The following is a 72,089-nucleotide window of genomic DNA, read 5'->3' as shown; positions in this document are numbered from 1 at the left end:
GGAAGTCATGAACAGCTTCATTTCAGGTGTATTGACTTGTACGTATGGTCAGAGTTGAATTTCGGGAAATTCGGAGTCAAATTGGAAAGAAACTTTTCATTGCGGCAACCTTAAGTTGAAGAAAATGGCTAAGATTGGAATTTTGAGTAAACGACCTCGGAATTGGGATCTGAAAGTTCCAGCATGTTCGTATGATGATTTCGGACTTGGGCGTATGTCCGGATTTGGTTTTGGATAACCCGAGAGCATTTCGGCGTATATTGTGGAAGTTAGTATTTTAGAAGAATTTCATAAATTTGGGTTGGAAGGCATTTCAGAGTTATAGATGTCCGTTTGGGATTCCGAGTCTGGGAATAGCTCCGTATGGTAATTCTGGAGTTGGGAGCGCGATCGGTAGTGAATTCGGATGTCCGGAGGTCATTTTGAAGTCATTTGGCTAAATATAGAAATTTGAAGGTTTTTGAGAAAATTCGACCGGAAGTGGAAATTTTGATATCGGAGTCGGAATACGATTCAGAAAGTTGGGGCAAGCCGGTAATGTCGAATGTGACTTGTGTGCAAAATTTGAAGTCATTCCGGAATGATTTTGGCAAGGTTCGAGATACTTAGTCTCTTTTAAGGAAGCTTAAGTTGGAAAAGTCAACCGGATTTTGACTTATATGTTATAGAGCTCGAAATGCGAATTTTATGGTTCAGATAGCGTCGTTAGGTGATTTGGGACTCAGGAGTGTGTCCGGAATATTTTTGTGATGACCGGTATAGAATTAAGCTTGAATTGGAAAAGTTAGTATTTTGGCGAATTCCGGTTGATAGGTGAGATTTTGATTCGAGGATCGGAATGGAATTCCGAGAGTTGTTGTAGCTTCGATATGTCATTTTGGACTTGTCTGCAAAATTTGAGGTCATTCGGACTAGTTTTGACGTGTTTCGGCATCGGATGTGGAAGTTAGAAGTTTCAAAGTTCATAGGTTTGAATCCGATGCGAATTTGGTGTTGTAATATTGTTTTGAGCGTTATGAAGGTTGGAATAAGTTTGAACGATGTTATGGAATATGTTGGCATGATTGGTTGAGGTCCCACTGCCCTCAGGTGAGTTTTGGGTGGTTAAATGGACTATTTCATCTTGGAAAAAAATTGCAGACATTTTTAGGCTTCTGCTGTGCCCAGAAAATTTCAGGCACGAGGTGTCCAGTTTGGAAGCACATATCTTGTAATCTATAAGAAATCAGAAAAATTACAAAACACAAAAGTTGTAGCCTTTACATTCTAGTTTTCAGAAAGTTAAACCATTCATGATTTGGATATTATCTCAGAACGTTATGATGGATCGAAAATGGCTGGTAGAGCGATTTCGACAGAATTTACGGATGCGCTTTAGAAGCTCATATCTCGGGATATATAAAGAGTTATATGGTGTACAACCTATCAAATTAAAGATCTTCGAATTTAGTTTCTAAATTTTCAAACCATTTGTCATTTGAATATTTATACAAGACGTTATGGGTATTTAAGCAGAAGGTGTCCGACAAGGGAAAATTTTAATAGGATGTACAACTTGTATAGCACAAGTGCAAGGTACAACTCGACGAAGCACGAACAGATTCTTTAAACACGGATTTGGCTTATTTCTTTCATTTCTTTCATTTGGCTTGGATTATTTTGGAGAGGATTTCAAGGGGGATTTCATCAAGTATCAAAGGTGAGTTGTTTCTACTTATTTTCAAGTTAAATACATGGATTAGAGCTGAAAACTCAAGTAATTTATGGACAAAAATGGTGATTTAGGGCTTGAAACTTAAAGATAATTAAATGGGGATTTGAGGGGTCGTTTGAACTCCGATTTTGGTAAATTTTCTATGTACGAACTCGTGGAGAGACGAGGAATTCGATGATGTGAATTTCGTAATTTTTCGAGAAGTGGGCCCGGGGCTCGGGTTTTGCAAATTTTGTGATTTTTGATATTTTTCGAGTCTTTTCGATTGGGTTATATTCCTTTAGCCTATTGTAATATATTCGTTGTGGTTTTGACCAGATTCGACGTGCGAAGAGGTAAATTCGAGAGGCAAGGGCATAGCGGAGTAGACGTTGGACCGTCTTGAGGTGAGTAATAATTTTAAATGATGCACTGAGGGTTTGAAACCCCGGAATGCACAACATACTGCTATGTTGAGATGAGACACGCGTTGTATGACGAGCGCGGGGTCATTTACTATTGGGGATTGTGACTTGGTCCATCCCAGATGATATTTTTACCGCGTAATTGATAAAGATTTATTGTTTTTCACTATGATTGGGCTTATTGCCATATTTGGGCTTCGTGCCAATTATCTGAAATATTTTGTGAATTTACATCACTATTTTCCTCACGAATTGAAATATTATTTGAACTCAGTCCAATTGAATTATATTATTTTGTGAACTCAGCTACATTTATACTCAACTCGAGATTTAATGATATTTATAATGTTGTTGAGCTGAGCACTATTATTTTACTGATGCCCAAAAGGCTTATGATTATTTTCTGGAGTAATTGAGGCCGAGGGCCATACGTGAGGATATGTTGAGTGATGTGAGGAGGCTTTCAGGCCTCGAGTGTTATATGAGGAGGCTTTCAGGCCTCAAGTGTGATGTGTGAAGGCTTTAAGGCCTTATGATATTGCGCTTGGGCTGTAGGAGCCCCTCCGGAGTCTGTACACATCCTAGTGAGCGCAGGGTACCCAGGTGAGTTGGGAGTGGGCCCGAGAGGCCGTTGCTTGTGTGTGGTGAGTTGGGAGTGAGCCCGAGGGGCTGATGTTATGTGCTGGTGAGTTGGGAGTGAGCCCGAGGGGCTGATACTATACTGAGATTTACATATTGAGCCCGAGGGGCAAGCTTTTGATTTATCCCTACTGTGGAAATTATTTGTCTTTACTGTTTTAAAATAAGAATTATCTGATACTCACTATTTTACTGTATAACTGATTTTACTGCTTGGGATAGCGCTATATTGTGCCGTTATGAGATTTCATGTTTTCAGTCGTTATTTATTTTTATTACTCACTGGGTCGGAGTACTCACATTACTCCCTGCACCATGTGTGCAGATACAGGCAGAGCTGAGTTCGCTCCTAGGCGCTGATTCTTTCCAGACTAGGCGGTGACTAGGAGTAACGAGGTAGCTGTTGACGTCCACAGCCCCGTTTTCTCCCTTATTTTGTTATTTATGATAATTCCAGACTTTGTAAAATATTAGTAAACTCTGTAGTAGCTCATGACTTGTGACACCCCGATTTTGGGCTGAGTTGGGAGGGTTTTCCTTGTTCTATCATGTTTATTTCGCATTTATGATTATATTGCTCATAATTTAGACTTATTCCTGCTAAGTAATTATAAAGAGATGTACTGTTTTGTTGATTGGCTGGCCTTGTCCTCACGAGAGGCGCCATCACGACCGTGTTGGGATTTTGGGTCGTGACATATCCCCATGGTCTTTCATGAAATGGGGGATGGATATCGTCGGCCCCCTACCATCGTCCCCAGGTAAAGCTAAATTCATTTTGTTTATGATTGATTATTTTTCTAAGTGGGTTGAAGCACAAGCCTTTAAGAAAGTCAGAGAAAAAGAAGTCATAGACTTCATCTGGGACCATATTATATGCCGGTTCAGAATGCCTGTCGAGATCGTATGCGATAGTGGAAAGCAATTCTCGGCAGCAAAGTGACAAAGTTTTTGGAAGACCACAAAATAAAAAGGATCTTATCAACAACGTATTATCCTAGTGGGAACGGACAGGCCGAATTAATAAACAAGACCGTCATCCAAAATCTGAAGAAAAGAATGAACGAAGCCAAAGGAAAATGGAGAGCAGTATTTCCCGAGGTCCTTTTGGCAAATCGAACAATGTCAAAATCCAGTATGAGGGCAACACCATTCTCTTTAGTCTATGGTGCAGAAGCTTTGATCCAGGTTAAAGTCGGAGAACGTAGCTTCAGGTTTCGGTATGCAACGGAAGAGTCAAATCACAAGGCTATGAATACGAGCCTAGAATTGCTAGATGAAAGACGTGAGGCCGTCCTCGTTCGAATGGCCGCACAGAAATAGCAGATCAAAAGGTACTATAATCGAAGAGCCAATCTTCGGCACTTTAAAATCGGGGACTTAGTTCTAAGAAAGGTCACCCTCAGTACTCGAGACCCAAATGATGGAAAAATTGGCCCGAACTAGGAGGGACCATATCAGGTCCTCAAAATCGCATAAAAGGGATCCTACAAACTTGGCATGATGGACGGCGAGCAATTACTAAACAATTGGAATATATCACTCCTCAAACGATATTACTGCTAAGGTACGATTTTCTCCCTTTTCATTTTGAGTTTATACTAATCAATTGTAGGTGTCCAATCGAATACATCGAGGAACTCTTCAACACAAAGTCCTTAAGTTTTAAAGCATGTGTTGCACTCATTTTTCCTTGGACCGGTTTTTGTCCCGTGGTTTTTCCGGCGAGGTTTTTAATGAGGAAACCATTGTTTTGTGCTACCTTGTGGCAATTCTTTATAATCAACCTCGAATATTGGAGGGCATCATCCTCGAATGTCGACTTTGTTGCATGGAAGATACTTCATGTTAATTGGATCTCGATAGGTAAAATTTTATAAGGGCCAAATGGTCAAATAAACCATGCCCATGTAGATTACTCGAGCCCTAAAAGCAAACATGTACGCATGTATAATCTGTTTAAAGAAGTATTTTTCCTTACCAAATATTTTGTTCCTTAAAAAAATTTTCACTTTACAATTTCATTTTTTTGATCTATTACGAAAATAGGCATAAGGGCCGATCATAACTAAAGTTCGAACAACTTACCCCATACTCGGGGATTGCCGTCAGAAAAAAAATGACATGATCGAATTACTAAGATCTCAAGATCGTAAGACCTTAAAAAGGAAACCCTCGATTTTATACCCACTTAGGGACTGAAATTTCGAACAAGTTTGGAATGTAATTAAGAAACAAGCCCAAGAGGCAAATCTCAAATTAAAGGCTACGGCCAAACTAACACGGTTTGGAGACGTCCGAATTTCGTAATGAAAACATGCCTTCTAATATCTTCACAAAACCGGTTAAAAAGGCTACCATTGGCAAAATTATAAAGGGTTTTGATAATATCAACCCTCGAAAACCCTAAAAGGGTACCATATTATTTGAACTCTCGAAACAACCTCATTTCATGCTAAGGCATAACAAAATTTTATATGATTAAACTTTTTTATGCCAAAAAGGGAGAAGAGCCATTCTTTTGAGGACATATCGAAATAATTCAAGAGCCTAAGGGCGATTTTATTTTTTGAGTTTGAGAATTTATCCTCACTCAACTAAAACCTAAGGGTCACCCTACTTCGAGTTCGAGCAAGTACTCACTCGATTACAAAGATTACATTAGTCCGACGCTGATCAAATTGCCTAAGCCTTCTCATGAACAAAATTTTCACTAGGCATAGAAAAAACAAAATTTCCATGAGGCAGAAATTGAAATAAAAACAAGTCAGAAAGAAAAGAGATCTTTTATACATATTAAAATATTTACAAGGACCGATCAGGGTCCTACACAAAAATTCAATAAAGGAAAATCCTAAGTGCCTAATTGTACTCGAGAACTACATCCTTGCCATCAGGATCTCCTTCGCTCTCGGATCCACTCACGCTCCCGGAATCATCATCATCAGAAGATAGCAAGGCTTTGGCTTTAGCCTCAAGCTCTTTCGCATTTTCAATCTCGACAGCAAGGTTAAAGCCACGAACATGAATCTCCTCAAGATTCTCTCTTTGAGATTGGCACTTGACATGCTCGGTGACCCAAAAAGCTCGATTTTGAGTTGCCTTGGCAGATATTCTTACTTGGGCTTGAGCAACTTCAGTGTCTGATCGGTAGACGGCCACGATCGCCTCCACTTCACCCTTTACCTTTTCTGTCTCAGATTTAGGCGTTGCAAGTTCTGCAACTAACTGAGCCTTGAGCACCTATATTTTCTTGGCCTGGGATGAGCTTTCCTCCTTCATGCCTTGAAACTCACTTTTGATTGATGACAGTTGGGCTTGACAAGCATCTTTTTTCGAAGCAAGGTGGTCCATGTTTTGTTTCCACCCCAAGGTCTCTATCCTCATCATGTTAACCTCTTCACGGAGCTGTTCGATTTTTTCGGCCTTCTGCTGAACCTGTAAAATCAAAGAGTTAGTCATCGTCCCCGAACTGATACATTGAGCTTCTAAGATTTTCATTACCTGCTCAATCAGGTTGGTCTGCCCTTTATAAGTCGTGGCCAATTCGGCTAGGAGGTCCTTGATCTCCTCTTTCGTTTGCCCGCTAAGACGTTTAAGGGCATTTCTCTCCTCCGTGAGCCTTCGATGATCGGCCTCGCATTGGCTCAGCTCTGCCCATGATTTAGAAAATGCGTCCCAATGGAGTGTCAAGGCCTATGCAAAAAGAAGAAATAGAATTAGATAAGAAGAAATAAATACAAATTAGATATCGATGAGGGAGGTGAGATTTACCCGACTCAGGAGTCTTTGAGCCTCATTAAAGATACTCGATGTCTCACTCAGGTCGGTAGCATCTTTAACTCTTGTAAAATAACCACAGAAAAGGTCCTCCCCTTTATGGGCTCCTTCCACATTAGGGGTCCCCATGGCCTAGGCTTCATGAATTGTTCCATCCGAAAATGTAGGGAGGGTCAGTGAATCGCCAATTTCTATTGCCCCAAGCAAGTCACTTGGGGCCTTCTCTTTATTTCGAAGGGCCTCCGAGCTAACCCCTTCAGGCAATACCCACCGATTTCTCATTTTGGTGGGAGGTGTCTTCAGCCTCCGATGACTTGGGGACTTTCCTCGGGCCCTCTTTCGAGATCTCTTCGGCTTGAGGCTGAATCTCTTCAACCCTCAACGACTCAGCGGCATTTGGGGCCTCGGTATTTTTCTTCACTCGAGCAAACAACTCGGAGCCATCATCTTCTTTTTCTTCTTCTTCCTCTCTTAATTGCTGGGTTACATCAGCATGCAGAGGGATAGTGCCTTTCTTCGGCTTACGAGCCTTACTTTTCTTAGGCTTCGTGTCCTCGAAGGTCAATACCCTTTTTCTCTTCTTATCCTTCGGCGGTTTTGGAGCAGGGGCGACACCTCTTCCTCCCTAGACGAGGGCATCATGACAGTATTTTCTCCGAGGCCTGCATAAAAGGAAACCAAGTGAGTATGAAAAGAAACATTTCAGCGAAGATCACCAAATATGTGAAAAAGGGCTTACTATAATTTTTAGCCTCCTATCGACCCCTTGCCAAATCACGCCATAAGCGCTCGGCATACGAAGAGGTCGAGGCCAGGTCCCGAACCCAAATCTTGAGGTTAGGAATTGCACCGGTCATCCAATAGACCGCTACATCATAGGAAAGAATATCGATGAGAAAAAGCAAAGGAAACAAAACAATGAATGGAAGCTATAGGCAAGATATACTTATGCTTCATATTCCATTTCTCAGGAAATGACATCTTCTCTGCTGGGATTAGGTCGAAAGTCTTCGCTCGAACAAACCGGCCCATACAGCTTCAATCTTTGTCCTCGTCTATGTATGAGAACAACACCTTGGTAGGCCGACGCTGAAGCCTTATTAACCCACCTCGATAGAGACGGGGGACTGTACAACCTGATGAGATGATTGAGGGTGAAAGACATTCCTTCAACTTTGCTCGCAAAGAATCAGAGCAGAATGACAATCCGCTAAAAAGAGGGATGGATCTGACCAATGGTTATTTGGTATTGACGGCAAAAATCAATGATGATGGGATCATCAAGGCCCAACATGAAAGGGTAATTGTAAACACTTAGAAAACCTTCCACATGGGTAGTGATGTCTTCTTCGGGGGTCGAGATCACCACCTCTTTATTTTCCCAATGGCAGTCTCCTTTACCTGCTTAATGTCGCTCTCGGTTCTAAAGCATATATATCTCGATATTGGCTCGTATCGACTAGGGACAGATAAAGTTTTCTCGATATTGAAGTCAAAAGTAAGCACACATCTCCCGGGAACGCACTCCTCAAGCCGCAGTGCCACCGATGTTCTACCACCGGCCAGCCTCAATGAAGAAGCAATTTGTTTACTTTTGAGGAATAGTTTTTGAAGTTTTTGCCATTTTGTGTAAGTTTAAAAAGAGAAGAAGAGAATAAGACTTGGTGTTTTGGGGGAAGGTTGATAACGAAACCTAGAAATTATGCAGAACGGAAAAGCTTAGAGGATGTAAAAAGCTTGAAGATTAGAGCCCAAACATTACTCTTAGGGTTCAACATATAGAGGTTCAACTGATGCCCATTAATTACTTAGGGAACTGTACCGATGGGATGTGTCAATCACTTCTGTCGCTTACATCACGAGGATGATGTCATGACAGGTCGAAGTACAAAATTGAAGGCTCAATTCATTTCTTTTCATTACATTCTAAGAAAAGAGGGGATTATCTGTATACGGTCAAAATTGGGCCTGCCTGATTTTACTATTTGATCGAAACTAGAGAGTTGCATTGAGGGTCAGCCTCGTAGTGGAGCAGATAAAAGTGACGAAGATAAGTGTAACACCCCGTAAATTCGGCTCAGGTATGAATGAGTTAAAGGAGTAGTAAGGTTTATTTTGGGCATGTAAATTCCCATCGGGATGATTATGGGTGAAAATAGTTATTTCAAAATCAATATGGAAAGTGAGGTGCATAAGATTTGACAAAATTGACTAAGTTTGCAGAAGGTTCGTATTCCAGCAGGTTTTAGTGAAAATGAGTAAAGAATTTGGGAAAACTCAACGTATGAAAGTTGTATGCCTTTGAAATATATTTCCAACGATATATTATGGAGCCGAACGAATCTTTGTGAAAAACGTTATGCGTGTTTTACAGAACAATATGTGATATGCGCGCCGGTAGTGCGACCGCGCTAATTTTGAGGCAGTGTTACTGAGGTAGTGTTACTGCCGTTTAGCACTGGCAGGCCTCCAGATGTGCGGGCGCGCTAGTGGGGGGTCATTTTAAAGCTATATTTCGTCCCCCACAGCCCCAAAACATATAAACTTGCTCTAGAAAGAGGAACTCTCAAAAACATAACTCCTTAAGGGTCTTTCCACCACCCAAGGTAAGTTCTAATGGTGATTCTAAGTTAATTTCAATATCCCAACATCTTATTAACATGGGTAAACCCTCCATATCATTAGATATTCATTTGGGGCATCATTGTTGAGAGAAGAAACCCTAGAACTCGAATTCAAGAAGATTGAACGTCAAAAAGGTAATGTCTTCACCCTCTAATTGATTCTAGCATTGGATAAATGATTATTGACTCAAGTTTATGAGATATGAGTTGATAGGTTTGATAGAAAAGCATGAACAATTATAGGATTGGCTTGTTGATTGTTGATTATTGGTTAAGGGTGTTGTTTACCTTATGGGTAATAAAGAATAATGTTGATTGTAACTATTTGAGACTTTAGAATTTATCTAGGAGCAAGATAATGGGTTATTGGGTATAGAGACACCATTAATAAGGACTATGAAGCTTTATGCCACCAAGTGTTTGAGAAAATACCTAAGTGACCAAAACATAAGTATTATTGCTAACACGGAATCCCTTTGACTTTTATTGATATAGATTGAAGGTGAAGGGGGTTGGCGAATGTTGTATTATGCTCAAGAACAGGAAGTTAAGGTATGTGAGGCTAACTCTCTATGTTTGGGAATATTAATGATTCTCCCTACACTACCTTTCTTTTACGACGTATCAATTGCCTCAAAAAAATATAGTTAAGCCTAGTTTCTTGAGTAGTTGTAGAGCTTCTATTCTCTAGCTTCACAACTTGTTCATGACTTTCATTCTGAACATTGTGAGTTCAGTGCGTATTCAATATAGACTTGGGTTTGATGCCCCCGAGTCTTAGTATAGATTACTCAGTATGCCATAAATAGTTGAAGTTTCAGTGTTCATAATCAATTTAAGAATACATGTCTCAGTCTAGTCCTATTCAGTATCCCAGTATTATGTAACTCAATGTTATTCAGTATTTCACTATCATATATTACAGTATGATTCTTAGTTCCTGATTTTAAATCTCTGAATGTTGAACACTTATATTTGGGCCTGAGGCCGCAGTTTATGCTTTATATATCTTTGGGCCTGAGGCCGTAGTTTATGCTTTATACATCTTTTGGCCTGAGACCGCAGTTTATGCTTTATGCATCTTTGGGCCTGAGGCTGCAGTTTATGCTTTATGCATCTTTGGGCCTGAGGCCGCAGTTTATGCTTTATGCATTTTGGACCCGAGGTCGCAGCTATATATACGTATACTTGGGCCTGAGGCCGCAGTTTGTGCACATACATATTGGGTCTGAGACCGCAGTTTAATATTCAGATAAATAGGTTGTTCATCATTCAAAAGAGTGAGTATTCATATCCTTACTTCCTTTCAGTTCAATTATTAGTTATCGTTCAGTTATCAGCTATCATATCAGTTACTAGTTATCTGTTCAGTTATTAGTTCAATTACTAGTTATCAGTTATTAGTTATCATTTCAGTTTCAGTTTGAATAGTTATCATTTCAGTTATCAATTATAAATTCTCAGTTATCATTTCAGTTTCAGTTTCAGCATTTATAATTCTTTCTTTCAGTTGCCTTACATACCAGTACAATTCAAATGTACTGACGTCCCTTTTTTCCCGGGGCTTGCATCTCACAATGTAGGTAATGATTTACAGGTCGACAACACAGAGTGTTAGGATTCTCGTACCAGCTATTCAGTGATCCCCAGTTCTTACAGGGCATTATCATTACTTTACAGCCTTTCAGTATTTACAGATAGTTAGTGTTTTCAGTACTTCAATAGAGGCTTCATGGACTAGAGTAACAGTTAGACAGAGTTTCAGACTTTTCATGTTAAGCCATGTTGGCTGCAAATATATTTCAGAATTGTATTAGCATTTTCGCACTTTGATTTATATCATCCAGACTTTCAGTATATCAGCATGTGTTAGTTTATCTTCCGCATTTAGTATGTTATGATATCACATGTTAATTCAGCCAGCCAGTTGGTTCGCTCGGTCACATGTAGTCAGGCACCTAGTGTCGTGTTACGTCCAGGCCCAGGTTCGGAGTGTAACAAAGCTTGGTATCAGAGCACTAAGTTCAAGAGTCCTTGGGAGTCTATGAAGCCGTGTCCAGTGGAGTTTCCTTTATATTTATGTGTCGGCCACTTATATAAACGGTTAACTACTAAGACATCTGGGATTGTCTCATTTCTTTCTACTCTAGATCGTGCCATGAAGCTTAGATCAATAGTTAACCTTCTTTTCCTATCTAATTCCAAACGTATTGGATGCCCAAACGATGCACAGGAGAAACCTAAGGTCCTAAAGAGGATAATTGCCCATTGGGGTATAATTATGGAGTACATGATGGTAAATATGAGACTTGAGAGGATGTTAAAAGCGGATGCAATGGATAGTAGTGCAGATTAGAGCATAACCTTATCAGAAAGTACAAAAACAGGTATCATGTCTTATGGTTATTAGTTTACCTTAGTTTCCAGTTATACAGTCTTTCAGTTGCAAGTTTATGGTTTTTCAGTATGCTAGTATTCAGTTATATGGTTACCAAATATCCATTTTCAATGTATCAAAATTTCTGGTGACTTGTGAGTATACAGTGATGCATATGGGTTCTCAAAGAAAATGTAAGTAACAATGATTAAAGCGAAATCTTCGCATGTTTTAGGAATTAAGACCCAAGACTCACCGGATGGTGCATTAAGTGATTTATCAGATGTGTGTGGTAGTGTATCTGTATGTCAGAACCTACAGTGTAGCAGGTTAAGAATTTGATTGCAAATGGCCTAGAATTGGTCATTATAGTTTTGGGGAAAAAGTGAGACTAAGGGGAAAATACCTAGGAGTCAGAAACGTTTGTTATTACCAAAAATGTGATTTCGTACAACTCATGCAAATGACAAGAAGATATGATGTATGAAATGAGAACCAAGAGCAGCCAATATTGAATTTCAGGGAATGATTTTAAGTTGTTCAGAATTATTCGAATCAGAACTAGAAGTACCACGCTAGTAAGCTACTATAAGAAGCAGCTATTGACATAAGATAAAATATATGGCAGTTCTCCCTTAGGTTATGTGACTAAGTGATTACCGCGGATATTTATAATATGATATGATTTTATATTATATAGAAAGTTTGGGGTTAGATATTCTAATTTTGTTTAAGACAGATGAATTTCCCTAAGTGTGATCCATGTACATAGTTCAAAAAAATGATAGTGTGTGGCAAAAGAATATTATCAGATGATGAGGGAAGTTAGGAGTAATCTTATGCTTCATTTTAGTTATTCAAAGCAGGAGAAGAAAATATGATGCTAGCAGGTGGTTAGTAAAAGAATATTAAGTAAGTTTTGAGTAGATACAGTGAATTAGCAATTTAAGCTGAGCTAGTAGAGGTGAGATTTAATCCACTTAGCCAGGTTATCTCTAGTAAGTGGATGGCAGTTTGAAAATACCAAACGCATGTGTCAGAGCCCAAAGAGTTTAAGTTAAACCCTAAGTACAGTGGCAGTGGAAAAAAATCAGCTAGTAGTGAGAGAGCAAACTATAGAATAATTGCCTTTAGGAATTATCAAAATGTGATTTCTCCAGGATTGACAGTGTGGGCAGAGTTAAATCATTACAATTATGTAGAATAGTTACGAAGACATAAGCTTTCCGTTTATGTAAATAATTTAGTTTTTCCTAGTAAGAAAGACTTCTCAGAGGTATGTTGGCAGATGAGTCGTCATTAACGTAAAGTGCAAAGAGTTGCAGAAGATAAAGAAAGTTGTTAGAATCCCGAAAAAAAGAGAAGGATCCGCAAGTATAAGACCTTTGGTCTAAGGGGTGATGTGAACTTTTTTTGTAAGTATAGTTAGTGATTTGAAACCCAAATAGTTAGCATGGGATATGAAAAAGAAAATTAGTTTGGTAATGAGGGGAAATTGTATAATTACCACATGGATTATGTATAACATGTGTAAGAAACACAAAGTGAGTATAATGATCACCGAGCTTAGTTATTGATGATAAAATGATCAAAGAAAAGCTATAAAATCATGTCTATTTATGTGTTATGAGGGTAAAGCCATTGCACGAGACTCTAATTGTGGAGTACAAGTCAAAGACTTAGATTGCAACAATGCTATAAGTGTTTTCAGGAAGTGCTTAGAATGATAATTAAGTATGGGAAGTGTAGCTCATGATTGATACAGACAAGAGAACTATGGTGAAATAAGTTCACCGCTTAGCCAAGCAAAGAGTTTGGCTTTCGGATTCTGAAGATGGTGGAATTATTGTCCAGAACGAAATTTGTTCTTCCTTAGTAGCCGAAGTGAAGAAGAAACGGTTTGATGATCCCTACGTGTTGCAGTTGAAATAGTAGATTCACAAGTATAAAACGATGGCTTCTGAATAAGGGGGAGATGATGGTACTTTGAGGTACCAAGACAGATTGTGTGTTCCAGACATAGATGGACTTAAAAAGGGAAAATCATGTTAGAAGCCCATAATCCCAGATATTCTTTCCATCCAGGTTCCCCAAATATGCAGCATGACCAAGGAGATTTATTGGTTGAACGATATGAAAAACAACATTGTAGACTTTGTGGCCAATTATCCGAATTGCTAGAAAGTAAAAGTCGAGCAGTAGAAAGTCTAGTGTTTTCATCCCAGGATACATATACTTTTGAGTGGAGATGGTAAATATGGAAATTTATAACGGGATTATCTTGCTCATTGTAAAAGCATGATTTGATTGGATGATCGTAAATTGACTTACCAAGTTAGCACGCTTCTTGCCAGTAAAAACTATAGATTCAGTAAAAGATTATACTGAATCGTACATTCAGGAAATCGTCTGATGTATGGGACTCTGTTATCCGTCATTTCGGATTGTGGTGCTCAGTTTAAAATGAACTTTTAGAAGTCTTTTCAGAAAGGATTAGGCACAAGTTTTTCATCCTCAGAAAGATGGCCAGGCAAAGTGCATTATTCAAACAATTGAGGATATGTCCTTGATGTTAAAGTAATTGAGATAATCACATACCTCTCATTGACCTTTCTAATAATAACACCTACCATTCTAGTATCAAGATAGCACTGTGAGAGACTCTGTATGGGCGAAGGTGTAGATCGTCAATTGGTTGGTTCAAAGTTGGTGAAAAGGAATTGTTGGGACCAAATTTAGTCTATCAGGCAATGGAGAAAGTTAAGTTGATTCAAGAGAGTTTGAAGAAAACTCAGAGCCTCCAAAAGTCCTATTTGAGCGTGCAACATAAAGACCTAGAGTTTCAAGTTGATGATTGGGTGTTTCTGAAAGTTTCATTTATGAAAAGCGTTATGAGATTTGGGAAGAAGGGGAAACATAGTCTCTGCTATATTGGGCCATATAGATTCTTGCGAAGGATCGGTCAATTAGCTTATGAGTTGGAGTTGCCACCATAATTAGTGGTGGTACAGCTAGTATTTCATGTGTCATGTTATAACATTCAAGTTTTTAGTACTCAGATACTCATGTCAGTTCAGTACTCAGATACTTATGTCATCTCAATACTCAGCTACTCATGTTAGTCCAATACTTAGACATTCATTCCAGCTTAGTACTTAGATTACTCAAATATTTGTGCCAGTTCAATATTCATATATCTATGTTAGTTCAGTATTCACGTATCTATGACAGACCAATATTCAGTCAATGCAGTAGTCATTTAGTTCAGTATTGCAATAGTTCAGTAATCAGGTATTCATTCAGTTTAGTATACAAGTGTTAATGAAAGTTCATGTTTCCACCAGACCCGTTTAAGGTCCGGAGTTAGCAGAAGTTACAGTCAGGACAATCATTCGAGGATGAATGATCCCAAGGGGGAGGTAATGTAACACCCTATAAATTCAGCTCAGGAATGAATGAGTTAAAGGAGTAGTAAGGTTATATTTTTGGCATGTAAAGTCCCATCGGGATGATTATGGGTGAAAATAGTTATTTCCAAATCAAGATGGAAAGTGAGGTGCATAAGATTTGACAAAATCGACTAAGTTTGCAGAAGGTTTGTATTCCAGCAGGTTTTAGTAAAAATGAGTAAGGAATTTGGGAAAACTCAAAGCATGAAAGTTGTAGGTCTTTGAAATAGCTTTCCAAATATATATTATAGAGCCCGAATTCATCTTTGTGACAAAGTTATGCGCATGTTATAGAACAGTATGTGATATGCGCGCCGGTATTGCGTCCTTAGCGCGGCCGTGCTAATTTTGAGGCAGTGTTACTGCCGTTTAGCGCGGCCAATAGCACGGGAAGGCCTCCAGATGCACGGGCGTGCTAGTGGGGGATCGTTTTAAATCTATATTTCGTCTCCCACAACTCCAAAACATAAAAACTTGCTCTAGAAAGAGGAACTCTCAAAAACCTAACTCCTTAAGGGTCCTTCCACCACCCAAGGTAAGTTCTAATGGTGATTCTAAGTTAATTTCAATATCTCAACATCTTATTAACATGGGTAAACCCTCCATATTATTAAATATTCATTTGGGGCATCATTGTTGAGAGAAGAAACCCTAGAACTCGAATTCAAGAAGATTGAACGTAAAAAAGGTAATGTCTTCACCCTCTAATTTATTCTAGCATTGGATTATTCATTATTGACTCAAGTTCATGAGATATGAGTTGATGGGTTTGATAGAAAAGCATGAATAATTATAGGTTTGTCTTGTTGATTGTTAATTATTGGTTAAGGGTGTTGTTTACCTTATGGGTAATAAAGAATAATGTTGATTGTAACTATTTGACACTTTAGAATTTATCTAGGAGCAAGAGAATGGGTTATTGGGTATAGAGATACCATTAATAAGAACTATGAAGCTTTATGCCACCAAGTGTTTGAGAAAATGCCTAAGTGACCAAAACATGAGTATTATTGCTAACACGAAATCCCTTTGACTTTTATTGATATAGATTGAAGTTGAAGGGGGTTGGCGAATGTTGTATTATGCTCAAGAGCAGGAAGTTATGGTATGTGAGGCTAAACTCTCTATGTTTGAAAATATTAATGATTCTCCCTACACTACCTTTCTTTTACGACGTATCAATTGCCTCAAAAAAATATAGTTAAGCCTAGTTCCTTGAATAGTTGTAGAGCTTCTATTCGCTAGCTTCATAACTCGTTCATGACTTTCATTCTGAATGTTGTGAGCTCAGTGCGTATTCAATATAAACTTGGGTTTGATGCCCCCGAGTCTTAGTATAGATTACTCAGTATGCCATAAATAGTTGAAGTTTCAGTGTTTATAATCAGTTCAAGAATACATGTCTCAGTCTAGTCCTATTCAGTATCCCAGTATTATGTAACTCAATGTGATTCAGTATTTCACTATCATATATTGCAGTATGATTCTCAGTTTCTGATTTTAAATCCCTAAATGTTGAACACTTGTATTTGGGCCTGAGGCCGCAGTTTATGCTTTATGCATCTTTGGGCCTAAGGCCGCAGTTTATGCTTTATGCATTTTGGACCTGAGGTCGCAATTATGTATATGTATACTTGGGCCCGAGGCCGCAGTTTGTGCACATATATATATTGGCCTGAGACTGCAGTTTAATATTCAGATAAATAGGTTGTTCATCATTCAAAAGAGGAAATATTTCATATCTTTACTTCCTTTCAGTTCAATTATTAGTTACCATTCAGTTATCAGCTATCATATCAGTTACTAGTTATCAGTTCAATTACCAGTTATCAGTTATCAGTTATCATTTCAGTTTCAGTTTGAATAGTTATCATTTCAGTTATCAATTATAAATTCTCAGTTATCATTTCAGTTTCAGCATTTATAATTCTTTCTTTCAGTTGCCTTACATACCAGTACAATTCAAATGTACTGACGTCCCTTTTTGCCCGGGGCCTGCATCTCACAATGCAGGTAATGATTTACAGGTCGACGACGCAGAGTACTAGGATTCTCGTACCAGCTATTCGGTGATCCCCAGTTCTTACGGGGCATTATCATTACTTTACAGCCTTTCAGTATTTACAGATAGTCAGTGTTTTCAGTACTTCAATAGAGGCTTCATGGACTAGAGTAACAGTTAGACAGAGTCTCAAACTTTTCATGTTAAGCCATGTTGGCTGCAAATATATTTCAGAATTGTATTAGCATTTTCGCACTTTGATTTATATCATCCAGACTTTCAGTATATCAGCATGTGTTAGTTTATCTTCCGCATTTAGTATGTTATGATATCACATGTTAATTCAGCCAGCCAGTTGGTTCGCTCGGTCACATGTAGTCAGGCACCTAGTGTCGTGTTACGTCCAGGCCCAGGTTCGGGGCATGACAATAAGTTACCAAGTTCGAGAATCGAAGTGCCTGCCGAGATCGAGACTAAATAGGGTATACTTCGAGCAAAGCACAATAACAGGAAAGCTAGATATCGTGACGAATCGAAGATCATGAAGGGAATCTCAGAGCAGATCAAATCAAAGGCAATTGTTTAGGCTAATCATAGGATTTACTTCCGTAATTAGAATTGTACCATAGATAGGATTCCTCTACTATATAAAGAGGGTCCTAATCATTTTGTAAGGATCATATACTCTGAAATATCAAAGCAATATAATGTCTTTTCTATATATAGTTTATAATCTTGTTCATTGTTCATCAGCTTGTTATATTTTAACTGTTCTTGCACAAATTAACTCGAAGGTATTCAAGCTCGAGGGCTGAATTTCTTTCAAACACTGATTTGCTTTATATTACTATTAATTTCTATTATTACTTTTTGTATTTATCAACTGGTATTAGATGAAATCACGTGTCCTTAAAACTACATTATAAATTTAATTGTTATCCAATTTTTAGGGTAAACAATGTATATATGAGGATAATGGATTTGTTGGTGAAGTGCTAGTCCAGCATAGAATAAAGAAGAAGTACATGTGTAATAGATTATTTTATCGACGGAATTTTCTGAAAGTTGATTGGCACCAATAGCTAATTATAATTTATTTTTCCTCGCTTTTCATTTTTCTCCCATCCATCTTTTTGAGTTTTACCAAGGCTTCCAAATATTTTTAGCTTTCTAAACTTCCTTTAGCTTAATCAACGTTAATTTTTGGTGGCATAAGAAACTTTGTCTGACCATTTGCCAAATTAATAATGCGCTTCAGAGTCATAAAAAATTAGTCAATATATTACGGTTGTGTTTGATATGAAGATAAAAATTACAATGGCTGCTTTAGGTAATGATACTGCCTTACAAGGCACAATATTAGCCTATGATGGCATATGTAGCCTATGATGGCATATGTACTGATGACAATATTAACGGGCATGAGCCCTAGTTATGTTTAATATAAGTACCTTTAATGTTAAAAAAAAAAGATAAAAATTAATTATATAAATTTTGTCTAACTTCCTGATACTCTCTTAACATTTAGAGACTATTCCGAATGGATTATCAGAAAAAAATATAAGTGGAAGAAAATCGTTTTTCCCTTTTAATGAATTTTTTTGTGTGTTTAATTGCCGGAAAATGACTTACATTCCGAAAAAGAAACAATGTGTTCCTTCATAGTTCATATCAAAATTCAGCTACCTCGAGTCAATTGGAACTTTCCTTTTAGAGATGAATAAAATGCTTAAAATTTATATAGTTCATATCAAATGCACCCAACATGTTATCATATTCTGAACTTACCATAGAGCTTTCCAATGGACAACTTAAACACAATTACAGCGTTGAATTCTTTTTCCCATAATAACACTTTTTATTAAAGGATCGCAATTAATTACATTGTTGATGCAAAAAAATTTCACACTATCAGTACAATGTAACTTGTTATAGCGGATTACTCCCTCCGTCTCATATTATGTGTCGTGTTTTTCTTTTACACGCCCCTTAAAAAATAGTATTAATTAGGAGAGGGATTAGACGATTATACCCTTATTTATGTCTCAAGATATAATCTCTCTTCGTTAAATATTTTTTTTTTATGTATTATCTCTATCTTCAAAAAAATTATTACTAAGGGTAAAAAAGTAAACAGATAATTTATTTTGTCTTGAACTTCTAAAATGATAAATAATTTGAGATAACTATTTTTAGTAACCATGACTATTAATATGAGACGAAGAGAGTAGTACTTTTTGCTTTTCTTTCCTTTTTAAGCATAGTTAGTGAATAGGGGAAAAACGGGAAAAGAAAGGAAATTAATTGAAAGAAGTGAAGGAAAAGAAGGAAAAGAAGAGGAAACTTGCCGCAGTTTGGCTGACAAAAAAAAAAAAAAAATGATGTCTACATATCCATTGTCAAAGCAATGGGCAGCATGCTTTTTTATTTTTCACGCCAAAGAAGGACAAAGTTCATCATGCTGTTAAAGTTCATCTGACCTCCAAACCACAATTTTAAAAGAAAAACGTGAACTTTTTTTAATATATCAACGTGGATGGAATGAGTGCCAGCTTAAATTGTGTGATGCTTATATAGTTTGAATAATATTTTGTGTTAATGTTGAAAAATAGATAACTTCTAAATTTTGGTTTTGCAGCAGTATTAGTACCAAGATCCAATACTCTGCCAACCCCACCAGATTAGGTGGATTCAAATGGTGTTATTTCCCTCTTTTTTTTTTTTTTTTTGTTTTTAAATTATTGGAATGGTGTTTTGTGTTATTGTGGTGGAATGATTGATGGTTAATGTATTTTTTTTGGTGGTAGTGCAGCAGAGGTTGTTCTTTTTTTTTTTTATTTTTTTTTTTTTTATAAATGGTCTATATCTATGTATATTACCTTGTAATTTGTGTTTATCCCTCAGGAATATCTGTGTATCCATATACTCGTGTGTAATGCTGTATTTTGGCCCGGGCCCGGGCCTTAGTGGGCCTAACGGGCCGGGCCTCGCGGTCCCGGGCTTCGTGGTCCTGGGCTCTGGCGGTCCCGGGCCTAGCGGTCCCGGTCTTCGTGGGCTCAATGGGTGGAACCGGCCCGTGACGGGCCTAAGCCCACATGGTCATGTGCTTAACGGGTCGGGCACGTGGGCTTCGCGGGCCTAGCAGGTTTTTTTTTTTAAGACAATTTCTTGTAGTATCATGGTCATATTAAAAATATATATGTAGTATATATGTATATCTAATTATTAAAGTGCTTGACGAAAAAGAAAATAACAAAACAATAGTAAAACACTAAATTGTCATGCATAATATATTTTCTTGTAGTATATTATATTGTATCTTATGTATATATATTCTCTTATATATTTTCTTGTAGTATATATATTGTATCTGTATCTTATGTATATATATTCTCTTATATATTTTCTTGTAGTATATATATTGTATATTATGTATATATTGTAGCTTATAAATAATTCTAAGTATAGACAAAGAAATATTGCGAAAAGAAGCTCATGGGTAGAAGCAATAAATTTTATTACAAAAAATGACATATCTTTCTTAGTCATCCTTCCCCCAATGGAATGAGCACAACAAGGTACTAATACCACCATTAGAAGGAAAAAAACTAAGGAAGATGTGCCAAAATACAAGTTACATATTATTCTATGTATTATCTCTAACAAATCTCATAAATCCTTCAAGGTTCGGAGGAGGTTGCGTTGGTGGTGGTGGAAAAGAAGCTTGTTCATCACCACTTCCGGGCGAAGCCGAATCCTCCGCAAGTTCCGCTATCATTTCTTCATAAGCTTCATCTATCGCCGGTTGTGCTTCTGCAATTCCAAAGTTTCTTCTTTCCGAGCGGATCCAATCTCTAAACAATACTGATTTTTCCAAGCTATCCCTCATAGACGCTCTATGATCACCTATTTGCAGTCTTGCTTGACTGAAAGCGCTCTCTGATGCAACAGTTGAAGCTTGAATTGATAAAATATCCCGAGCCATCCTTGCAAGAACAGGAAAATGTTTTTCCCTTGCCTTCCACCATTCCAAAAGATCAAAAGAGCCGTCTGGATTCTCCTTTTCAAGTCCCTGAGACAAATAAACTTGAAGCTCATTTAGATGTGAAGTTTCATCATAATTTTCACCTTGAGACCCCCTGAACTCCGTCCAAGATTTAAGAGCTTTTAAGCCCGCAACTCTTTTAGGGGATTGTGAGCTAGACGAAGTAGGGGTTGGAATAGTTGGCCTAGCATGTTCTAAGGCAAGTTGATAAGCATTATAAATTGTTTGAGCGTTAATCTTAATTGAAGCTTTTGCATCTGCAAGTGTCGCAATTTCCTCATTTGAAAGATCTAAAGCCTTATAAATATTTGAATACCAAAAATGAGGACCTCCCAATTTCATTGTAGGATTTAGCATTGCAGCAAGACCATAAATAGGAGGGATAGGAAAAAAATATTTTTTAAACTTTTGTTTCATTTCATTTATAGCAAGTTCATAAATATCCCCACCCTCACTAAATTCAACAAACAAATCAGATAGTGCTGCAATATAAACTAAACAGTTTGAAATAGTAGGATAATATTGCCCAGAAAATGTATTTGTAGCAATTTGAAAATGTTCTAAAAAATCTAAAAGAATTTTAACATTAGTCCAATCTTGAGTGGTAAGCATTTCATCATCATCCTCACCACCTACCCGAGAATTAAACGTTGCATTAATTGGGTTTCTATATTCATATGCTACTACTAAACTTTCGTACATACAATTCCATCTAGTCGGGCAAGGTTTAGGAACCTTTCTTTCTCTAAGGCCATATTCATCACATTTTTTAAAATACTCTCTAAGTCTACTTCTACGGTTTGAATAAAAAAGCCAATTAAGAGCCATTCTAACCTTTTCAATTTCTATGTTTAATATTCGCATACCATCACCGACAATTAAATGATAAATATGAAAAATACATCTAACATGGAAAATATTAGTAAATGCAGGATTTAGTGTTGTTGTAAGCATGCCTATAGCACTGGTGTTACTAGAAGCATTATCCATTGAAATTGCCATTATTATCGCTAAAGCAAAAATATCTACAAATATCTGCAACAGTGTTAGCTATAAACTTACCTGTGTGACGCGAATTAATTATTCTATATGCAATTATGCGTTTTTGCATTATCCATTCCTCATCTATCCAATGACTTGTAACAGTTAGATAATCACAATCATTACCACTTCTACCAATATCAGTAGTAATAGAAATCCGATTAGGTATATGAGTAAATAAATACCGCAAATATTGTTCATATTCATGTTTGAATTTATAAATATCACTCTTAACTGTTGCGCGAGGCCAACCTTTATAAGTAGGATTAAACACTCTTCTAATATAATGAACCCAATTAGGATTAGAAGCAAAAGTATAAGGTAAGCACATAACAGTAATCATCTTTGCTAATTCTTCACGATCTCTATTTGGATCGTAATATAAAATACCTCTGGTGACAGTGTTAATTCCTGGTTGAACTAGATTTGAACCTGTACTAGGGTTAACCGCAGAATCTACACTTGTCCCCTCTAGCTGCGCTTTCATTTGAAAAAATCTAGCCTTATCTCTAGGGTGTGTTTTTATGTGCCTAGTCAAACTACCTGTGCCGCTACGGTCTCCAGTATATTTATGCGACATTAATTTCCCACAAGTTTTACACTTAGCTTTATTTTGTTCTCTTACTTGAGTAAAAAAATTCCAAACTAATGATGTTTCTAGGCGTTTAGCAGGTTCTCTATTAAAAGTAGGAGTTTCTACAGGTGGGTCGACCGGTGCATCAGTTGGGTTATTAAGAGGACTAGTAGGTGTATCATCTAAATCCGGTGCTTGGGTTTCATCATCATCATCATTTTCCTCATTATTTTCTAAGATGGTTTCATTAGGATAAAGAGCATTCATAATTTCATCATCTAATCTATCACCTGGTGCAACATTATGATAAAATTCACTATCGGTAAATTGAAAACAAGGGTGATCACTATCAAGAATTACGGAAGGAGGAGGACGTCTAGGTTGGCGACTACTTTCAACTTGCTTATCTTTTCTAGGTCGGGGAGCCGGGGGAAGGGTAGTTGGTTGGCCACTACTTTCACCGGTTTTATCTTTTCCTTTACCAAACATTTTTTTCAAAGTAAATGTCATATTAATTATAATTATGCAAACTAAACCACACAAAAATATATTCTAAAAACGTAAGAGTTGAAACGAGTTTACCGGATTGCCGAACAACTTCTTGAAAATTGAAAATCGTTGAACACTTGAAAACTTCAATTCAACAACTTCACAATTTTTCACGAAATTTCAACAATAAATTAAGTAATTGTAGTAGAGAGATTGAGAGATATTGATGAATTGGTGAATAAAAATGAAAGAATGAGGGGGTATTTATAGTTGAGAAATGGGGAAAAGTGTAATTATATAAAGTTTGAGGTTAAAATAAAGTTTGGGGGCCAAATGGCCATTTTTTAAACTTAAAAACGGTCATATTTTCAGCCCAAACGGCTAGATTTTAAATATGGCCGTTGGAGAATTTTAATTTTTTTTTAAAAAAAAAAAAAAATAGTCGTTGGGCCCGCCAGGCCCGCCAGGACCGGCCCAGGCCCGCCTGACGGTCCCGGGCTAAACGGTCCCGGGCTCGTGGGCTCAACCTTGAAGACCAGCCCGTGACGGGCTCAGGAGGACCACCAAGACCGGCCCACCCAGGACCGGCCCACCAGGCCCACCAGGCCCGTTAGGACCGCGGGCCCGGTCCGGTCCGGTTCAGGCCCGGCCCACCGAGCAGCCCTACTCGTGTGTGATATATTAGGATACATAATGATATATAGGTGATATATATACATGTGTCACAGTGATTTTTTTTTGTAACTTGATTTCTTGACTCAAAATCCATCCAAATTACTTCAAATTTTTCTCAAATTTCGTATGTTTTTCGTCAAGTTTTTTCACAAATTCCACCTACACCTAGATCTTTTGAATATTACAACAACGACTACCTAGTAAAATTCTACATGTGAGGGTCTAGGGAGGGTAGTGTGTACGCAGACCTTATCCCTACCGCGATGGAGTAAAGAGGTTGTTTTGATAGACTCTCGGCTCAAAAAGATGAAAAAGATGAAAAGGGGCAATATATCAGTACCATTAACAGAAACCATAGAAATAATAACAACATCATAAGAACCAAAAATTGATGAAACTCAATAACAATAACCAATAAATAACGTCCAATGCTATAAAAAATGCAAGAATAGTGTGAACACAACATTAACCACTAGCAGTCTAAGACAAACACTATTAGACTAGCCTCACCCCCGGTACGAAGTAGAAAAGTGCTCAACTACCTCCTAACCTACAACCCTAATGCTCGACCTCCACGCCTTCCTATCAAGGGTCATGTCCTTGGAAATTTGAAGTCACGTCATGTCCTGCCTGATCACCTCTCCCCAATACTTCTTAGGTCGTTTTCTACCTCTTCTTGTATCCACCAAAGCCAACTACTCATACCTCCTTACAGGGGCATCGATGCTTCTCCTCCGCACATGCCCGAACCATCTAAGTCTTGATTCCCGCATCTTGTAATATATAAGAGTCATGCCCACCTTCTCCCAAATATCTTCATTCCTAATCTTATCCATCCTAGTATGTCCGAACATCTACCTCAACTTTCTCATTTCTACTACTTTCATCTTCTGTATAAGTGAGTTTTTAACTAGCCAATACTATGCCCCATATAACATGGTCGGTCTAACCATCTCTCTATAAAACATACCTTTAAGTAACGATGACACTTTTTTTTCCACACAGAATTCTAGAAGCTAACATCCATTTCATCTACCCCACCCTTATACGGCGTGTGACGTCCTAGTCAATATCTCCTTCCTTTTGGATGACCGACCCAAGGTACTTGAAAGTGACTCTCTTGGGGATGACCTACGATCCAACTCTCACGTCCACGACCGCTTCCCTCGACTTGGCGCTGAACTTGCACTCCAGGTATTATGTCTTAGTTTTGCTCAATTTGAAACCCTTAGACTCGAGAGCCTATCTCCAAAAACCCCCAGCCTCTCATTAATACCGCCTTGCGTCTTATCAATTAGAACTATGTCATCAGCGAATAACATACACCATGGCACCTCCCCTGAATATGATTGCATCCATCAACAGGGCAAATAAGAACGATTTGAGTGTAGATCCTTGATGTAACCCAATGATAACCAGAAAATGCTCTGATTCGCCTCTTACTATCGTAACCCGAGTCTTAGCTCTGTCATACATGTCATCGATCACTCTAATGTAAGCTCCCGACACACCTTTTGCCTCCAGGCATCTCCAGAGAACCTACCTAGGGAGCTTGTCATATGCTTTCTCCAGATCAATAAACACCATGTGCAGATCGTTCTTCCAATCCCTGTGCTATTCCACCAACCTCCTATTAAGGTGGATAGCTTCCGCAGTTGAACGACCCGCCATGAACCCGAACTGGTTGTCGGATAGAGACACAACTCCTCACCCTTACTTCCATCACTCTTTCCCAAACTTTCATGGTATGACTTAACAACTTGATATCTTTTGAATGTTATATACCAATAATAATTTTTTTGTCAGCCAAAATTGATAAATGATATTCTATGACTAAATAGCGGTAAATTTTTTATTTTTCATGTACGTCTATAAAGTTTTCAGTAACATATTGCCGTATTATGTTGCGAAATTTTTGTGAGAGAAGTCTAATTCCTATATATCGATCAATTATTATTTTCTTTTTATTTTTGAAACTTAGCAAAACATAATTACTTATCTTACACTTCTAAAGTGAAATATAGATACGGAAAAGGTAAAAGCTAGTGATTTTGTTGTTTGCTATTGTCCTCTTGCATTTTGCCTTTTTCTTTTTCTTGTTCTAGCTTTAATTTTGCTTTTTTCCTTTATAATTAAATATTTTAAAAAGGAAAAAAACGGCTTGGGACAACAATAGATGCTTATGTCATCAACAAAGTCTCAATATATCAATTTTCTGGTCGAATGCATTTGCAAAAGAGAAAGTGAAAGAAGTCGGTTCTACGTCTAAAAATTCTAAGTCAAACAAAAGCAACTAAGCCATTAAGCCCCACCTACTTCTTCTGGTGGAACACTTTACGCTTTTTGTGGGAATTATGATAACTTATGCCTTTATGAATACAAAAGAAACAAAGGAAAAATAGCCACTCCACTAATCACTTGGAATCAAATTTCCTCTATGTAAAATCACACATTTTATTGTATTGTTCTTAAACAATGTATCAGATTAATCTGATAGGGAATCCATACACAAAGAATAGTAAATGGTTGCAAATTTCAAACAAATAGAATTTGACGGATTCGTAATTAAAAATCAGTTGAATTAAAGCTACATTATTTATTTTAAATTTAAAATTGTATGGGTCCAAATTTGGCAACTACAACAGTTACCGAATAGGACGAGGAACGAGGTTATCGTGACGCAACGTCTGATGGTCGTCGTGATGAAGGATGACGACCAAGAACGGTCAGTCGAGATAAGATATCATAGTATAAACTTGGTGGGAGACAGTAAGAATATGCTTTTCGAATATTCCTTACGTTGTACTTTTTACGGTTACTTGGGAGATTGTCCCTTAAAAATAGGAAGGGTTAGTAAAGAAAAAGGAGATCCGAAAAAAGACAAAAGAACACTTTGTAAAAGATTTATCTGAGAGTAAATACAGAAGCAGCCTTATTCAAAGATTTCACAATCATCTCATACTTGTTTCTTTTCTGCGCCGACTGCATTTATTTAGATTGATTGCGCATTCAGGTTGTCGCATTTATGAGCATTTAATTGATTCCAACATATTATCTAACATCATTCATCTTGCTTACTCCCTTTATCACTTGATCTAGATTTTATTATTCTTAACTGAGATTTACTCTTCTTCTAATCATAAGATTGGTTTAATCAAAGGGTCTAATATCTTTTGGTCAAACAATTTGGCGTCGTCTGCGGGGAGCTCTTTAGTTAAGATTTTAGTTTCATATATATCATAAAAAAAAGGATAGCCATCTCTTCCTAGCTTGGCATAAACTAACAATGGCAGGAAAATGAGATGCAGGGTTAAAAGCAATAGCAGGTGTCACAACCAACATCATGAACATCATCAATGAAGACGACAGGGAAGACAACAAAAATGTGACACCAAACGTTACACCTAGGAGAGACGCTTCACCTTCCCCGCACGAAAGCGTAACTGGTTCGCGCGAAAAAAAAAGCCTCCACATCTATAACAGGAGAGGCACCACCGGTAGTAAAAAAGACTACTCGAAGAGTGGCTAACAAGCACTCTAAACAACATACTTGATAAACCCGCTCAAAGGGAGAACAGAGACATTGCACACATAGACGTCACGACGATCGTCGGCGAACAAGATGCCACCCGCACAGGTAAACACTCATACTACTGTTGATCAGGTAATGACGCACTTGCAGCCATTCTAAAGAAAATGGAGGAAATGAAAAATGAGAATAAGACACTCCGCGACTAGATGAAGGAGCATCAAGAAAGGGTCGACAAAATAACAAGCTCCCCAAAGTTGTTACCAAAATGGGACATTGTTCGATTCATCGAGCAACCATACAATGAGGAAGCAACCCCCCACGCCATTCCAAAAACCTTCATAATGCCACCATACATTAAGATATATTGCGGTACTACAGACCTAGATAATCATATCATCCACTACAGCACAACCGTAAAAGGCAATGATCTTTCGAAAGAACAAGTACCATCGGTGCTACTGAAGAAATTCGGTGAAACCCTAACAGGGGGAGCCCTAACCTAATACTCACAACTACCAGCACGGTCAATAGCAATATTCGAAGAAATGGCAAACAAGTTTATCACCGCTCATGTAGGAGCTAAAAAGGCAGAAGCCAGGGTAAACGACTTATTCGACGTTAGGCAGACACAGAGTGAGAGACTCAGGGACTTCTTAGCCCGGTTTAACAGGGTGAGAATGAGCTTGTTGAACGTGTTAGAAGGGATGGCGGTAGCAACCTTCCAGAATGGGTTAAGTAGGAATGGGTTGAGAGCGACTAGAAAACTGTTAAGTAGGCTCATGAAATACCCTCCCACCATTGGGAAGAAATCTATAACGCCTATTGCTCCGAGGTAAGGACCGACAAGGACGACCTCAATGATCTGATACAACGACTGACGTTAGTTCAAGCTGAAGCAAGGAAAGATCATCGCAACGATGGTCGAAGGGATCAGTTGGGACCCCGTCATTGCCAAGAAAGACATCAGACCTACATCAGGACATCTATCCCACCTCATCCGCGGCACGCAGATACCCCTCTTCGATATACCGCGCCACACCAAAATGAAAGAGGTATGCCTCCGCTCTTATCTGTTCACAATTTTTGTGTTTCTCCTTTAGAAATAGTGTACGCACTAGCGAGGCTCGACACAAAAGTACAATGGCCGCAAAAGATGAAGTCCGCCCCGAGCACTTAGAAGTCGAATGTTCTTTGTGAATTCCACCAGGAAAGGGGTCATAAAACCAAAGATTGCATAGGTCTGTGGTAGGAGGTAGTAAGATTGCTAAACCAGGGACACCTCCAGGGACGAGCTAACTTTGCCCGTGGACGCGAACAACTCCAGAGACCTCCAAAATTGCCCTCTCCTGCTTGTACCATACTGATGATCATCATCAGAGGCAATGACACAACAATCAACCATGTAAAGTTCACCACTACACATAAACTCAAATGGTCGATCACACATGAACGGTACGATGACCTCTAAGATAGTATCATCTTTGATAAATCAGATACCGATGGTTTGTCTTTCCCTCACTACGATGCTCTTGTTATCACTTTCCGTATTCCAGATACTGATGTAAAAAGAATAATGGTAGATGACGGAAGCGGCGCGTGTATTACCCATCCCCGAGTCCTTTTACATATGAGACTCGAAGATAAAATAATACCGCATTGCATAACACTAACATGTTTAAATAATGTAGTCGAGCGAACTTCTGGAGAGATAATGCTACCCATTCTAGCCAGAAGAGTCACCCTGAAACAACGTTTCACGTCATGGACCAAGATATAACCTACAACGCTATCACAAGGCACCCATGGATACACGCCATATGAGCAGTCCCGTCAAGTCTCTATCAAGTAATCAAGTTTCCTACTCTATAGGGGGTATTCAGCATCCGGGGCGAACACCGCACCGCACAAGAATGCTATTGCAATTGCCCAGTATTGCGCACACACCCAACAACTAAAAAGAGCGAGCGCGAAATCATAACAATCAATGATGTCAGGAACAAAACTCGACATACAGACAGACCTTATCAAGGATCCCGACATCGTGGAAGCCTCAGAGTCAACCATAGAAGATCTCAATCCCGTCCAAGTACACGACAATGACAATACAAAAAGTCTTATATCGGGTACAATCTCTCGAAACTAGGTAAGTTTTGTAAATTCTTAACTGACAATACCGATTTGTTTGCCTTCTCCCATTTAGATATGTCAGGCGTCCCGAAAGACATCGCCACACACAAACTAAATGTTGACCCCCTCTACCCGCCAGTGTGGCAAATGAGGAGAAAGTTCAATGCTGCAATCAACGAAGCTGTTAGCTAATAAGTCGATAAGCTACTTGCCAATGGCTCCATTCGCGAGTCAAAATATCCCTAGTGGGTCGCCAATGTGGTCATGGTGAAGAAGAAAAATGAAAATTGGCGGATGTGTGTTGATTTCACAGACCTAAATAAGGCATGCCCAAAAGACTCCTTTCCATTGCCATACATCGACCAACTCATCGATGCAACAGCGGGACACGAGATGTTAAGCTTCTTAGATGCTTACTCGAATTACAACCAGATCCTCATGGAGGAGGAGGACCAAGAGAAAACCACTTTTATCACTCACCAAGGAATGTACTGCTACAGAGTCATGTCGTTCGGACTAAAGAATGCAGGGGCGACATACCAGAGGTTAGTCACCAAGTTGTTGAAAGATCAACTCGGCAAAACAATGGAAGTCTACATCGATGACATGCTGGTTAAGTCGAAAAGGAAACAAGACCACATCGATCACCTAAAGGAAGTCTTCGACATACTAAGGCGGTACGTATGAAACTAAACCCCAAAAAATGCGCCTACGGCGTAACCTCGGGCAAATTCCTTGATTTCCTAGTGTCGCAAAGAGGCATCGAGGTCAATCCAGATTAGATTAAAGCCATTGAGAGAATATAGAAAATGTTAACAAGTAAAAAATAGGTACAAAAGTTGACAGGTCGGATAGCCTCCCTGTCAGGTTCATCTTACGGTCATCGGATAGGTGCCATAAATTTTTCAATGTGCTAAAGAAAGACAACGGGCTCCAGTGGAATTTGGAATGTGTCGACGCCCTAAGAAAACTAAAAACATACTTGTCCTTGCCGCCATTACTCACCAAGGCAGATCTAGGCGAATGCCTCATTGTCTACCTAGCCGTCTCCGAACTCGCGGTAAGTACAATTTTGGTCCGCAAAAACAAAGGTACGCAATCTCCAGTTTACTATATCAACAAAACCTTAGTTGATGCTGAAACGAGGTATCCCCACCTCGAAAAATTGGCTCTAGCATTTTTCATAGCTTCACGGAAGCTTAGACCATATTTCCAGTGTCACCCCATAAATGTGGTGGCGACTTTTCCCCTTAAGAACATCCTGCACAAACCCGAACTGTCGGGTAGATTGGCCTAATGGGCCATAGAATTGAGCGAGCACGACATAACATATCAATTGCGAACTGCAATAAAACCGCAAGTACTCACCGATTTTTTCGCCAACTTCAGTGCAGAAATACTGCCCGAGGTCGAGCAAGAAGCACTTCGCACCTCCCCTAGGCGACCCGACCTCTCAATCCTCTACGATGGCACATCTAATGCGTCGGGATCTAGGTTGGGTCTCGTCCTTGAAGTCCCAACAGGTGAAGTGATTCGCCAATCCATAGTGTCCCGAAATGACCAATAATGAGGCCCTAATTGCAGGACTGAAATTGGCCCTCAAGTATGGTGCACGACGAGTCATCCTCCGCTGCGACTCTCAACTCGTTATAAACCAAGTTACTGGAACTTTCCAAATCAAAGAGCAGAGGCTACAGAAATACCAAACCATAAGTTTCTACCAGAGTTCGACGAATCCGACTCGACCATATACCCCAGGCGTAAAACATCGAAGCAGATGGTCTCATCAAACTGGCAGTAGCAACTAAAAATATCACCAAGGAAAACGTGGTCACCCTCCTTCACTCATCAATTGACCAAGTCGGGGTATATTCTATAAATTTAACTTGGGACTAGCGCAACCGCATCATAACATATTTGCAGGAGGGAACACTACCACAAGACAAAAAAAAGCCAAAAATCTTTGAATACAGGCGGTCAGGTACAACCTCATAAACCACATACCTTTACAAAAGGACATTCGGTGGCCCTTTGGCAAAATGCCTTGGACCAAGTCAAACAAGGCGTGTGCTCGAAGAAGTACACGAGGGCCACTGCGGTGCCTATATAGGCAACTGAGCCCTCGTCAGATGCCTTATTCGTGTAGGATACTACTGGCCCACTATGAAAAAGGAAGTCGCAGATTACGTCAAGAAATGTGAGCAATACCAAAAGTACACACCAATAATACACCAAGCGGGCGAACTCCTGAAATCCGTCACTTCACCATGGCCATTCATAAAATAGGGAATGGATATCGTCAGACCCCTCCCAGTAGGGCGAGGTAAGATACGCTTCCTTTTGGTTTTAATTGATTACTTTTCCAAATGGGTGGAAGCAGGTGCGTTCACCCAAATATATGAACAGGAGGTCATCGCAGTCATATGAAAAACATCACATGCCGCTTCGGCATGCCCAAAGAAATCACTTGTGACAATGGACCTCAGTTTATCAAAAAAAAAAGACCGAGTTCTTCAAAAAATAGTGCATCAAGCGGATACTCTCCACGCCATATCATCCTGCTGGCAACGGTCAAGCAGAATCGTCCAACAAAACAATATTGAATATATTAAAGAAAAAGCTCGAGGACGCCAAAGGGTTGTGGCCAGAACTGCTACCAGAGTTGTTATGGGCCTACCGCAGCACGCCAAAAACCAGTACAGATGAAATGCCATATTCATTGGTCTACGGGACCGACACCGTTATACCCATTGAGGTCAGAGAACTTAGCCTGAGATACTCTAACGAAAGTGGACCAAACAATGATGAAAATAGAATACAGGACCTGGACGAAGTGGAAGAATGGAGGGATATAGCTCACGTAAGGATGGTAGCCCAAAAACAACAAGCAGAAAGGTACTACAACAAGAAGGCCAGAATACGACCACTCAGAGTCAGGGACTATGTCATCAAGGCCAAAACACAAGCAACCAAAGACCCAAATGAAGGAAAATATGGAACCAACTGGGACGGGCCATATAAAATCTCAGCAACGGCAAGCAAATGAGCATTCCAACTAGAAACAATAGAAGTAAAACTACTACAAACCAACTGGAACGTCGCCCATCTCAAATACTTCCACTTCTGAAAAATGACGCCACCTAAGTCGTACTCTTTTTCCGTCACCTGGGTTTTGTCCTAATCGGGTTTTCTCGAGGAGTTTTTTAACGAGGCGATGAGGGTGCCGACTCGAAGTTTAGAGCATATATCATCGCTCGTCCTGCAGATAGCATCCTCAGGCCGATCAATAAAGGGACTAGATACAAGGAAACTTCAAGGTATGAATGAAATCGACATGTGTGAGCACGTGATTTTTGCCCTATGAGAACTGCTTCCAAAGATTCAAAATAAAATAATTTTCCTTTGCGTGCAATTTTGAGAATTCGCGTGGCATTTTTTGGATAATTATTTGTATTTTGTCTGTGAATGTTTATTCTATTTTAATTAATAAAAAATACAAAAAATATATGTGTTGCATTTGCATTTACAATTTAGTTTTGCGATTTGGATTAATTAAACAGTAATTTATTTTACGAAAATGAAAAATCGAAAACAATAACATACTTTGCATTTTTAGTGTCTAATGTCAAAATTGTGTGATTATCTTTGTATTTAATTTTGTGTGATAATTATCATTAAGCGTTAATTAGTATTTTTCTAAGTTAATTTTGGCTTTACAATTTATTTTAGAATTTTTGGTAATTAGGAATAAAAAAAATAAAAGGAAAAAGAAGAAACAAGAGAAGAAGAGTAAAAATTGGACTGGGCCAGTTTTAAAAAAGGAAAAGTTCAGGCCCAATGTCACACCCCATATCCGGGCCCAACCGGCCGGTCCAAGAGACCATACCAAACGACGTCGTTTCGTCGCCAATCAATCTCAACCGTTCAATCATCCAATCCAACGGTCCAAGATTCCCCTCCCATAACCCGTCTCCAGCCCGACCCGCCTACCCCAAACCATACCCGCCCCAGCTAAAGCCTAAACGACCCCGTTTGGTTTAAGCGACTTATTCTGGACCGTTGGTTCCCATCATTCAACGGCCCAGATTAATCAGCTGATTTTGATATACCAAACACCCCCACTCACCTCTTCAGAGACCAAAACACATACCACCGCCTTTCGCCCGCCAAAAATCGCCCACGACGGCGGACGGTGGCCAAACAACCCCAAAATCACACCCCTGAACCACGAAACCATCCCCTCTCCGAATCCACGCTCATTTTTCTTCGAATCACCCTCGAGCCCCTCGAATCTTAGATCAAAGAAATCGACCCAAACCCTAGTTCATCCAAATCGACCCCAAGTCAACGCCACATACCCCCCGTGACTCCTTCATAACGAATTCGTCATGGATTCCTTTCGAATCAGACCAAAGTTCGTCGAATATCAAATCTGAGTTCAAGCCTTAGAACCCTAAATTGGGACCAGTGCACAAGGGGGTCGTTCGTTTGGATTTCTTGGTTTATTCAAGTCTGTTTTAGCATAAAATAATAACGCCCGTTGGTTCTCCAACAAGAAAAAACGTTTGGCATTATATTGTGTTGACTCAGAATGTCATTTCCTAGTTCGAGCCTGGCCGGTGAGTTTATTTCCTTGTTGTTTATTCTGTTGTCAATCTTTCCTTGTCTCTTTTTATTTTCTCTGGTCGTTTTCGGGTTGAAACTCGACCAGTACTCTATTTTGGCATTTTGTTTATTCGACCATTTTGTTTATCGTAATATTTGGGGAATCTGTTTTTGGTCTCACAAGTCTGTATAGTCAGTTGGGTGAAACCCTGCCTTGTTTAATAATTTAGTTAGTAAAACAGGTTCATTTCAACTTAATACAACTTGTTCATCCCATGCTCATGCGTATGGTCAAACAATCTTATGGGCGATTCAGTGTGTTCTTGTTTCTTTTGCTGTTGGAATAAAACACTGAATTGGTTAATCAGTTGAGTTTTGTAAATTTGTTTGTTTTAGCTGTTGTTTGAATCTATATCATGCTTGTTAGTCGGTTTAGGAATCATTAGTTAGTGAAGTTGAGGGTAAATCACTGAAGTGAAAGTGTTAAAATCAAGTGGAAGCCTATTCTGTTTGTCAGGGCACACTTGAGTTTTAAATTCAGGCTGCTCATGCACCTTTGAATTAAATAATAAAATTAGACACTTAGTAGTGGCTGTCAGGGAATATGACGAAAGAAAGACATTTCTTAAGGATATAAGTGTTAAAACAGGCTGGAAAAGAGGTCTGTCTTAGGGTATAAAAATACAAGGCAGACCTTAGAATGAGAGGTTTTTTTCCAGACCTTAAGAAGGCTAAAAAGAGAGACAGAGAGGGGGGGCTGAAAAAAAGAAGAAGAAAAAGAGGAAAGTTGGAGAGCTTAGGAGATTGAAAGAGAACATTCTGAGAACTCAAAGGAGTAACACTGTTCCATTGAGTGATTGGTGATTTCTAAAGTTTCCTTAAGGTTGAAACAATTTCTGGTTAGCTGATAGTTGAACTAAGTTGAAGTCAAGACAGGTTAAGGTCTTTTTGTTCATTTGTTTGAATTGAAAGTGTTTTCCTGGGCTGGTATTTCACTTTTCTGGGTTGGAAATTGATTGAAAACAGCTGCTGATCACTGCGCTTGCTACTGACTTGCTGCTGCTGTTTTCTTCTGAAACTGCAAGCTCATTTGTCCTTATTTGACTGCTGTAATCAGGTACACATTCGAAATTCTGATGTAATTATGAGCTTGAATATGGAATAAATTGCACGCTTGCTTGGTTTTGAGAAATGTTGTTGGCTGCTGGATTTAAATGGACGTTAGAATTGTTAAGCATAATTGAGCAGTGATTTGTTTTATATAAACTGTGGATTTATTTTTATTTCATTGACTGTTAGTTGATTCAAGGTCTTCTGATGCGAATTTTGTAGTCATTAGGTGATAATTGGATCCGATTTAAACTTCCAGTTGATATTATTGAATGTTAATTGAAGCTACTGAAAATCGATTTGAGCCCAGTCATGATTTAATGTTGAGGTCAACACAGATGTGATAATAGTTTAACTGGACTAAGTCGGTAATATGGCTATCCATTGTTTTCACATATACATGAGAATAAGTTTCCTAGACTTAGTTAATGTGTGTATTTAAATTGTTATCATTGAATTAACGTTAGGATTTGTGAGTATTCAGATTCATGGAATTGGTTCATTGAGTTTAGTAATTTGCTTTAATTAATACCCTTCCTTAATTTGATCAACACCTTCAAATAAATACCTTCAGTTATTTGCATGCTTGAGTATGAAGCTACAATCAAAACAAACAATACTATCTTGAATTAAGTGAATAAACTTGAGACAACTCAGGAGTAATTGCTCAATTCGAATTGTTGCGTCTCGGTTTCTGACTCAATATAAATTTTCAGTCTTTAAATGAGCAGCCCAGGCCCATCTCTGATGGCCGTGTATATTTGGGTCCAGGCTGAATCAGTGCACAGCCCATCATGGGCGTGGGCCCGAGCGTAACACTCTCTTTGTTGGGCTTGTCTTAGAGCCCGATGGCTTTGGTGCAGATTTATTATGTAGTTTGCCTCAGTCCAACAACAAATTAGTTAGGACCTTTCTTTTATCAGTAGAGACAATAAAGGTAGAAAATCACAATCTCTCTAGGATTGGACTTTAAATAAAAAAGATGAGCTTCGCCGAATAAAAATGCAAAATTGCGGGGCCCTCAATAGATACATATATTAAAATACTTAGATTTCGGGACGGGCCGTTTAACGAATTTCACGGCCTTCCCCAAAATAATAATGCGTTAGTCTCTTTAGGCGCGTATTTTAATAACATTACCTCCCTAGACTCGGGTGCGCATTTATGTGACCCAAATCCAAATCCCAACGATGTTAAAGTATGTCCAAAAACCATGGGTGCATTTATGTGACGTGGTTCAAGGCTTGTTTTAATGACGTTGCAATTTTCTTTAAAAAAAATGAATAAAAGCGGTTAAGGTTAAAATTTGCATACAAGTTCATAATTGTTAAAATCAGATAATTTAAGCCAAATATGACAATTGAGCAACCGTGCTAGAACCACGGAACTCGGGAATGCCTAACACCTTCTCCCGGGTTAACAGAATTCCTTATCCGAATTTCTGGTTCGCGGACTGTAATACAAAGTCAATCTTTTCCTCGATTCGGGATTCAACCAGTGACTTGGGACATCATAAATCTCCTAAGTGGCGACTCTGAATTAAATAAATCTCGTTTTGATTGTCCTTTAATTGGAAAAACTCCCCTTATGCCCTTGTGGGTGTAGGTAAAAAAGAGGTGTGACAGCTCTGGCGACTCTGCTGGGGACGGGACCCATAATCTCTAGTTCAGGGTTCGGAATTCGAGCTTAGATAAATTATTGTATTTGGCTTTATCTGATTTTGTTACATGTTTGTGCCTAATGTGCTAAGTGACGCTTTTACCACTTTGATATTATCTGAATTGTATATAAACTGTTACGAAACCCTTCTCTTCTCATCTTCGGGGATGTGTCACTGGTCGGGACTCCCTATTCTGTTAGTGTCATACCTTGAAATAAGAAAGAGGCTCGGACAAGTTACTAAGCCGGATGGCCTTTCGGTTCCCGGTACGTAGCCCCCTCCTCGACTCGAGTTGTCCGCTCGGGTACACAGTCTAGAATAAATACCAAGGTTATGAACCTAGAATAACTCAGCTTCATGCCGGATCCCGAGTAGGAACGTTTGTTTGCATCACGTGCATTTAACTTTGGAGGCTCAACATAGGGGTTGGGTCTGTCTAGGACAGGTGTACCAAAAATGACAAAAGACCATCCTGATGCATCTTACTTGCTACTTGTGCATTTGTTTGCTTCGGACTGGCATGCTGACCGACTTTTGAATATTTCAAGGAAAGAGAGATAGAGGTACGAGGGTTAAAGAGAGTTAATCACCTATTTGAAACCAATGTCCAAATAGTGTCAAAACTCTGCCGAATTTTTGAAAATGAAAAAAGAATGATGAAAAAGAAAATAAAAAGAAAAAAAACAAAAAAAAACAAAGAGAGTTTTGTTTACGAAAAATAGTTTTATTTGCTAATGAAAAGAGTCATGTTTTCAAAAGAAGTTTGTTTTATCAGCCCGAACTACGCCAGTTTGATTCTCACAGGGTGTGAGATACGTAGGCAACCCCCATTAGGTCCAACTTCACTTTTTGCGAAAATAGCCAAAAGAACAAAATATTTACTTGAAAATAATTAGGTTGATCCCATTCTTGTTAGGAATAGCCGAATGTCCCTAAAAGGGCGCCGGAAGGCTATTTTTGCAAGAACAGGCGCCCGTGGTCATTTTTTCAAGGCTTTCACCGGTTAGCCGACACAACCTTAAAATCTTCGACCCCAAGGTGTTGAAAGGCTGTATTGGCAAAACCGGGTTTTATTTTAAATAGAAAAGTGTCCATGTTGTCTTTGAGTCAATTGAATCGTGATTTTTGCTTAACCACCCTGATAAATGTGCAGAATGAGCACAAGTCAGAATGTACATGTAACAATAGTGAACAAGATCCCTTTGGAGTTGCACATGTGGTGGGATGACTTGGGCGAATCAGGGCGCGACACGGTCAAGCTATACCTGAGAGGCCTCACTGGGTTTCTGAAGATTAATCCTAGGGGGGATATCATAAAGGCTTTGGTTTCATTCTGGGACCCGGCTCACAATGTATTTCATTTCTCAAATTTTGAACTTACCCAACATTGGAAGAGATAGCCGGGTACATCGGGGGTCCCAAGGTTCCTCTAAGACGCTAGTACCTGATTGCTCCAAGGGCCATAGCCGTACACAGGTTCCTAGACTCTTTGAAAATAAGCAGGGGGTCCACGACCCAGACTTGACAGCTGTTTTTTGTACTTTGCGGTTTATATAAAACAGATATGGCCACATAGGGGGGTTCAACAAGCCGGAAAACAAAATCTGTAGCAAAGGAAATCGCATTAAGTGGGAAGAACATAGGTGTTTTGCATTCATGGTAGCCTTTTTGGGACTCCTGGTGTTTCCTAGAAAAGATGGGAACATTGACATACGAGTATCTAGGGTTGTCAGCACTTTACTTACTCAGGCTAACAGCACCCTCGCACCCATGATAGTATCTGAAATCTTCCGCGCTCTCACAACCTGCAAAGTTGGGGGAAGCTTTTTTGAGGGGTGTAATGTGTTGCTGCAGATGTGGATGATTGAACACCTATGTCGTCGTCCTCAATTTATGAGTTATGGGTCGATAGAGAAAACATGCATAGAGGAATTTTCTACGAGGATTGACGGAATTAGCTTACTAGAAGGGGTCACAGAATGGACGGCGCGCCTCCGTTCTATCATTGCAAGCCAAATGGAATGGACATTTGGATGGTTGTTTGTGGATGAAATCATATATATGCCATCCACTGGAACCCATTTCCGTTTGATGGGACTCAGGAGTATCCAGCCCTATGCCCCGTATCGAGTTTTGAGGCAGTTGGGGAGATGCCAGATAGTTCCGAAAGATGAAGACCTTAGTGACCAAATGGTCGAGATCGAGCCTAATGGACAATTTCACGAAGCAGCGGTTCACCAGATTTGGAGCGAGTGTCAATATTTGACGGCGAATACATGTGTACGTGATTGATCCAGAGGTGAAGTTTCGTCGGGGTACCTTGCTTGGTATAGGAGAGAAATCGAGTTTGGAAGGTCGTCCAAAAGGCCCCATCTCCAGGAGTTTGTCGAGGCGTCACAAGAACCGTGGGCTTAGTTGGCCAAAGAAAACGAGTACAAGGCCACAATAGGAAAGCTGGAAAAGCAAGTCAAAGACCTTCAATTTGAGAATGGCTTACAAGTAGCGGCGGATGAGGGTGAAAAGAAAAGGCTAGCCAAAGAAAATGAGGTCGTCCGAGCACAAATTCGGAAACTGAAAGTAGCGGCAGAAAATCCAGTTCGAAGTAACAGAGATGAAAAGCTCATAGCTAACCTGAGGCAGAAAGTGGGCGAATATAATTTTAATTTGAACAAAGCAGAAAGTGAATTAACCAGGGCTCGAAAACAATTGGCCAAAAACTCGACAGAACGAACACATCTGGTTAAGCAGCTGAGAGAAAAGTATGACAATGAGGTTGCAGGGCTAAAGAAAAGGATCATCGTCACAGAAAACAAAATGATCAAGCAAGCAAAGGACTTCAGGGTTGAAAGGGAACAATGTTACACGGCCTTGGCACAATTAGAAATAGATTTGCAACGACTTCAGAAGCAGAACCATGCGACCGAGCAAACTTTGGGAGACAGGGCCCAGCAGATTGGGCGTTTGTTACAAGAAAAAGGCGTAGTGAGCGAGAAAATTAGGAACATCGCCGACTACATCGTCATGAAATGCCAGATCTGTGAGGATATGACCCGCACTACCTTCTTCACAGCAGTGATGACATTTCTTAAGCAGATAATGAGTGACTTGGACCGACTTCAAATGGATCTTGCGTATAGGCCCGCGGCGAGACCGAATAATGTCCTGCGGGAACCAGGAGCATTGATATACTCATGAATTTCCATTTGAGTCTGTATTTCCTTTTAGGTCAAAGTCTGGGAGTCATGTTGGGTTTGTATTTTCTTTCTGTTTTGAGTCTGTATTTCTTTAGAATATGATAGATTAATTTTGGAGTCTGTTTTTCGTATTTGTATCAAAGTCTGTTGGTCTTTTGAAATTTGTTAATATTGAGTCTTTGTAATTGAAGCATATTTTTTTATAAAAACTAAAAATCCCAAAAAAAGGTTTATTTACTTGCACACTTATCTGATAGAACTACGCACTGTCTGATTCATGCGAGGACATGATACGTAGGCAATCTCTATAGGATTCGACCACCACTAAAAGGGAAAAGGAAAAATAAAGAAGGATAGAATAAAAGAAGCTTAAAAGAAGAGGCACAATTATGAGAGACCGGAATGACGCACGCAACCGAAGCAAACGCATGATAGAAATGGTTAATTGCCTAGGTGCATTGCATCCCAACGTGTAATTGCATATGTGTTAAACTCTAAAAACTAACAAGTTTGTTGATTTCCAGAGAGTTCAAGCAGTTTGTTTATTTAGAGGATACTGGCACATTATCATTACCAAACCAGATCAAAGGGACCAATAATAGAAATCATGTCTATACCGGATGTCACACCTCCTTTTTGCGCGCCCGCCCCCGAAGGGTTAATGCGCGAGGGGAGTTTTTCCAATTTAAGTGACAATATTCGAAATGGGATTATTTATTTAATTCAGAGTCGCCACTTGGGAAAGGTTTGGCTTTTGGTGTCCCAAGTCACCGGTTTATCTTGAATCCCAAATCGAGGAGATTTTCGACTTTTCCAAATGAAGTCTGCGAACCAGAGATTCTAAGTAAGAAATTCTGTTGACCCGAGGGAAGGTGTTAGGCACCCTCGAATCCCGTGGTTCTAGCACGGTCGCTTAAATTGTTATAATGGCTAAATATCTGATTTAAATACATGTTGTGACTTATGTGCTTTTATTAATTTAACCGCTTTTATTAAGTTTTAACCGCTTTTATTATTATCATTTATTTTTATAGAATTGCAACGTCGTGAAAATGTATCTCGAACCACGTCACAATCAATGCACCCGTAGTTGTTAACACATTTCGACTCCGTTGAGATTTGAATTTGGGTCACATAAATGCGCACCCGAATTTAAGAATGTAATTTGATTAAGTCGCGCCTAAAGAATCTAACGCGTTATTGTCTTCGGGGAGGGCAGTGGAATTCACTAAACAGCCCGTCCCAAATTCTAAGTATTTATTATGACCAATTATTGAGGGCCCCACAATTTGCCTTTTTATTCGGCGAGGCTCGTCTCATTATTTTAGAAGGGTACCCTACAATGACTACATTTTTACTACATTTATCTTTAAAGAGAAGGATGATGCCGAATTTTGCTGGTTTGGACAAATACGGACTGAATCCTTATTATGTTTGCCGAACCTAAACTTGTTTGATTACCTGATTGATTGTTCATGAGGTGAGGGTTACCGCATGCTTTGTCTTCAACAAGTGAATATGCTTATTAATTCGCTAAGTGAGATTGCAAACAAACTAACAACATATATTGAGTTATGTTTAACGACCTCCAAGTTCTATTCTTAACACTCTAACCTATTTGAAATTGATAAAAGAAATCGGCTGTCTTATTAGGAAAATTACTACTAATTGAACTCAAAAATGATTATTAGTTTTTCTCAACAATCATCACATCATTTCGAAATAAAGAATCTATACCGAAACCCAGTATCGAACCTGCATTGGAACGAATAAACTGACAGGAGAACTGGCATTCATAGCCAGACTCTTAATGTGACTGTATGGGAGTTTGTTTGGGATACATTTATCCCGGACCCAGTACCACAGTTTTGTAAATTCAGTGGTCTAGGCAAAATACATACAAGTGCTTACCATGACTCTATGTTATACAGTCATACTAAATCAAACAAGTGTTATACTGAACTGAATGTATACTAAATCAAAACATGCTATCTATGTCATACTGTCATTACTGTTGAGCCATGCTATCTAACAGTTCATCTTAAACAGAATGTATGCTAGTTTATACAGAATATTTGCAGTTCGCAGTAAAAATGCAGGCCCAACCAACATTCGAACTATCTTTTTACACCAATGCTATAACATAAACTGGTGTTCATTTCTTTATTTCTGCTTCAACTTCAAACTTTCAACAATACAAAGTTCAAAGGTTGTGTACCTGGGAATATTTGCAATTGAAGAAAAGGGCAATCAGTAGAGTAACAATGAACAAATGCAGCAGCAGTAACAGCACCAACAGTAGCAGCAGGGCAGTATGGCAACAGCAACAAGAAACAGTAGAGTAGCAACAACAACTCTCAAAATAATTGGAGTGAGATCAACCCCAACTAAACTAAACTTTCGAGTAGAACAAACAATAAACAAGCAGACTCAGTTTTGTGAGAACTCAGTATTGCACAGAATAGGTCCGGATTTAGTGAAGTCAGAAACAAAAGGAAAGGAAGCAATTTCTGGTTTTGTTTGTCTGAGTTATCAGACAAAGATTCTTTTCCAGTTTCTGGATTCAAAAATTTGAACTTCAAGATATTCCCTCTTAGTATCTCTCCCTATCTCTGTGTGCTCTATCTGTGTGTCTCTAATCAGTGTGTATTCCAACTCTCTTTTTTCAAAGAATTCCTCACAGTCTATCTATTTTTCTCTTTTTCCACCTTCAAAGTCAGTCCTTTTTTTGTATCCCCCTTCTGTCTCCTCACCTCTCCCTCTTATAGGCCTCAAAACTATCCCTTTTAAACAGCCTGTTCAGACTATTACCATACCCCTCCCATGTGCCTTTAAACTTTTTCAGTTCCACTTTAGTTAATTAGGTATAAAAACCCCATCATTCCCTGGCAGATTTAACTTTTCCATTTTATTTAACTAAAAGCAAGTATGGGCAGTAGGATATGTTGACAGCATATGCTGTCAAACCATTTTAAAATTAAACAAGGACCTTTATGCAGGCCACAGGTTGTGCACAAAGCACATGAGGTGCACCAATGCACATGAGGTGCACCAATGCAAATGCTGTGCAAGAGTGCACATGCCCTCCAATTCAGCATTTAAACCAAACATCCCTTTTACATTACTGATTCAAATCAACAGCTATAAGTAAACAAAATTGGTTCTTAATTGATTCAACAAATGTTCAACAGAAGCAAATCGATTTACTATGCTCAGACAGTTGAAACTAATTGACGACTCATGTCGACTCGACTATATTAGCATTAACATACACAATCGTAGCCAAAAATCAGACATTCAGAAGTATGGGACACATGACTCGACTTATACTGATTAAAATAGAATTGTACTTCGAGGAATCAGTTAGTCAGTACAAATTTGGAATACAACCAATACGCATGCCGTATCAGAATAGGAGGAGAGGGATCCAGACAAACACAGAGGTTCAAACAAAGTGGACAAACAAAAGTTGATAAAATTAAAACAAATATGAACAGTCTTTTAAAACAAATCATACGGACTAAAAACAAATAAAGGAAAAGAAAGCAGACTTACCTTAAAACTTGAAAAGTTTAACAGTTTGAACTCGGATTTGGACAAACTTTCTTAAGGCTGAATGGACTTTAATCGAAGTGTTTCTCAGATGAGAAACACTTTGATTGAAGTCCATTAGACCTTAATCTCTTCGGTTGAACCGGTATGAACGAGTGACGAAGGACACAAAACCTTCAAACTTAGATCTGGGATTCAGGCTTCCCTGATCAGATTCGGACCAAACCAAGTATGGTTTGGTCACGAGGGGGGTCTGAGGAGTATCTGGTGTGAAGCTGGGGTTGAACCGTGTAGATCGAGTTTCGACTCGAGTCTTCAAATGAAGATTTGAGAAGGTGGGGAGGGATTCGAACTACAGGGTTAATGGATTCATGTTCAGGATGGCAAGGGGGTTCTAGGGTGTTAAGGGGAAGGTCACCAGCGTCCATGCCGCCGGTTTTCATGGTGGAGGATACAGGGGCAGCTCTATGGTTTGATGGGGATGAGGTTGAAGACGGGAGCTGGGGTATCTGATGGGGGGCAGGGTAAGGTTATAGGCTTATATATGGAACAGGCGGCTGATCTCAGCCATCGGATTAACTGGAATCAATGGCTTGGATCTAAATGCCTCGGGGAAACGATGTCGTTTCAACTAAAGGGGGTTTGGGTTGGTCCGGGTGGAAACGGGTCGGGTTCTGTTCGTGGGTATAGGAAATGTGATCTTGGCCGTTGATCAATCTGAGATCAACGGCCCAGATCAAACTATATCCATACGACGTCGTTGGACTCTCTCTGGGCATCATCTGGACTGGACCGGGCAGGCCTGGGTCTTGGGCTGTTTGTTTGGGCCAATTTTGTTAAAATTGGCCCAAATCCGGAAGAATAAAGGGAACCTTTCTTTTTTTTTTTTTTTATATTTCCTTTTTTATTTTAAAACAAAACTAAGCCAAAAATCAAATTAAAATTAAATACACACCCAATACGATTATTTGCACACTAAAATATTTCAAACAAGTAAAGTTAAACAAAATAAAATCACGGACGAAGATGCCTACTCATGATTTTCTATTTAACGACCGAATTACGGTTTGAATTATGCAGGACACATATATTTTTTTGAATTTTATTTTTAATAAAGTAAATAAATAAAAATGGGCCGAAGTCACAAATAAATCAACAAGGTGCCGCACAGAAATTCAAAATTGTACAGCAGGGCCAATTATTATCTTTTATTTCTTTTGGAGCGATTGCCGTGCGAAAAACAAAAATCACGTGCTCACAGCTGCCCCTCTTTGTTCGGAAACACGAAGAGTTTTCGTGCAACGATAAAGTGAGCGTGTATGAGCGATTTTTGCCTATGGACTACTCCGTATGAAGCATGTTTTTTGAAAGATCTGACCGAATCTTGCTTCAAAGATTTCCTACATATCCTGGGCTAAACAGGAATCAGGTCAATGTAGTTCGGGAAGTTTTGGTAGCTGGGACTACCATGGGATTGCAATGCTTGTTGCTACTGCTGCTGCTGTTGTCACTGCTACGTCACTGACCGCCTTATTACAACCAAACAAAAATTAGAAACTGAACTAACTACTTATATGTATGTCAACTGCTAGTTACAAGATTCCTATCTATGATTCTTTTACGACTTGATCTTGGGTCTTAGCTGATTCTGCTTGTAGACTCTGATCTGAATCTTGATGCTTGCGAGTTGCGGTGACTTGTGTAACCTCTGGGATACTGAGTGAGACGCAATTGGCAAGGTTCAGGCCTTTAATTAAACGTTGGAGTCAATCCGCTCTCCATTCACTCTGATATCTCGGAATGTCTTCTTTTGTCTTTTTCTTCTTTGATTCTGAGTTGAGACTCATCTCGTAGGTCATTTCGATCCGTGTGGCTCGAGGTTAGACCTGCGGGAAAAAACAAACAAACAAACGAAATTTTCTGCCCCAGTTTCACTAGGAAAATTTCGTTAATTATTCACCAGGAAGTTCATAAAATTGATGAAAGAGGATATGCATGCTCAGTTCAGGGTTGGAGCCCTAACACCGGCTAGCTGGGGAGAGGTTTGGTTTGGGGTTTAAAACCCTAATGCCGAACAAAGGAAGAATTCAGTTTAGGGTTCAAAACCCTAATGCTGGCTGGAAGAAAAAGTTCAGTTTAGGGTTTAAAACCCTAATGCTGACTAAAAGGAAAATTCAGTTTAGGGTTTAAAACCCTAACGTTGACTAAAAGGAAAATTCAGTTTAGGGTTTAAAACCCTAATGCTGACTAAAAGGAAAATTCAGTTTAAGGTTTAAAACCCTAATGCTGATTGCATGGAAAAAGCTCAGTTTAGAGTTTAAAACTCTAATGCTGGCTGAAAGGAAAATTCAGTTTAGGGTTTAAAACCCTAATGCTGATTGCATGGAAAAGCTCAGTTTAAAGTTTAAAACTCTAATGCTGGCTGAAAGGAAAATTCAGTTTAGGGTTTAAAACCCTAATGCTGATTGCATGGAAAAGCTCAGTTTAGAGTTTAAAACTCTAATGCTGGCTGAAAGGAAAATTCAGTTTAGGGTTTAAAACCCTAATGCTGATTGCATGGAAAAGCTCAGTTTAAAGTTTAAAACTCTAATGCTGGCTGAAAGGAAAATTCAGTTTAGGGTTTAAAACCCTAATGCTGATTGCATGGAAAATCTTAGTTTAGAGCTTAAAACTCTAATGCTGGCTGAAAGGAAAATTCAGTTTAGGGTTTAAAACCCTAATGCTGATTGCATGGAAAAACTCAGTTTAAAGTTTAAAACTCTAATGCTGGGTGAAAGGAAAATTCAGTTTAGGGTTTAAAACCCTAATGCTGATTGCATGGAAAAGCTCAGTTTAAAGTTTAAAACTCTAATGCTGGCTGAAAGGAAAATTCAGTTTAGGGTTTAAAACCCTAATGCTGATTGCCTGGAGAAGCTCAGTTTAGAGTTTAAAACTCTAATGCTGGCTGAAAGGAAAATTCAGTTTAGGGTTTTAAAACCCTAATGCTGATTGGCTGAAGAAGCTCGAGAATACTATCGATCTATTTTTTTTTTGAGTTTTCCTGTTTTAATAGAAGATAAAAGGGAGTTTCGTGGAAGCTTACCTTTCGAGTGAATTCATCATTGCCGAAGTACTTCCTGTACCCGTGCACCTTCTTCTTTGGGCGACACCTGCTTCTTGCACGGTTGTCTTGGATCGGACCTGTTTCAAACTTTCAGACAAAGAATCATTTGTTAGTTTGGAAATGACGGTTGGTTTGGTGACCTTGATAGTTCCCAATTGTTTTCTTGCGTCTTTATTTCTGTTGCGAAGTTCCGCCATTGATTTGATTTGAATGGCGAAACCTTTAGACTACTCAGGCTTGTATTTCCAGATTCTGTGATTACTTGCCTCGTAAGGCCTCTTTTATTTATTTTTGTCCCGTTTTGATTGGAGGTTCTCAACGGGGATTTTATTGGGGGTATTTTGTGGGAATTTGTACAAAAAGGAAGCTCTGTGGGGAATATTTACAAAGTGGATTCTTTGTGTGGATTTTTGTACAGTGAGGCATGCTGGGGATTTATTTCAAAGCGGGATTTCTAGGATTTGTTGGGGTAAGCTTGTTGGGGAATATTTACAAAAGAACTCGCTGGGGCGTGCTGGGGAGACTCCATTTTTTTTTTATTGGGGAAACTCTGTGGGAGTTTGTATAAAAGGAAAGACTCTGTGGGGATTTGTACAGGGGGAGATTCTGTGGGGATTTGTCCGAAGGCGGACTTGCTGGGGAAGATTTCAAGATTTCTCTCTTTCCTCTTTACTCTGAAACACCATCAAACGTCATGATTCATCATGCTTGGGCAATCATACCAACGAGATGAGGCGCTTTCCTCCATGAGACGGGATTCCGTGCAAACGAACCATGCCACCTGTCCTTTTCGGTGTGTCCTGAACTCGGGGTAAAAATGCAAAAGGGATTCGAAAAGAAACAAAGGAAGGGGAAAACAAATCAGAAAAGGAATACCCCTTTCGGGACGAGAAAGACTTATCTGAGGAAGATAACGCTGGCTTTAAATGACATGACATGCTCTTTGGACTGGACGTCTGATCTTCTAAGAGCTTGCGTTTTCCTGAACCAGAACGGATCTGTGATTCCAAACTGGTGGCACTCTGCCAAAAACTTTCTTGGGGTGGCGTCAATCTTTTTCGGCCAACAGCGCCCTTTGCGGGTTTTCGCTGGCTGACCTCTCTCATTTCTCTTCCTGTCATCGCTTGATAGCACTCTTTGCGAGTTTTTACTAAACAAGCTCTCTCATTTTGGTTTCTCTACTCCCGTCGCCTCGTGGTGCCCGAAGGTTTTCACCGCCGAGACTCTCTCATTTTATCTCTCTCAATTCAGAGTGTGCTGGTCTCCATTTGTGACGCTTATTGGTTCCCCATCATATTTGGTAATTGATTTGGAGGCTTGTTCTTGGTAAAGAGAGGTAGATGATACTAACTCCTAAACTGCTCGACGTGCCCCAGTTTCAATTTCAGGGTGAATGGGATTTTATTATTGGTGTGACTGAACCTCAGGGAGAGGCTGCCTACGTATCCTTTCGGAATCAAGTCAAACGTAGTTCAGGCCTCAATCGAATTTTTTGTTTTGTTTTTTTTTCTTTTTGTAGAGAGGATTGGGTAGTGTTTGGGAGTAGTGGGGGATAAAACCTTCGCCATTCTCAAATGTGTCAGGACCGCTTGGAGCATGATCTAGACGTAGTATCTCTTGACTGCATCTGCATTCACTGCTGTGTCAGGGTCATTTCCTTCGATATCACCTAAATACAATGCTCCTCTTGGCAATATTTTCCTTACGATGTATGGGCCTTTCCAATTTGGGGCAAACTTTCCTTTTGCTTCTTCATGATGCGGCAGAATACGCCTCAGTACCAATTGTCCTACTTCGAAATTCCGAGGTCGGACTTTCTTGTTGTAAGCACGGGCCATCCTTCGTTGGTATAACTGTCCGTGACAAACTGCAGCCATCCGCTTTTCATCAATCAACGTTAATTGCTCCAGTCGAGTCTTAACCCACTCGCTGTCCTCGATTTCTGCTTCGATAATGATTCGAAGTGAAGGAATCTCTACCTCTGCCGGTATTACGGCCTCGGTCCCATAAACCAAAAGATAAGGAGTTGCTCCTACTGATGTGCGTACCGTAGTGCGATACCCCAATAATGCAAAAGGTAACTGCTCATGCCACTGTCGGGAATTTTGTATCGTTTTCCTCAAAATCTTCTTGATGTTTTTATTTGCAGCTTCCACAGCACCATTGGCTTTTGGCCGATAAGGAGTGGAATTCCTGTGTGTTATCTTGAATTGCTTGCACACATCTCCCATCAAGTGACTGTTCAAGTTTGCTGCATTATCTGTAATGATAGTCGCAGGAATACCGAAGCGACAGATAAGATTTGAGTGTACAAAATCCACCACAGCTTTCTTGGTGACCGACTTGAGAGTGACAGCCTCTACCCATTTCGTAAAGTAGTCTATGGCCACTAGTATAAACCTGTGTCCGTTCGAGGCCTTTGGTTCAATTGGTCCAATGACGTCCATGCCCCAGGCGACGAATGGCCATGGTGCGGACATGGGATGCAGTTCCGTGGGAGGTGCATGAATCAAATCACCGTGCACCTGACACCGATGACATTTCCGAACGAAACTAAAGCAATCCTTTTCCATGGTCATCCAGTAATAACCTGCTCGAAGGATTTTCTTTGCCAAGACATACCCGTTCATGTGAGGTCCGCACACACCTGCGTGTACTTCGTGCATGATCTTGCTTGCCTCCTCGATATCGACGCATCGTAAGAGATTGAGGTCCGGGGTCCTTTTATATAACAATTCACCGCTTAGGAAGAAACCACTTGCATGTCGCCTAATGGTCCTCTTCTGATCTCCAGTAGCATGCTCTGGGTATTCTTGCGTCTTCAGGAACCTCTTGATGTCATGGTACCAAGGCTGCGTATTTGATCCCGCCTCGATTACACTGCAGTAACCGTGTCTTTCCTTGATTTGGATTTCCAAAGGATCGACGTGGGCGTCGCCCGGGTAGGGTAGCATAGAAGCCAGAGTAGCCAGTGCATCTGCCAGTTCATTGTGACACCTCGGAATATACCTGAACTCTATTGAGGTAAAACGCTTGCTGAGGTCCTCCACATGTTGTCGGTATGGGATAAGTTTGACATCCCGAGTTTCCCACTCGCCTTGAACTTGCCGGATGATCAGGTCAGAATCTCCCATAATCAGTAAGTTTTCGACATCCTGATCGATTGCCATATGCATGCCCATAATGCAGGCTTCATACTCAGCTGTATTGTTTGTGCAAAAGAAACGCAGTCTAGCTGTGGCGGGATAATGCTGACCGGAAGGCGAGATCAAAATTGCCCCAATCCCTACGCCCTTGGCGTTCACGGCTCCGTCAAAAAACATCTTCCAAACATGTGCTTCCTCCGAGATCACTTCTACGGTGTTTACCTCTTCATCTGGAAAGTATGTATCCAATGGCTAGTATTCCTCATCAATCGGATTTTCGGCCAAATGATCTGCTAACGCCTGGGCTTTCATCGCCGTGCGGGTGACATAAACTATGTCGAATTCCGTAAGCAAGATTTGCCATTTAGCCAGTCTCCCAGTAGGCATCGGTTTCTGAAATATATACTTCAAAGGATCCAACCTGCTTATGAGGAATGTAGTGTGGGTTTGGAGATAATGTCTCAGCTTTTGTGCAACCCATGTGAGAGCGCAGCATGTCCTTTCCAGCAGAGTGTATTTGGCCTCGTAGCCGGTGAATTTCTTGCTCAAGTAGTAGATTGCTTGCTCCTTCTTTCCGGTTACGTCGTGTTGCCCGAGGACGCAGCCGAAAGAGTTCTCCAAGACTGTCAGATACAAGAAAAGTGGCCTTCCTGGTTCTGGAGGTACCAAGACTGGGGGATTCGAAAGGTATTCTTTGACTTTATCAAAGGCTTCTTGACATTCAGTTGTCCATTTGATCGCCGCATCTTTCCTTAACAGCTTGAATATGGGTTCACACGTGCTTGTCAGCTGGGCAATAAACCGACTGATGTAGTTCAACCTGCCCAACAGACTCATCACGTCTTTCTTTGTTCTTGGAGGAGGCAAATCTCTGATGGATTTTATCTTAGTTGGATCTAGCTCGATACCTCTCCTGCTTACGATGAAACCCAAAAGTTTGCCCGACGGAACTCCGAAAGCGCATTTGGCTGGATTTAGCTTCAAGTCATACTTCCTTAGCCTCTCGAAGAATTTCCTCAAGTCTTGGATGTGATTATCCTGCGTCCTAGATTTGACTATCACATCGTCCACGTACACCTCTATTTCCTGGTGCATCATGTCATGGAAAATGGCAGTCATGGCCCTCATGTAAGTAGCCCCAGCATTCTTTAGACCAAATGGCATGACCCGATAACAGTAGGTGCCCCAAGGCGTGGTGAAAGCGGTTTTATCGGCGTCCTCTTCATCCATCAGCACCTGATGATATCCAGCGTAACAATCTACGAAGGACTGTATCTCGTGTTTGGCGTAGTTATCAACGAGGATGTGGATGTTAGGCAGCGGGAAATTATCTTTAGGACTTGCTCTGTTCAGATCTCGGTAATCTACACATACCCGAGTTTTCCCGTCCTTTTTCGGTACTGGAACCACATTCGCCAGCCATGTTGTGTATTGGACTACCCGGATCACTCCTGTTTTCAGTTGCTTGGTGATCTCCTCCTTAATCTTGTCGCTGATCTCAGTTTTGAACTTTCGTTGCTTTTGTTGAACTGGAGGACAATCAGGATGAATTGGCAATTTGTGAACCACTAGATCGACACCTAGTCCCGGCATGTCATCATATGACCAGGCAAACACGTCTTTGAATTCAAGAAGAAGTTGAATTATCGCCTCTCGCGTTTTCTTGTCCGTGTGAATGCTTATCTTGGTCTCCCGGACTTCTTCCGGGGTTCCTAAGTTTACCGGTTCAGTGTCATTCAGATTTGGCTTAGGGTTATTCTCGAAATATTCCAACTCTCGGTTTATCTCCCTAAAAGCCTCTTTCGCATCATATTCTGGTTCTGGGTTCATTAATTCGCAGTTAAATAGCTCATTGTGATCTGGGCGTGAAGTCCGCAAGCATGTCATATTTAAAGCCACGTTATTAGGACTGAAAAGGAAGATAAGAGGAAAAGTAATAAAAATCAGAACAAAAGAAAGAATAGGAAAGCAATGATGATTCTTTTTTTTTGTATTTTTGTATATTTCTTTTGGAAAGTTGGAAGACAACAATGTTTACAACTAGGAATTCAAACAACAATCGAAAAAACGTTCAAGTTATGTCCCGGGGATAACTTGTGATACAGGAAAGGTGGCAGGGCAGGTCTACCCGGACTTCCGTCTAGTCGGGAACGGCGTGGCCTTCCAGTTTTGAAGTTGGGCGTTCGGTCCCATGTACAGCATCTCAGCAATGCTTGTGCTTTCACCTGGTTGAACCATGTGGACCTCGTAGAGCATTTCTCTCATCGCCCCACATATTTCCTCGATTTCCTTAGCTGTGAAGACCTCATCATCTTCTTCTTCAACGTACCTTGGCCTGACGAAAGTCGCATATAAATCCGGCAGCGGTTGAGGCAGCTTCCAGCCCTCATTTCTCCTTTTCTTTGCCCATTTTTCGTCTGTTGGAGTAGGTTTGAAACCTAGTCCAAAAGGTTTCTTGATGACTGGTAAAGTAATGGGTTCCGTCATTCCCTGAAGGGTTCGTCCAAGCCCCTTCCCTGGCCTAAATCCGTGTCGGATCATCTCTTTGGCCACCATAACCGAAGCGTTAGACAAGAAAGGCTGGGGGCAAGGTACTCCCTCTTCGTGCTGCTCTGCCAATACCACCTCGAAAGCTTGATAGACCGTATGCTCGCTCCCTTCTCTCGGTTCAAGATACGGGATGGATGGGTCCCGATAAATGGCATGTTCGTCTTCCCCATGGACCACGATCTCTTGGTCTTCATACTCGAACTTCACCATCTGGTGAAGAGTGGAAGGCACGGCTCCTGCCGCATGGATCCAAGGCCTGCCAAGGAGGAAATTGTAGGATGTGTCCATGTCGATCACTTGGAAAGTGACTCGAAATTCGACTGGTCCTATGACCAGCAGCAGGTCTATTTCTCCCATGGTGTCTCTCTTGATGCCGTCGAAAGCTCTTACGCAGACGTTGTTGGGTCGGATTCTTTCGGTCTCAATTTCCATTCTTTGCAGCGTGGAGAGCGGGCAAATGTCAACACCTGATCCCCCATCCAGCATTACCTGCTTGACATAGTAGTCCTCGCATTTGACTGTTAAATGCAATGCCTTGTTATGTGCTGCTCCTTCCGGGGGTAGATCGTTCTTGCTGAAGGAGATTTGGTTGACAGCGAAGAATCTTTCTGTCATCCGCTCTAATTGCTCAACCGAGGTTTCAACCGGCACATATGCCTCATTCAGGGTCTTCAGCAAGATCTTTTGATGCTCGGCCGACCTTATCAATAATGATAGCATGGACACCTGCTCAGGGTGCTTGCGCAGCTGATCTATCACCTCGTAATCCGGCATCTTCATTTGTTGGAAGAACACTTCCACCTCTTCAACACTCACAGGCTTTTTTGGAGGAAAGCGCCTTTGTGTGGCGTTGTTCAGTTCTTGGGTATTTGAGTACCCTCCAATGAAAGTATTTTCTGGAAGTTCTCCCATGACCTCTTTTCCTTTGTATATCACTAAGGTCTTTTGATAATTCCACGGCACTGTGGTCGGGTTGGTCATTGGCTTTTGTGGCACGCGTTCGATAACCACTGGCTCATTCAGCCAAGGTGGTTGAATCGTCCCCCGGACCACATAGGCCCCTTTTGGCATGTACATAGGTTTTGTCTTTTTGATCCCGGATTTCTGCGTCTTCTCAGCTTGACCTCGCGGTACGTAAAGAACTCCGCCCTTTGCTGGTACCACTTTCTTTTCCACCTTCTTTTCAGACTTGCTCTCTGCGACCATGGCCTCCTCCCCCTTTTCTGATTTTTGGTTTATTTCAGGCCTCCTCCCCGTGTCGACAATGGCAATTATGGCTTTCAAAGCAAGGTCGAACTCTTTGTCTTCACAAATCATGCCGATCAGCGGCCCATTATTGTGAGCGGGCAATGGATTGTTTGTTACATTCGGGATATCCTCGTCCCTTAGCACTATTTTCCCCTGCTCTATCAAATTTTCGACCACTCTTTTCAATGACCAGCAGTCGTTTGTATCATGTCCCTCGGCCCCTGAATGATAGGCGCATCTGACTCCGGCTTTGTAAGAAGGAGATGTCGGGTTTTGCCTTGTTTGAGGGATGGGTTGCAAGAAACCCAACTGGACCAACTTTGGGAACAAAGTTGAGTATGGCTCACCGATGGGCGTGAAAGTCCGCCGTCGAGGTGGCTCTTGGGGGCGGTAGTTATTCTGCGGGGGTTGTGGGTTATAGTGGTTGCGGTAAGGAGGCTGATTTCTGGGAGGTGGAGCTGGGCCTCGGTTGGCTTGTTGTGGTGGATGGTTATAAGGTTGGGCATTCATGACCATATAAGGTTTATGAGCATATGCCGAATTTGAATGGGGGTAATAGTGTTGTGGGGCTCTTTCCGGAAAATGGGGCCTGGGATGACGATACTCCCTTGCTTCAGAGGCTGCCATAGTCGTTTCTTCTTTCTTCTTCCCCCTTGTTGTTCCTCCAGACCCGCTTTGGACGGCCTGGGAGGTTGCCCTTATGGCTGCTTGACTCAAAATCCTTCCCGTTTTCAACCCATTTTCCACCATCTCTCCAATCTTGATCGCTTCCGCGAATGGCTTACCCATGGCCGACATCATGTTCTGGAAATAGTCAGACTCTTGAGCCTGGAGAAAGGTAGTGACCATTTCCACTTCATCCATGGGAGGCTTCACTCTCGACGCCTGTTCACGCCACTTAATAGCATACTCTCTAAAGCTTTCCGAAGGCTTCTTCTTCAAATTCGACAGAGAGTTTCGGTCTGGCGCAATGTCGATGTTATACTGGAATTGTTTTACAAAATCTCTGGCGAGATCATCCCATATATGCCATCGGGACATTTCCTGATCCATATACCATTCCGAAGCTATCCCTACTAAACTTTCCCCAAAGTATGCCATTAGCAGTTCTTCTTTTCCGCCGGCTCCCCGCAATTGGTTGCAGTATTTCTTAAGATGTGCAATGGGGTCACCGTGCCCATCGTATTTCTCAAACTTGGGGGTCTTGAAACCCGTTGGCAGGTGTACGTGAGGAAACATGCATAGGTCGGCGTAAGAGACGCTCTTTTGCCCGCTCAATCCTTGCATATTCTTCAGACTTTGCTCAAGGCTTCTCATCCTTTTGGCCATCTCATTTTGTTCTACAACTCTGGGGTTCTGATCCTGCCCTGGTACAAGCTCGCACTGAGGCGGTAGAGGATTAGTACTGGTAGCGAACCTAGTTGGTTCCATTGAGAATGACGGTGCTTGGAATGTAAAAATGGATGAGTCAAGGCTTGGCTTGTACGTGGCAGGCTGTGCCGTAGCTGGGCAAGGCGATGCAGTAAAGATGTTCATGCTTGCATCATTGGCCGACATTCGGGGATGAGGCTCAGAAGGTGATCCTGCAGAGAAGGCGGAGGTGGCTGGGTACCCAAATGGGGTAGCAGGGTAATTTATGGGAACATTAGAAGTCCCACTTGACCTGGAGAATAGTTCAGGGAATCCGGGGACGACACTTGGCGGCTCTTTCCCATTGTTCCAGTCATCCAGCATTTCCAACATGCGGAGCCGTAGGATCCTATTTTCCTCCGCAGTTGCGGATTCAGGTGTGAGGACGGCTGAAATTGAGCTCTCCTCAGAGATGGGGACTGTTTGCAATGGAATTTCCGAAGACATTTCCACACTTCCTTTTGACCTGGTGAAGTAAGTGTGAGTACTGCTTCTGGTCCTAACAACAGGTAGTTGAACACCTCTCCTTGACCTCGTGAAGTATGAGTGCGAGGCCAGACTTTCACCAAACCAACCGTCTTTTCAAAAACCCTGGGAAAATGCTCAATGACAAACGCACGGTTAATTTTGCAGCAAATAATAGATAGTTAATCTCACGTTGGGCATGATGCACCTATACAGTTAAGTGGATTACTATATGTTTGCTACGAGAGCATGCGTCATTCCGGCATTTTTTCTCTTATTAGTTTTTCCCCTTTTTTTTCTTTTCTTTTCTTTTCTCTTTTGTTTTCCTTTTATTTTATTTTTATTAGTTTTTTTTTTCTTTTTTTTTTTATTTTGCAGTAAAAGAGATGCGACCGGATCCGATGAGGATTGCCTACGTATCACGATGCCTACGTGAATCAGATCATTACGTAGTTCGAAAAACACAAATGGACGTAAAAGAAACAACTTCTTTATTGTTGAAACATTCTATTACAAGCTACATTTTGCAAAAGAAAGAGCAAACTTGGAAAATGAACCTAGACTCAAAATAGACTGAAAATCACCTTGATGAAAAAAAAACAGGCAGAAGATGCTAAAATACAGATTTGACCTATGAATGCATTATGGTTTTAAAAATTGGTTTCCGCGGGGCATCGTTCGGCCTCGCCGCGGTCCTAGGCGTGAGATCCCTCTCAAGTTGCTCCAGCTCGTGCATAGTCTGCTTGACATAACCCATTACTGCCGAGAGGACGGTAGCGCTGGACATGTTCTCACATCGTAGACATCGTCTGGTGATGGCATGGGCAATGGCCTTGATCCTATCTCTAGTTTGCTTCTTCTCTATGAGTAGGTGCCTTATCTGATCACTGCTCGTCTTGAATACCTGTGAGTCCTGTATGTGCTGATCCCTCAGCTGCCGCACTTCTTCCTTTATTTGGGCCAACAAGTCGTAACAGTATCTACTCTCCATTTGGAAATCCCTGGCCTGCTTAACTGCTTTAAACTCAAGTGTAGACATCTCCCTCTTTATTTTGGAAACAGCCTTCTCGTGGTCACGTTTCAATTGGTTCAAACATCGGCGATGCTTATCTACTCTTGTTTCCCACCGTGCCTTGAACTCTGTCATGACCTTTTCGGATTCTTCTAACCTGTCTCGCCATTCCGTGATCTCTCTTTTCAAACCCTTTATCAACCGCTGGTCTGATTGACTTCTGGGTTGCTCATCAAGAGACAATCTCAATTTTTGGACTTGGGCCTTAAGTTCTTCATTCTCTTGGATCAACCTATTCTTTTCGCTTCGATCCGCCGCGATTTGTACGCTGTTATCGAATTTCAAACTATCTATTTGTAGCTTCAAATCGCCAATCTCTGCTCGATAACCCTTCTCTTTTGCTAACCAGTTCCATTGCCCTTGGGATGATTCTACGAAATCTTTGAGATGCGGCCTCTTAGCCGGTCTTTCGTAAGACAGGCTACCTCTAAACCAAGCGTGATATCCTGGGGCGACTTCCCCTTTTGCCGTATCGATCACACAAGTGTTTGCTGTCAGATGTTGGCATTCACTCCAGATTTGGCGAACTTCTTCTTCAGGGAAATGACCGTGCGGACTGATTTCAATCACTTGGGTACTCAAATCTTCATCTTTCGGTACCACTTGGTACCTCCCAAGTTGCCTCAAAACCCGATACGGTGCATAGGGTTGGATACTTTTCAGTCCCATCAACAGAAAGTGAGGCCGGGTTGCCGGCATGTATATGATTTCCTCGATAGGTGACCATCCGAGCGTCCATTGGATTTGGCTGGCAGTGAGAGTTCGGAGAAATGAGGTCCATGATGTGACTCCCTCAGGTAAATTGAGCCCTTTGATTCTCGTGTAGAATTCTCCAATACAAGTTTTCTCTGGCGAACCATAACCCAAAAGTGAGGAGCGATGACATAAATGATCGGTCATCCATACTTGCAACAGTAGGTTACATCCTTCGAAGAAGTCACCCCTGGCTCGACAAACAGTGAGAGCCCGGAAAATGTCAGCCATAATCATAGGCGCCAGAGTACTTTTATCTTGGGTAAGCAAAGTACTGACAACCCCAGTTATTCTTAGATCGATGTTGTCGTCCTTCCTCGGGAACACTATAAGACCTAAGAAAGCCGTCATGAAAGCCAATTGCCTGTGTTCGTCCCATTTTTGCCGGTTGCCTTTACTACATAGTTTGAAATCCGGCTTATTGAACCCGCCCTCATGACCGTATCTAGCATACATGAGATGGAGACTGCAGAAGCCTTTGGCAAGATCTGGATGGTGAAATGTTCGGGGTATTTTCAGAAAATCCAAAAATCGGTGTACCGTGACGGCCCTAGGTGCAATCAAGTACTTGAACCTTAACGGAGCTTCATCACCCCCAATGTATCCCGCTATTTCCTCCAGCGTCGGGGTGAGTTCGAAGTCTGAAAAATGGAATACATTGTGCGCCGAGTCCCAGTAAGTGACCAATGATCTGATAATATCACCCCGAGGCTGAATGTCTAGTAAATCCGGGAGATTTTTCAGATATTTCCTCACTTTGCCTTGCCCTTCTTTGCCTAAGTCGTTCCACCATAATCGCAACTCAAAAGGGATCTTGGTCATTATTGAAAACGATTCATTTTGTATCGTGCTCATCCTGCACATTTATTTAAGGCGATAAACTTTATTAGACTCAAAAATTAAAATTATCTAGATTTTTTTGAAAACGGGAGGTTGGACCCGCCGAGGGTTGCCTACGTATCTCACCCCGTGCGAGAATCAAACCGGCGTAGTTCGGTCATATCGCGAATAGAGAAAATCAAATAAACCTAGTAATCAAGAATAAGCATTTTTATTATTTTTGGAGAAAGATAAATACTAAAAAAATATTTTTTTTGTTTTTTTTTTTGCAATATTTGGACTATCAGTCCGAATTTATAAAAAGGGTACTACAAAAGAAACAACACATTTTTTTTTGAATTATGAGTTTTCCATTTTTTTTTTTTTTTTTGGAATAAATACCCTCTTTTTCCTTAGAAGAAAAGAAACAATTTTTATATGTGTTTTTTTTTAATAAATCAAACTAAAAGGCAACTTTTGGTTTTATTCCCCCTTTTTTTTAGAAAAATTCCGACGAGGTTTCGACACTACTTGGACATTGGTTTTATTTTTCCAAAATAAGTAATTATCTCCCTACGCAGCTATTTTTCTTTTTTATTAGAAACCGATCAACATGCGGAACCGAAGCAAATAAATGCGCAAAACAAATAGGATGCAGCAGGGTGGTCTTTTTATTTCTGGTTGCTTGTCCTAGACGGACCCAACCCCTGTGTTGAGCCCTCTAAGCCAAATGCAACATGATGCAAATAAGCGTTCCTACTAGGGATCCGGCATGAAGTCGAGTTATACTAGGTTTAAACCTTGGTATTTGTTCTAGACTGTGTACCCGAGCGGACAACTCGAGTCGAGGAGGGGCAACTTACCGGGAACCAAAAGGCCGTCCGGCTTCGTAACTTATCCGTCCTCTTTCTTATTTCGGGCATTGACACTAACAGAATAGGGAGTCTCGACCAGCGAGCTTCTCCCCGGAGGTAGGAAGAGAAGGGTTTCGGCACAGTTTATATACAGTTCAGATAATATCAAAGCGGTAAAAGATAACATTTAGCACGTTATGCAAAAACATGTAATAAAGATCAAATAATAAAGCCAAATATAACAATTATTCTAAGCTCGAATTCTTGAACCCTGAACCAGAGGTTCTGGGTTAATCATTTCCCCAGCGGAGTCGCCAGAGCTGTCACACCTCCTTTTTGCGCGCCCGCCCCCGAAGGGTTAATGCGCGAGGGGAGTTTTTCCAATTTAAGTGACAATATTCGAAATGGGATTATTTATTTAATTCAGAGTCGCCACTTGGGAAAGGTTTGACTTTTGGTGTCCCAAGTCACCGGTTTATCTTGAATCCCAAATCGAGGAGATTTTCGACTTTTCCAAATGAAGTCTGCGAACCAGAGATTCTAAGTAAGAAATTCTGTTGACCCGAGGGAAGGTGTTAGGCACCCTCGAATCCCGTGGTTCTAGCACGGTCGCTTAAATTGTTATAATGGCTAAATATCAGATTTAAATACATGTTGTGACTTATGTGCTTTTATTAAGTTTTAACCGTTTTTATTATTATCATTTATTTTTATAGAATTGCAACGTCGTGAAAATGTATCTCGAACCACGTCACAATCAATGCACCCATAGTTGTTAACACATTTCGACTCCGTTGAGATTTGAATTTGGGTCACATAAATGCGCACCCGAATTTAAGAATGTAATTTGATTAAGTCGCGCCTAAAGAATCTAACGCGTTATTGTCTTCGGGGAGGGCAGTGGAATTCACTAAACAGCCCGTCCCAAATTCTAAGTATTTATTATGACCAATTATTGAGGGCCCCGCAATTTGCCTTTTTATTCGGCGAGGCTCGTCTCATTATTTTAGAAGGGTACCCTACAATGACTACATTTTTACTACATTTATCTTTAAAGAGAAGGATGATGCCGAATTTTGCTGGTTTGGACAAATACGGACTGAATCCTTATTATGTTTGCCGAACCTAAACTTGTTTGATTATCTGATTGATTGTTCATGAGGTGAGGGTTACCGCATACTTTGTCTTCAACAAGTGAATATGCTTATTAATTCGCTAAGTGAGATTGCAAACAAACTAACAACATATATTGAGTTATGTTTAACGACCTCCAAGTTCTATTCTTAACACTCTAACCTATTTGAAATTGATAAAAGAAATCGGCTGTCTTATTAGGAAAATTACTACTAATTGAACTCAAAAATGATTATTAGTTTTTCTCAACAATCATCACATCATTTCGAAATAAAGAATCTATACCGAAACCCAGTATCGAACCTGCATTGGAACGAATAAACTGACAGGAGAACTGGCATTCATAGCCAGACTCTTAATGTGACTGTATGGGAGTTTGTTTGGGATACATTTATCCCGGACCCAGTACCACAGTTTTGTAAATTCAGTGGTCTAGGCAAAATACATACAAGTGCTTACCATGACTCTATGTTATACAGTCATACTAAATCAAACAAGTGTTATACTGAACTGAATGTATACTAAATCAAAACATGCTATCTATGTCATACTGTCATTACTGTTGAGCCATGCTATCTAACAGTTCATCTTAAACAGAATGTATGCTAGTTTATACAGAATATTTGCAGTTCGCAGTAAAAATGCAGGCCCAACCAACATTCGAACTATCTTTTTACACCAATGCTATAACATAAACTGGTGTTCATTTCTTTATTTCTGCTTCAACTTCAAACTTTCAACAATACAAGGTTCAAAGGTTGTGTACCTGGGAATATTTGCAATTGAAGAAAAGGGCAATCAGTAGAGTAACAATGAACAAATGCAGCAGCAGTAACAGCACCAACAGTAGCAGCAGGGCAGTATGGCAACAGCAACAAGAAACAGTAGAGTAGCAACCACAACTCTCAAAATAATTGGAGTGAGATCAACCCCAACTAAACTAAACTTTCGAGTAGAACAAACAATAAACAAGCAGACTCAGTTTTGTGAGAACTCAGTATTGCACAGAATAGGTCCGGATTTAGTGAAGTCAGAAACAAAAGGAAAGGAAGCAATTTCTGGTTTTGTTTGTCTGAGTTATCAGACAAAGATTCTTTTCCAGTTTCTGGATTCAAAAATTTGAACTTCAAGATATTCCCTCTTAGTATCTCTCCCTATCTCTGTGTGCTCTATCTGTGTGTCTCTAATCAGTGTGTATTCCAACTCTCTTTTTTCAAAGAATTCCTCACAGTCTATCTATTTTTCTCTTTTTCCACCTTCAAAGTCAGTCCTTTTTTTGTATCCCCCTTCTGTCTCCTCACCTCTCCCTCTTATAGGCCTCAAAACTATCCCTTTTAAACAGCCTGTTCAGACTATTACCATACCCCTCCCATGTGCCTTTAAACTTTTTCAGTTCCACTTTAGTTAATTAGGTATAAAAACCCCATCATTCCCTGGCAGATTTAACTTTTCCATTTTATTTAACTAAAAGCAAGTATGGGCAGTAGGATATGTTGACAGCATATGCTGTCAAACCATTTTAAAATTAAACAAGGACCTTTATGCAGGCCACAAGTTGTGCACAAAGCACATGAGGTGCACCAATGCACATGAGGTGCACCAATGCAAATGCTGTGCAAGAGTGCACATGCCCTCCAATTCAGCATTTAAACCAAACATCCCTTTTACATTACTGATTCAAATCAACAGCTATAAGTAAACAAAATTGGTTCTTAATTGATTCAACAAATGTTCAACAGAAGCAAATCGATTTACTATGCTCAGACAGTTGAAACTAATTGACGACTCATGTCGACTCGACTATATTAGCATTAACATACACAATCGTAGCCAAAAATCAGACATTCAGAAGTATGGGACACATGACTCGACTTATACTGATTAAAATAGAATTGTACTTCGAGGAATCAGTTAGTCAGTACAAATTTGGAATACAACCAATACGCATGCCGTATCAGAATAGGAGGAGAGGGATCCAGACAAACACAGAGGTTCAAACAAAGTGGACAAACAAAAGTTGATAAAATTAAAACAAATATGAACAGTCTTTTAAAACAAATCATACGGACTAAAAACAAATAAAGGAAAAGAAAGCAGACTTACCTTAAAACTTGAAAAGTTTAACAGTTTGAACTCGGATTTGGACAAACTTTCTTAAGGCTGAATGGACTTTAATCGAAGTGTTTCTCAGATGAGAAACACTTTGATTGAAGTCCATTAGACCTTAATCTCTTCGGTTGAACCGGTATGAACGAGTGACGAAGGACACAAAACCTTCAAACTTAGATCTGGGATTCAGGCTTCCCTGATCAGATTCGGACCAAACCAAGTATGGTTTGGTCACGAGGGGGGTCTGAGGAGTATCTGGTGTGAAGCTGGGGTTGAACCGTGTAGATCGAGTTTCGACTCGAGTCTTCAAATGAAGATTTGAGAAGGTGGGGAGGGATTCGAACTACAGGGTTAATGGATTCATGTTCAGGATGGCAAGGGGGTTCTAGGGTGTTAAGGGGAAGGTCACCAGCGTCCATGCCGCCGGTTTTCATGGTGGAGGATACAGGGGCAGCTCTATGGTTTGATGGGGATGAGGTTGAAGACGGGAGCTGGGGTATCTGATGGGGGGGGCAGGGTAAGGTTATAGGCTTATATATGGAACAGGCGGCTGATCTCAGCCATCGGATTAACTGGAATCAATGGCTTGGATCTAAATGCCTCGGGGAAACGATGTCGTTTCAACTAAAGGGGGTTTGGGTTGGTCCGGGTGGAAACGGGTCGGGTTCTGTTCGTGGGTATAGGAAATGTGATCTTGTCCGTTGATCAATCTGAGATCAACGGCCCAGATCAAACTGTATCCATACGACGTCGTTGGACTCTCTCTGGGCATCATCTGGACTGGACCGGGCAGGCCTGGGTCTTGGGCTGTTTGTTTGGGCCAATTTTGTTAAAATTGGCCCAAATCCGGAAGAATAAAGGGACCCTTTCTTTTTTTTTTTTTATTTATTTCCTTTTTTATTTTAAAACAAAACTAAGCCAAAAATCAAATTAAAATTAAATACACACTCAATACAATTATTTGCACACTAAAATATTTCAAACAAGTAAAGTTAAACAAAATAAAATCACGGACGAAGATGCCTACTCATGATTTTCTATTTAACGACCGGATTACGGTTTGAATTATGCAGGACACATATATTTTTTTGAATTTTATTTTTAATAAAGTAAATAAATAAAAATGGGCCGAAGTCACAAATAAATCAACAAGGTGCCGCACAGAAATTCAAAATTGTACAGCAGGGCCAATTATTATCTTTTATTTCTTTTGGAGTGATTGTCGTGCGAAAAATAAAAATCACGTGCTCACACCGGAGGTCGACACTAGTGTTGAGGTAGAGGAGTTGGACGTTAATAAAATGAAAGAGGAGATGTTCAAGCTTAAGCAATAGATGACCGAAATGTACCAGGCCTGGTCCCAAGGGCAATCACCACCGTCTTACCCAACCAACCCGGCTTTTACCCCACCATTATCTCAGTCTCAGGATCATCCCGCCACCAATCCAGGTTTTCCCATTTATCAACACTACCATGGCACTACTTCTCATATGCCGCAAGCTCCACCACCAAAATCGATTCCATGCCCTCCTCCGCCAGTCACCCCTATCTTCGTGACATCTCTACCAGCTGCACTCCATAGATCCCTGAGTGAACCCGTGTTCTAAGCTCAGGACAACCAGTATTATCCCCCGGAACCTACCTTCAAAGCTCCCGAAACCTACCCTTACGATCCGCGTTCTGATCTCCCGAGAGAAGCTGAGAGACCAGCCAAAAATCCCGAATATGAGGAGATGTTCAGAAAAATGAAAAGCATAGAACAATCCTTCAGGTATATGAGAGGGCTAGGGGTTCAGGTAAGCGTGGCTTACAAAGACCTGTGTTTATTCCCAAATGTACAACTACCGACAGGGTTCAAAATGCCCAAATTCGACTTGTACAACGAACACGGTGATCCGGTGGCTCATTTGAGAGGTTTTTGCAGTAATATGAGGGGAGCCAGAGGAAGGGATGAATTGCTAATGGCTTACTTCAGTCAGAGTTTGAGCGGAGCAGCATTGGAGTGGTACACCCGCCAAGATCACAGAAGATGGTACACATGGGATGATCTAGCACAAGCATTCGCTTGTCACTTTCAGTATAATCTTGAGATCATTCCAGACCGACTATCTTTGACTAAACTAGAGAAGAAGCATAGTGAAAGCTTTAGAGAATATGGTTTCCGGTGGAGGGAGCAAGCAGCAAGGGTAGATCCCCCAATGAAAGAGAGTGAGATGGTCAATTACTTTTTGCAGGCTTTGGAGCCAACTTACTTTGGTCTTTTGGTGTCCGCAATTGGCATGTCTTTTAATGAGGTTGTAAAATGGGAGGCATGGTCGAGGAGGGGCTTAAGTCCAATAAAATCATGATCTATTCAGCGATCAAGGCAACCACTCAGGCCATTCAAAGCGGTACTGGGGGTGTACTTGGGAAGAAGAAGAAAGAAGATGTCACGACTGTTGAGTCCAGAGCCTGGTTCGGATCTAGAGGCCCGTCACCCTACTATAGCCAACCACGACCCTACCACCAAAATTACCCCCACACTCCATATAGCCCTCCACAACATTATTACCCACCGCCAGATCCCCATTTTTCCGTCCATCATGAACAAACCTATACCCAAACTCCGGCACACGCACAATGGCGTGCACCAGCTCAACAAAATCCATACCCAGCTCCACAAAACATATATCCACCCCCAAGGGCCTACAGAAATCCCCCCAGGACAGGTTTTCGACCAAACCAGGCCTTCAAGAATGAGAGGTCACAGAAACAAAAGGCTTTCACTACACTGGGGGAATCATATACCAGTCTTTTCCACAGATTGAGGCAGTTGGGCATGTTGAATCCAATTGAGCCTAAAATGCCAAATGCTCCCCCTATAAATCTTGACCACTCGGTGAGTTGCGAGTACTGTTCAGGGGTCCCTAGGCATGATACAGAGAAGTGTTGGAAACTAAAAATAGCTGTGCAAGAGCTTATTGATACTCATCGGATCGAGGTTCAAGCCCCAGAAGCACCAAATATCAATCAGAATCCACTGGCAGCTCACCATGAGACACACATGATTGAGTTGATACACAAAGAAGGGGAGCCCAGGAAGCCCTCACAGACGGTAATGATGATCCGTTCCAGCAAAACCAGCTCAAAGGAAAAAGTAACCAATGGGAAATCAGTGGCCCAGTTGAGAGGGGTAGATGATAAGCCAGCTGTGGTAGCTGAGAGAGGGTCGTCAAGCATTGTTGCAGTGAAACCAGAGAAAGCTAAAGTGGTAGTGCCAAGGGTTGCAAGTAAACATGTTGTGGTGTGAAGGGTGCTCGCATAGAGTCTGTTATTATAAAACTAGTAACTCAGCTTCAAGTAATCAACAGCAAGGCTGTACCTTGGAATTATGAATGGGTGACGGTGATTTACAAAGGGAAAGAAATCAAGGAAGAAGTTTGCGAAGCACAAGGGTTGACTCGCTCAGGAAGGTGTTTTACTCCTAAGGAGTTAAGAAGAACTAAAAATGATCCAACGCTGGTGAATAAAGCTATAACTAAAGAAGAGGCAGAGGAATTTCTGAGGAAAATGAAAGTGCATGACTATTCTGTTGTGGAACAGTTGAGGAAACTCCAGCTCAGATTTCATTACTCTCATTGCTAATCCATTCAGATGGGCACCGCCAATCACTGATGAAAATCTTGAATGAGGCCCATGTTCCCAACAAGATCTCGGTAAACCATCTGGAAAAGATAGCCAACAAGATTTTTGAAGTAAACAAAGTCACTTTTTCCGATGATGAATTGTCGGTAGAGGGTACTGAGCATAACCAAACCCTTTACCTGACAGTGAAATGCGAGGATGCCGTGGTTACCCGGGTATTGATTGACAATGGTTCAAGTGTGAACATCTGTCCTCTCTCCACTCTAAGCAAGCTGAAAGTAGAAGAGGAGAGGATCCATAAGAACAGTATCTGTGTGCGGGGATTTGACGGCGGAGGCAAAGACTCAGTCGAGGACATAATGTTGGAGCTGACCATAGGTCTAGTAGAATTCACAACGGAATTCCAAGTGCTGGATATAGCTGTTTCCTACAATTTGCTGTTAGGGCGACCATGGATTCACGTCGCTAAAGCAGTGCCATCGACACTCCATCAGATGGTCAAGTTTGAATGGGACAGACAGGAAATAGTGGTACACGGCGAAGATAATTTGTGCGCTTACAATAACACCATTGTATCATTCATTAAAGTGGAAGATGACAAGGGACCATGGGTCTACCAAGTTTCTGACGCAATGTCAGTCGAGAAAGTTCCAGAGGGGAAATGTATCCCGAACTCGAAGACAAACGCCGCCTCAGTCATGGTAGCGTATGAAATGTTGAAGAATGGTTTTGTACCAGGAAAGGGTTTGGGATCAGCATTGCAAGGCATCATACAGCCCGTGTCTCTTCCCGAGAACTTGGGAACATTTGGTCTGGGATTCAAGCCCACAACCGCAGATATAAAAAGAGCCAGGAAATTGAAACTGAGGGCATGGGTCCTTCCAAAGCCGGTCCCACGTCTTTCCAGATTATTTGTCAAGTTTGGTATGAGGAGTCGCCCAGTGACAGCAATTCCCAGTTCTATGATTAATCCTGACAAGGAGTTGATTGAAAGATTTGAGAAGTTGTTCGATAGTGTAAACATGGTGGAAATTGGAGAGGGTTCTAGCAACGCGGAAGTGCAATTTGTCGGGCCAAAAATGAAGATTAATAATTGGAAGGCTACTCCTCTCCCTACTCGGAAGGAGTCTTGGTAGTTCGCTTTGATTTTCCTTTAAGTTTGTACGGATATTTCCAGGGTTGCAATCCAAATTTCATTTTTTCAGTCTGTTTGAGTGTGCAAACCTTGTTATCTTTTATCATTCAATGAAATACAATTTCCCTTTCTTCATCATTCCTGATGGTTTTTCTTTTGTTTTTGTTTTCCTTTCTATACAGTTCTTTTTACACTGGTTCTAATGACATGGCATGCATAAGGAATCCTCAGCCCAGTCTTAAAAATCAATCTGACCGCGAAATATTAGTTCAAGAAGTAGATTGTGATTACGAATCAGAATACGAGGATGAGGATGAATCCTTCGAAGAGATTAGTAAGGAGTTAATTCACTTCGAAGAAAAACCCAAACCCAACCTGGATGACACAAAAGCCATCAATTTAGGGGACACAGACAATGTTCGAGAGACTAAAATAAGTGTCCACCTCGAGCCAAAAATCTGGGAGGAGTTAATCAAAGCACTCATCGAATACAAAGATGTTTTTGCATGGTCATATGACGACATGCTGGGTTTAAGCACTGATTTAGTAGTCCACAAATTTCCTATTGATCCAGCATTCCCTCCCGTCAAGCAAAAGTTGAGGAAATTCAAAACTAATATGAGTATGAAGATTAAAGAAGAAGTTACCAAACAGTTGGATGCAAAGGTTATCTGGGTCACCCGATATCCTGTTTGGTTGGCTAATGTCGTGCCTGTGCCGAAGAAAGATGGCAATATCAGAGTATGCATCAATTACCGCAATCTCAACAAAGAAAGTCCGAAGGATAACTTCCCACTGCCCAATATCCAAATTCTGATTGACAATTGTGCCAAGTGCGGGATTGGATCTTTTGTGGAATACTATGTCGGGTATCATCAGATTTTAATGGACAAAGAAGATGCGGAAAAGACAGCCTTCATCACGCCATGGGGAACTTATTGCTACCGAGTAATGCCATTTGGGTTGAAGAATGCTGGAGAAAATTATATGAGAGCAATGACTACTATGTTTCATGATATGATACACAAGGAGATTGAGGTATATGTATATGATGTGATTATAAAATCAAAACATTAGGTCGACCACGTCGAGGATTTGAGGAAATTCTTCTAGAGGCTTCACAGGTACAACCTCAAGCTTAACCCTGCCAAGTGTGCATTTGGTGTTCCGTCCGGAAAACTGTTAGGATTCATAGTCAGTCGGCGAGGCATCGAGTTGGAACCATCAAAGATCAAAGTCATACAAGAATTGCCCCCTCCGAGGAACAAGACCGAAGTGATGAGTCTGTTAGGAAGGCTGAACTACATCAGTAGGTTTATTGCTCAACTCACGACAACTTGTGAGCCTATTTTCAGGTTGTTGAAGAAGGACGTTGCGATCAAGTGGACTGATGAGTGTCAAGAAGCGTTTGATAAGATAAAAGGTTACTTGATAAACCCACATGTACTGGTTCCGCCAGAACCAGGAAGACCTTTGATTCTTTACTTGACAGTCTTGGAAAATTCATTTGGTTGTGTACTGGGGCAACATAACGTCACTGGCAGGAAAGAACAAGCCATCTATTATCTTAGCAAAAAATTCACAGCTTATGAGGTTAAGTACACTCACCTGGAAAGGACATGTTGCGCCCTAACTTGGGTGGCATAGAAATTGAAACATTATTTGTCATCCTACACTACCTACCTCATTTTGCGTTTAGATCCATTGAAGTATATCTTTCAAAAGCCTATGCCGACAGGAAGACTTGCAAAATGGCAGATTTTGCTCGCAGAGTTTGACATAATCTATGTGACTCGGATTGTGATGAAAGCCCAGGCATTGGCCGATCATTTGGCCGAGAACCCGGTCGATGAAGAATATGAGCCACTGAGGACTTGTTTTCCTGATGAAGAGGTGATGCGTATTGATGAACTAGAACAGGCCAAAAAACCAGGTTGGAAACTTTTCTTTGATGGGGCTGCTAACATGAAAGGAGTCGGAATAGAAGCTGTACTTATTTCTGAAATAGGGCATCACTATCCTGTTACGGCTCAGCTTCGGTTTTATTGCACCAATAATATGGTTGAATACAAGACATGCATTTTGGGTTTGAGGCTAGCTGCAGACATGAATGTCCGGGAAGTTCTGGTCTTGGGAGAATCAGATCTTCTGGTGCACCAAATTCAAGGAGAATAGGAAATGCGAGATCTGAAGCTCATACCATACAGACAATGCTTGCATGATCTTTGTCAACGGTTTAGATCAGTGGAGTTCAGGCATATTCCAAGGGTCCATAATGAGGTCGTCGATCCTTTGGCTACCCTAGCGTCAATGTTGCACCATCCGGACAAAGCCTATGTCGATCCTTTGCACATTCAAGTATGAGATCAGCATGCTTACTGCAACATGATTGAAGAAGAATTGGATGCCGAACCGTGGTTCCATGATATCAAGGAATACATCAGAATGGGAATACACCCAGTGCAAGCCACGGGGGATCAAAAGAGAATAATTCGACGGTTGGCAAGCAGATTTTTCTTGAGTGGAGGAGTTTTGTACAAAAGAACACTAGACCTAGGATTGTTAAGATGCATAGATGCTAGACAAGCTACGTCTGTCATGTCCGAAGTACATTCAGGAGTCTGCGAACCACATATGAGCGGATATGTGTTGGCAAAGAAAATTCTCCGAGCAGGTTATTATTAGCTCACCATGGAGCGAGATTGTATTAGTTTTGTGCGCAAATGTCATCAGTGCCAGATACACGGAGATTTGATTCATTCTCCACCATCGGAATTACACACAATGTCAGTGCCATGGCCCTTCGTCGCTTGGGGCATGGATATCATTGGACCAATTGAGCCAGCAGCATCCAACGGGCATAGGTTCATTCTGGTAGCCATTGATTATTTCACCAAATGGGTTGAGGCCAAAACTTTCAAGTCTGTGACCAAGAAAGCAGTGGTCGATTTTGTTCACTCAAATATCATCTGTCGATTTGGAATCCCGAAGGTGATCATCACAGATAACGGTGCTAATATTAACAACAATTTGATGAAAGAGGTATGTCAACAGTTTAAGATTACACACCGCAATTCTACCCCATATCGTCCCAAGGCGAATGAAGCAGTTGAGGCAGCCAACAAAAACATAAAGAAGATACTTCGGAAAATGGTAGAAGGTTCTAGGCAGTGGCATGAAAAATTACCATTTGTGTTGCTGGGTTATTGCACTACTGTCCGTACTTCAGTAGGGGCAACTCCTTATTTGTTGGTATATGGAACTGAAGCCGTAATACCTGCGGAAGTTGAAATCCCGTCCCTTCGGATTGTCGCTGAGGCTGAGATTGATGATGATGAGTGGGTCAAAACCCGTCTGGAGTAGTTGAACTTGATTGATGAAAAAAGATTGGCAGCTGTATGTCATGGCCAGTTATATCAAAAGAGAATGGCAAGAGCATACAACAAAAGGTGCATCCCCGGAAGTTTGAGGTGGGCCAGCAAGTGCTGAAACGCATCCTTCCACATCAGGTTGAGGCAAAAGGCAAGTTCGCCCTAAATTAGCAAGGGTCATTCATTGTAACCAGAATATTGTCCAATGGTGCTTTATGTTCAACAAATATCGAAGTAAAATGCATAGACATGGCTATCATATCTGATGCAGTAAAAAGATATTATGTATGATTTCTTTGGTATAATTGTTGATTGTTTGTATTTGGCATTATTTTGAAGATTGGAATGATGAAGGCAATTTGTTCTACTATCTAAACACTTTACCCTTTGTTCCCCTTTTCGAGCCTTATTTATTTCTTTCATACCCCTCTTTTGGAATCAATAACGAAAAAGAGAGAAAAGGAAAAAAAAGAAAAAGAGAAAAGAAAAGAAGTGAATAATATAACAACAAGGAAATTCAAGTGTGAACTACATTTGACCTGATCCCTGTTAAGGGTACGTAGGCAGCTTTACGGCTCAGTCATAGTAAAATAAAAGTCAAAAGATCCCTAAGCAAGAAACTAGGGCAGAGGTTGTATTTGTAATAAGAAATGTGATTCCAAAAGTTGTAATTTTAAACCCATGTCAAGTTATTCTTCGAGGGTTACAATTTGCTGCTGTAAGTTTGGCTGCTAGAACATCTCCAAAAGGGTCAATACCATCAGGAATTTCCACGAAGGTCGTGGAATGATCACATATTTCATCATCCCAAGAGAATGACCTATATTCCACACATGTTTGCCCAACCAATATTCAACAAGCTAACTGAGGACCAGGTTCAATGGATGTTCGAGTAGTTCCCCACCGATGAGTTTATCATCAGATCCAGGGATGTTCCACACTTGGTGTTGATTGGGTTAAGGAGCATATACCCTTATGCTCCCCTCAGGGTTATGAGACAGGCAGGCAGGAGACAAGTCATACCGCGAGTCGCTAAGATGAGCCACTCCATAGCCGATTTCCATGGTGACGCCATCCCATATAAAAATGAAGTACAACACATGTGGAACTTGAAGATTATCGTGGAAAAGGATACCATCGAGACGGATCGATATCATGCAGTCACACATATTTTTACCCCTCAAGGTTGGATAATAATTTAGCAAGAATATTCGAGCCAAGGGTTGGTCCAAGAAACAGGGTCATAGATGAATTTGCCGAAGCAGAGGTGAAGTATAACAAGCTGCGCAAAAGAATTCGTGAGTCTGAAACTGAGCATATAGAGCAACATAAGGCCGACATGGAAATGATCAATGAGTGGAAAGAGAGAGTTGTTAAATCCAGCGAAAGGCTGGAATATCTGGAGTACAGTCTAATGGAATTGTAAGGGAAAATGAGAAAGAGAGTCACTGATTATCAGAATGCTGAGGGAAATGAAAGAGGACATTTGGCAAGGGCATTCTTACTGCTGAAACTGCGCGAGCTGGGGGAACTGATCCACAAGAGCATCTAGTCTGGAGAGGGTCCTTCTGTGACCAAGTAGATTAGGTTTACTTGCTTTTTTAAATATAATAAGGCTAAGAGCCATTAGTAACATGTCATGACCCAAGCTTAGGGGTGAGACTGGCACTCAGTGCCTCAACTATCCTTGTGTATCACCTGTG

The sequence above is a fragment of the Nicotiana tabacum genome, chromosome 6, assembly GCF_000715075.1.
Source record: "Nicotiana tabacum cultivar K326 chromosome 6, ASM71507v2, whole genome shotgun sequence".
NCBI lineage: Eukaryota > Viridiplantae > Streptophyta > Magnoliopsida > Solanales > Solanaceae > Nicotiana > Nicotiana tabacum.
The sequence above is the reverse complement of the archived record's forward strand: the minus strand, read 5'-3'. Positions refer to the sequence as shown.